Raw genomic sequence first — 72,089 nt, 5'->3', positions numbered from 1 at the left:
AGGGAAAGTAGAGAATGACTGGTAGTAGAAGTTCAGGGATCAGTAGAAGTTTGGAACAAGGGTGGTGGTCTTTTGAGTGTGAGCCTATTCTCCCTAACCCTTCATACCACATCCTTAAGGTGATTCATTGTTCCACACAGTGAATTTTGGATACAAAAGACTCAAGGCTTTTACTCCATTGAGCATTCTGTGCATTTCAGTCAAAGGATTCATTGCAGAAGCCTCACACTGGACATCTGTAGACATGGCCTGTAGTTGCCCATCCACCATTGTTTTCAGGTACTCATTTCCCAGAAGACAGAAAGCCCCAACTTCCAGGACAGGCTCCACTTGCCAAGAATTGCTAAGCTCTTTGAAGATCAGCTTCTATCTTATCAAGTACCTTCCAAATACTCTCAGATGGATGACAACAGTCTCTCCTCTCAGGGTTGTGCTTGCAAGTCTAGAAGTTTCTGAAGAGAGTTACTATTGCATATTTTTATTGCCATCCACAACTTCCAGTGATATAAAGAAGAAACTTTTAAAGCATGTGATGGCAAATCCTGACCATTTTGCAACCTGTGTTATATTTAAGAATCATTCATCCCAGGTAGCACTAGAGCAAGAGCAAGAAGTTTCTTGGTGCTGTCTACTTCCATGAAAGACACAAAAACCACCAAATCTGGTCTCAGTCTGAAAACTAAGTGGCCATGCCACCGAATATCTGACACTGAAATACAGGAATGGAACCATGCCATGTCTGAGGGATTTCCTGAATTAGGATTTGGGAAAACTGGGCTCTTCATTTTCTCTGCCTACATCTTGTAGCCTGGGGAAAGGGAGCTTCCTCACAATATATAACACTGTCTGCTCACCTTGGACCATCTTAGTTAAGGAAGGAAAGAACTTAATTAGAGCTTTGGACAGATTGACATTAACAAAGTTGTCCACCAATAATTCTCAAACATGTAGTCCTTATGAACACAAATGTTGTAGCCAATATTTCTGACATTTCAGGAGATTGGGAAATGCCAGCGGGGTTCTACTGCCTGAGGCAGCACCTCCTCTGAGGAAAGTCCTCCGGAAGTGGCAAGTGTTTTCTTTTCCACTGCTTAAAGGCCACATCAAATCACTTCTTCCTCAAATAGATCTCACTTTCACAGGCTCATAAAATGGCCAAGTCAGAATGTGTCTTGGTTTATGAAGCCAGCTAATGGTGTGAGGGTGACTCAGGCTTTCCCAAGTTCCCCTGCTTATTCAGTACCAGGAATATTTAAATCAGAGCTGACCTTAAAATAACAACTCTTTGAAAAGGGCTCGGCATTGACTCCTGAGACTCTCTTTCAGATGCTCTTCTTACTTTTCTGTTCCAGTGGTCACTGCTTAGAAAGTCTGTAGACAGTATATGTCTGTGTCTGATTTTTTCATTTTGACTGAAGAACATTATTACACTGTGTAAAATTCTAGAATTCATGACAACTGATGAGAATACCTTAACTCCCTTTGCCCACTGAGAGAATAGAGAATATTACAGCAGACTTTTATCTCCTGCACTGGGATACTCAGAAATTGGCCTGCATGAATATCTTTGCTTGGTAGATATTTGAAGTACAAAATTCTCCATTAAAGTTTTCCAGAGAACAAGAATGTCATATTATTTTATGCTCATTCTATGCACCATGATCAAACCAATTGTGATCATTCTAACTATGGCATTGTGCCATCGACTCTTAGACCTCTCTCTTGAGGTCCAATTTCCTGTTCTATCTCTCCACATGAGTGATCCGTTAAAAACCCTAAACTCAGTGGAACTAAAAGCTAATTCAAACCTATTCTGTCTTCTGTCTCCATCTCAGTTAATTACATGACATCTGCCAGTTCTCTCAAATTGAAAAACCTAGAGGCATTTATCCTTATGTCTCCCTCTCATTCATTCTCAACATGCAACCGGTCACTGTACATTTCCAGTTCTCTTGCAGAAATGTCTCTTGAATTAGTCTGCATCCTCCCCATCTGAGTTCAGGGACTAGTATCCTTTCTTGGAAGATTTCAGCAGCATCCTGTGGAGCCTTTTGCCACCTGCCTCCTCTAGAGAGCCCAAAAACCCACATCTGATTATGTTATTTCCATGCTATGAAACTTCAGGTTCTTGGGAGACACTGGCTTAGCACTCAGAGTTCTTAGGCTGGCTCCAACCACCTCTGTAGCCTAATTTCCTGCCGTGCCACCTTCCAGCCCCTAGACCCCAGCCACAGTCAGCTTTTTACCACTCCAGAAATAGGACTGGCCTTTTTCCCCACACTCACCTTGGCCTAGCTCTTTACCTCTCTTTCAAATGCTTCTTCCTTCCCATCTCAACCTAGCCAAACGCCAGTCACTCTCCAATACTCACTTCAAATGTTTTCTCCTGAGAGAAGCCTTCCTTAATCTGTTCCCCAGCCCTGCCCCAAGTTAATGACTCTGCCCTCCACAATGCTTCAGCATTTTATTCAGGCTTCTACAATAACAGAACTCCCACCCACCATATGTACATACATTGTAGGAGCTTCCCTGTCATTTTATCCCTGGCATTAGATAACATTTGATAGATGGACTAGTAGACGGATAGATGGATGGGTTGAGTGGTAAAGTTTAAATGCAGGAGTGTGGGCCAACATCAGAGAGAAGACACTGTAAGAAAACGGACAAAAGAGAAAAGAAATCAGAAATCATGCCACTTCATTTATTCACTTCTAATTTTTTATTCAATTCATTCATTTTCCTTCAAACACAGTTGTAATAAATATTGATCTTCTAAATGTTTCCATGGCCCTGTATTTAAGAAGTTGAGAAGTTAAATTTACCTTCCAAATCTGCTTATTGAACTTATAAAAACATTTTCCTACAGCTTATTAGTGGAAATTTTATTGCCCCTTAAGATTTTTATAGCAAACAATAGAACTATGAGCAACTTCCTCTTCTAGCCAAAATGGAATACCAGGGAGATTTATACTCCTGTCTTAAGCAACTAAAAAACTAGACAAAATATATGGAAAAAAAAAGGTTTTCAAGACATTCGACATTAAGCAATAAAGACAATGATTCCTGAGAAACAGGAAACAAAGTAGTTAAGCCCTACAATTGCACCAGTTTACTGCCTGGAGAGAGTGTCCAGGTCATAGTGCAGTGATGGGGAACTCAGAGGGGGCCCAGAAGACTCCTTGAGTTGCAGAAATAAAGTTGAGAATCTGAGGGAGACCAAGGCAACTAGACTTGGCAGTGTAGAGAGAAGAGAAAAAATTCAGGATTGCTGCGGAGGTCCCTCTCGAGTATTCAGCAGAGTACTAATTAGCACATGCATCTGAGGAAACTATACAAGCATAGGGAAAGAACCACATGAAAGCTTCAGAGGGAACAATATCCAGTGCTCACACAGAACCAGAAATAGTAAATAATACTTGTTCCTCCCAGCCTGGAGATAGGTGGGATGAGGGTTGGGAGAAAGAAATTATAAAAGAGCAGGTAGAAACTTCTAGAGGTGATGGATCTGTCCATTATGTTGATTGTGAAGGTGACTTCACAGGTATATACACACATGTGAATACTTATCAACTTGTACATTCTCAATCTATACGGCATATATTATAGCAATTACACCTCAATAAAGGTATTTAAAATACAGTGATTATATGGCAATAGTACAGAATTTCTATAAATAATACTTTTCTGTTTTGCTTTGAATCAATGGTTCATGATAAATAGTTCACATAGACAAATATCCATTCATTGATTTTAAAAGTGTTTGATCCAAATGCAAGCAACTACAATTTACAAAAATATCAAAGAGCTAACAAAAAACAAAAAAAATCACATAGCTAAGTTAAACATGGGCAGTGTCTTAGTTTGTTAAGGTTGCTATAACTAAATGCCATAAACTGGGTGGCTTATAAATAAAACACAATGATTTCTCACAGTTCTGGAGTCTGGGAAGTGCAAGACCAAGGCACTGGCAAATTCAGTATGTGGTGAGGGCCCATTCCTCATAGATGGAGACTTCTCACTGTGTCCTCACATGGGGAAGAGGCAAGTGAGCACTTTGGGATTCCTTTCATAAGGGCATCAATCCAAATCATGACCTAATTACCACCCAAATGCCCCGCCTTTTAATACTATCACCTTGGGGGGATATTTGTGGGAACATAAGCATTCAGTCCATTGTAGGTGGTGAGGTGAGACAAGAATTATCTGGAAAGAGAATGGAAGGTGGGCTACTTCTGTCCCAGAAAGAACCTTAAGGTATGGGGGGGGGGGGGTAACTCCTCTACAAGCTCCTCTCGGCCTGTGGGAATGGGCAAGGCCTAAAATCTGACTCAAGCTAAGTAATCTCTGAAAATAAAATCTCAGCTTATTTTGCAGATTTTCTCTTTTATGTAAATGGCTAGCCCAATTTTACAGACAAGCAGATAGAGAAGCTTGGCTAATTCTCCAAATCACAAGTGGGGTTGGAAAATGGGAGAAATTAAAACTGCATGAATATCCAATTTAATTGGGTGGGTGAAGTACTGGGATTCATCTGAAACTGCCTTGCCTTGGAATGAGCAGGTGCTTACCAGAGTGGAGGAGGGTCAACAAACACATCTAAAAGACAAAGACTGCATCAGAATTAGTGGCGAGTGTATTGACGAATATTTTTTGGCTGACAGGGTCATGAGGCAGCACTTGGAATCAAGTGGAACATAGCGGGAATTTCTACAATTTTCCTAATGGCATCAACAGATTCTACAGTCACTTCTGGCTGGGGGAGGGAGATAGAGGTATGTATGTGGTTGGCTTCTAAGAGCGGGGTATGTATTCATTCATTGTTCTCATATGATGTTTTTCCACACCAGGCTCACAGCCCTTTACAATACCAAGGCTCTATTCCTTTGTGTTTTTTGAAAAAACAGTTGTGGAAAGAGTTTATTCTGATTCTTCCTGTTCCTTCATTCAGTACCCACTAAGTATTTGGCCTTCCTTGGGCTGCTCTTAGAAGCCTAACCACAGGCATAGATACCAGACGAAGGATGGTATTTGCCTGTGAGAAACAGTGTGGCTAGAAATAAAGAATAATTTTTAGAAATTCTCTAGGAGACTTCAATATTGCTTCATTTGCTTTCTTTTCTTAAATAATAATCAGAAATAATTACGTATTGGGGAAGATCATACAGAAAGGTTGGTAAAAATTGGAGCTGGTCAATTTTATTCAATATTTATTGAAGCCTGATATGTAAAAAGCTGTGCTTAGCCCTTAATTGCAAAGCCTGAAACTATGGAACTACAAAAAAAAAAAAGTGGGAAATGCTTAATGGCATGGACATAGACAATGATTTTTTTTGGATAAGACCTCAAAAGCACAGGCAACAAAAGCAAAATTGGACAAACGGGACTATATTAAATCAAAAAGCTTCTTCACAGCAAAGGAAACAATCAGCAGAATGAACAAACAACCTACAAAATGGGAAAGGATACTGGCAAACTATACAAACTACAGTGGTTAATGTCCAAAATATGTAAGGAACTCAACTTAAAAGCAAGAAAATGGGCAAAATACCTGAATAGACACTCTGTAAAGAAGATACACAAGGGGCCAACAGGTGTATAAAAAATGCTTAACATTACTAAACATCAGTGAAATGCAAATCAAAACCACAATGAGATATCACCTTATACCTGTTAGAATGACCCAGGCCTTGCTTTCAAGAAGTCAGTGGCCTGTTAGAGAAGAAATTACCAGTGGACAAATGGCTAGAACAAAAAACAGAGTAAAAGCAGAGACCTAAGATTGAGTTAGCATATTCTGAGTTTTTGTCAAGTCCTGCAGGCCACAAGCAAATTACTTTATAGTGGACACTAGGGCCACCATAACAGATAGCCAAAGTCACAAAATGCCTTCAAGAGGTGTATGTGGAAGAAGAGAGAGCAGGCCAGGTTGGTGGGATCCCGCTGCTGATGTGAGGTTGTGGTAGATTATTAAAAATGTCTTCCCCAGTGTGGCGATTCCTCAAGGATCTAGAACTAGAAATACCATTTGACTCAGCCATCCCATTACTGGGTATATACCCAAAGGATTATAAATCATGCTGCTATAAAGACACATGCACATGTATGCTTATTGCGGCACTATTCACAATAGCAAAGACTTGGAACCAACCCAAACGTCCATCAATGACAGACTGGATTAAGAAAATGTGGCACATATACACCGTGGAATACTATGCAGCCATGAAAAAGGATGAGTTCGTATCCTTTGTAGGGACATGGATGCAGCTGGAAACCATCGTTCTTAGCAAACTATCGCAAGAACAGAAAACCAAATACCGCACGTTCCCACTCATAGGTGGGAATTGAACAATGAGATCACTTGGACACGGGAAGGGGAACATCACACACCAGGGCCTGTTGTGGGGTGGGAGGAGGGGGGAGGGATAGCATTAGGAGATATACCTAATGTAAATGACAAGTTAATGGGTGCAGCACACCAACATGGCACAAGTATACATATGTAACAAACCTGCACGTTGTGCGCATGTACCCTAGAACATAAAGTATAATAAAAAATATATACGTCAATAAAATACAAATAAATAAATAAATAATATAGACAGAAAAAAAATGTCTTCCCATGAGTCATGTCTTCCTGTATCCATGCCCTTTTGCAGTGTGCTTCTTCCTTGATGTGCTTCTCCCATCGAGAAATGGCATTTCTTTCCCCTCCCTTTGAATATGGGCTGATCTTATGACTCTGTTTTATCAATGGAATGGTCAACTTGTCATCCCATGAGCAGGATTTGTTCGACATAATGAGTACTTCCTGAATCCAGGTCTTTCCAAATCTAGGGAAAAAACATTTCTCAGCCCTTCAATCCCTTTACAGTGTTACTTCTTTTGCTACACTTCATTGTCAAACATTTGTTGTCTCTCTCACATCCAGATAGGGCCTTGTGGTTAGTTCTGATTACTAGAGTGTGTGGAAGTGATGTGTCACTTTGAGGCAGTTAAGAGGTGGTAGTCTCTGTGTTCTCTCCACCTACCCTCTCTGTAAGCAGATATCCCCAGATGACTATGAATCCATGTGAAGATAATGGAGCTCCAGTGAAAGGAGTTTGATGCCTGACTTACTGGCTGGAGCAGAGTCCCCACTGTCAGCTGGCATTGCATAGTGATGTGAGGGAGAAATAAAAATTTCTTATATCAAGTCACTGACATACGGGGATTGTTTGTAACAGCAGATCATATAAGAACTCCTGTGTTGGTAGATGTTTACCAACGGGATGTTCGAATGAAACAACATAAAACCAAACACATAACTCCTATTTGTAGTGTTTGCTGATTTCTGTGATGTAAATCCTCCCACCATGGCTGTTTTCAAGCTACCAAAGTGATCATTTATTCAACATTTACTGAACTTGGAGTTGGAAAGAGATGCTAATCAGTGGCTCTTGTGAACCTGTACAAACCTGTCTCAGCATACTATTGTGTATAACTTACCTTAACTAATTTACTCTGCCATCTTCAACACTGGCTGGGTTTGGTGAGAATCTAGTCTGTCACATAAAGCCACCAGACTGGATAAAGCCTGGATCACCCCGTCATCCTGCCAACACTTGCTAAATGCATTGGACTGTGACCTAAGTGTTTAGTTACTGAGATTTTGGGATTATTTGTTAAAGGAAATGCAACGCCTTCTTAGCATCTGACACTGTGCCTTGCACATGGCAGGCATTAATAAATGTCTGTAGAATTGAATTCTCAAAGCAAGTTCTTTACAAAATTTGGGTAGTATTCAAACCTCATATTCATTGGTTGGTATTACTCTTAAGAATGTAGACTAGGAATGTTCAGAGTCCAGTTAGTTAAGCCTCTTCTGAAACTCAAATATATTTACATATACATGTACATAGTGTGTGTGTATATATATAATTTTTTTCTTCACATTTATTGTGTGCTAAAAAATAATTCAAAATTAGAGCTTCACTGCCACATTGGTTTGATACATTCGTGCTATTGCTTACATCCTTTAAAGCTGTTTTGCCAAAAGCAGATACATATCTTGGCTTACTAGCTGGGATTCAGTGCCCTCATCTGTAAAATGAGGGAGATGATCTATTACTATAAATTGCTGGCATCTCTGGACCTATAAGAGTTTGAGAAGGTCGTATGCTTTAAAAGAAACTTATAAAATATGTTTCAGACTCAATATTCAATTTTTTTAGTTTCTTCTCAGCTATGAGGTTGTTTGGAAAATAGGACCTTAAAACGACAAACCAACACAACTGAGTCCTTGTAATATTGGAAAGGAGCACAAAGACTCTAAACATATCTTTAGCATGTGCAATCCAGACCAGAGAGAAAATTGATTGTCAAATGACTATAGAGGGAATTTTTAAAGCCATAAATCTTCCAGCGAATGGCATCAGGGTTTAGATATTTTTTTTAATTCCTTTTTTGGCTGGGCGCAGTGGCTCACACCTGTAATCCCAGCACTTTGAGAGGCCAAGGTGGGTGGATCACCTAAGGTCAGGAGTTCAAGACCAGCCTGGCCAACATAGCGAAATCCCTTCTCTACTAAAAATTTAAAAATTAGCCGGGCATGGTGGTGGGTACCTGTAATCCCAGCTACTTGGGAGGTTGAGGCAGGAGGATTGCTTGAACCAGGGAGGTGGAGGCTGCCATGAGCTGAGATTGCGCCACCACATTCCAGCCTGGGCGACACAGTGAGACTCCATCTCAAAAAAGAAATCCATTTTTGCCTTTTCATTCAGGTCTTTTCTTAATATGATATACAACTTTGGAAATGCACACCATCAACTGGGATATATATGTTATGGATTAAACATTTTCTTCAATTCTATGCTTAGTCTTGGAACTAATTAAAATGTGAATAGTGATTAATCATAGGCCATGTGTGGATGAGGCACTGAAAAGGCAGGCAAGAATATTTCTACAAGAGATGAAGTATAAGCATAAACGGTAACTTTGGCCAAAAGCCATGTGAGCCACATAACAGACATTAAGAAGTTACAAAAAAATCCTCTTACAGAGCAGCAGAAAAATGTAGTTTGTGCAGTCTTTTAAAAAATGTCATCTTGAAATTTGAGTCTGGGTTTGTTCTCTTTAAATAGTTTGAAAAATGTAGATTTGAGAGGGTTTTCTTACATTTCTGATTCAGGCTCTTAAAACATATAATACTAGTTGTTTAAAAAAAAGAATTATATTAACTTGGCCTGGCATGGTGACTCACACCTGTAATCCCAGCACTTTGGGAGGCCAAGATGGGTGGATCACTTGAGGCCAGGAGTTCGAGACCAGTCTGGCCAACAAGGTGAAACCTCATCTCTACTAAATATAGATATAAATTAGCTGGACATAGTGGCAGGCACCTGTAATCCCAGCTCCTCGGGAGGCTGAGGCAGGAGAATTGCTTGAACCCAGGAGACGGAGGTTGCAGTGAGCTGAGATCACACCACTGCACTCTAGCCTGGGTGACAGAGTGAGAGTCTGTCTCAAAAAAGAAAAAAAAGAATTATATTAACTTAGTAACAGCCATCCTATAGAAAAGAACAACATAGGAATAAACTTTGCTTATTCCTTAATGTGAGAGCACAGACTTAGACTGAACTCCTTGAATCTGAGCTGAGAGTTCAAATGAGAAAAATCCAATTTGCAAAAAGGACTAAATGCCTCAAGACTTGAATACTGTTGATTATTTAACTTTGACTCTACTGCCAAACGTGTAAAACACATAAACTTGCTAAAGGAAATTTCAAAGCAAGGAATAAAATTGAGGGCATGAGAGTCCAGCTTTCCTTGACTCATGGATGAAATCCCCTTTGGTGGCTGCTTTCACAATGGCTACAGCTCACTAAGCTCTGCTGGTGCAAAAATGTCTGGATTTATCATCTCTGTACCAAAGAGGAAAAAAAGGTACTTATTTAAACAGAAATTTTAAGTGGCAATTTAAAAAAAAAAGATAACATTCAGTCATAGATTGGTCACACTTATTATATTGCTTTATTTTATGAATAAATGTAGGTTATTTAGCTATTTATACCTTGATGAACCACTCTCACTTTCTTTTTCAACAGCTTTATTGAGATATAATTCACATAATATACAATTCACTCATTTAACATGTACAATCCAATGGTTTTTAGTATGGTCACAGAGCTGTACAACCATCACCATAATCAAATTGAGAACATTTTCATTATCTAATAAAGAAACTCCATAACCATTAGTGGTCATTCCCTATTTCTCTCCACTCCCTTCTATCCTCTCCCTTCCAACCCCCAACCCCAGGCGGTCACTTGTCTAGTTTCCCTTTCTATATATTTGTCCATTCTGTACAATTGTTTTACTCCTCCTGTCTAACTGAGATTGTATATCCTTTGACCAACAATTCCCCCTATGCTGCAATCACCCAAGCCCCTGGTAACCACCATTCTACTCTCCTCTTCTGTGAGATCAGCTTTATTAGGTTCCACAGATGAATGAGATCGTGCAGTATTTATCTTCCTATGCTTGGCTTATTTTACTAACATCATATCTTCCAGTTTCATTCATGCTGTCATACATGGCATATGGGCATATGTGTGTATATATGTGTATATACACATATGTGTGTATATATGTGTATACATATACATGTATATAAATCTATATCTATATATATATATATATATTTCACTTTTTTAATCCACTTATCTGTTGATGGGCACTTAGGTTGATTCCACGTCTTGGCTATTGTGAATAGTGGTAAACATGGGAGTGGAGATGTCTTTTTGATATACTGATATTATTTACTTTAGATATATACCCAGTGGTGGTATTGCTGGATCATATGGTAGTTCTCTTTTTAGTTTTTTGAGGAGCTTCAATGCTGTTTCTCATCGTGGCTGTACTAATTTACATTCACACCAACAGTGTGTAAGAATTACCTTTTCTCCACATCCACACCAACACTTTTTGTAATAGTCTTTTTGATATAGTCATTCTAACAGGTATAAAGCGATATTTCACTGCGGTTTTGATTTGCATTTCGCTGATGATTAGCAATGTTGAACATTTTTTATATACCTGTTGTCCCCTTGTATATCTTCTTTACAGAGTGTCTATTCAGGTATTTTGCCAATTTTTAATAGTGTTGTTTGTTTTCTTGCTTTTGAGTTGAGTTCCTTACATATTTTGGAAATTAGCCCCCATAGTTTGTATAGTTTGCCAGTATCCTTTCCCATTCTGTAGGTTATATCTTCACTCTGCTGATTGTTTCTTTTGCTACGAATAAGCTTTTTAGTTTAATATAGTTCCATTTGTCCAATTTTGCTTTTGTTGCCTGTGCTTTTGAGGTCTTATCCAAAAAATCATTTTCTATATCTATGTCATGAAGCATTTTCCCTGTTTATTTTAGTAGTTCCATAGTTTCGGGTTTTGCAGTTAAGTCTAATCCATTTTGTGTTTATTTCTTTAGAGTTTTTTTCTTTTTTATTTCAACTTTTATTTTAGATACGGGGGTACATGTGCAGATTTGTTACATGGGAATATTGTGTGATGCTGAGGTGTGGAGTACGGATCCCATCACCCAGGTAGTAAGCATAGTATCCAATAGATAGTTTTTTAACCCACCCCCTCCCTCCACCCTCTAATAGTCCACAGTGTTTATTGTTCCCACATTTATGTCCATGTGAGCTCAATGTTTAGCTCCCACTTGTAAGTGACAAAATGCAATATTTGATGTTCTGTTCCTGCTTTGATTTGCTTAGGATTACGGCCTGCAGCTCTATGGATGTTGCTGAATGAACATGACTTCATTCTTTTTTATGGCTGCATAGACCCCACAATCCCATTACTGTGTATATACAGCCCCCCAAAAAATCATTCTACCAAAAAGACACATGCACGCATGTGTTCATTATTGTACTATTCATTATAGCAAAGACATGGAATCAACCCAGGTGCCCATCAATGGCAGACTGGATAAAGAAAATGTGGTACATATATACCATGAAATAATATGCAGCCATTTTGAGTTGATTTCTGCATATGATGAGAAATAAGGACCTAATAACATTGTTTTGCATGTGGATATCCAGTTTTCCCAATACATTTATTGAAAAGACTGTCCTTTCCCCAATGTGTATTCTTGACATCTTTGTCAAATATCAGTTGGCTGTAAATGTGTAAATTTTTTCATGGGCTCTCTATTCTGGTTCCTTTGGTCAATGTGTCTATTTTTTATCTCAGTACCAGGCTGTTTTGGTTATTATAGCTTTATAGTATATTTTAAAGTCAGGTAATGTGATACCTCCAGTTTTGTTCTTTTTGCTCAAGATTGCTTTGGCTATTTAGGGTGTTTTGTGGTTCCATACAACAAAATCCATATGATCATTTCGAGAGATGCAAAAAAACATTGGACAAAATTCAACACCCTTTCATAATAAAAACTCTCAACCAATTAGGTAAAGAAGAAATATACCTCAACATAATAATGACCTTATTTGACAAACCCATAGTGAACATCATATTGAACTGGAAAAAGTTGAAAGCTTTTCCTCCAAGATCTGGAACAAGATAAGGACTCCCATTTCCACCACTTCTATTCAACATAGTCCTGGAAGTCCTAACCAGAACAATTAGGCCAGAGGAAGAAATACAACACATCCAAGTTGGAAAAGAGGAAGTGAAACTATTCCTGTTTGCAAATGACATGATCTTACAAATAGAAAATCCTAAAGACTCCACCAAAAAAAACTGTTAGAACTAATAAATGAATTCAATAAAGTTACAGAATACCAAATCAACATTAATAATATTAGATTAATAGATAGTATATATCTGAATATCTATAGAGAGAGAGCAGCCTATCTGAAAAAGAAATCAAGAAAACAATTCCATTTACAATAGCTATAAAAAAATGAAATACCTAGGAGTAAATTTAACCGAGAAGGTGAAATATTTTCACAATGAAAACTATAAAACATTGATGAAAGAAATTGAAAAGTACACAAATAAATGGAAAGATATCCCATGCTTACTGATTGGAAGAATTAATATTGTTAAATAATTAATATTGTTAATATTGTTAAAATTGTTAAAATGTCCATACTAACCAAAGCAGATTCAATGCAATCCCTATCAAAACAGTAAGGATATTCTTTACAGAAACAGAAAAAAGTCACTTTGTTTCTAATTATAGGTCTTTTTCTTATGAGACAGAGTTTTACTATGTGGCCCAGGCTGGAGTGCAGTGGTGTGATCTTGGCTCACTGCAGCCTCTGCCTCCCAGGTTCAAGCAATCCTCCCACCTCAGCCTCTCAAGTAGCTAGTATTACAGGCATTCACCACAGCACCCAGCTAAGTTTTGTATTTTTTAGTAGAGACAGGTTATTGCCACATTAGCCAGGCTGGTCTTGAACTCCTGACATCAAGTGATCCCCACATCTCAGCCTCACAAAGTGCTGGGATTACAGGTGTGAGCCACAGTGCCTGGCTTATAGGTCTTTTTGAACTCACTTATATTTGCCATTTAGATGCTAAACAAAAAAAATGTTCTCCAAAAGTAGGCTGTACCAATCACTGTAGCCCTTGCAGCACCTTCTATAAGACCACATGAAGGTCTCCAGCACCTTATGACATTTTTGGAAGCTTCTATAACTAGACCAACCCATAGGAAACAGAGTCCTACTGCGCTCCATTACATAAAACTAAAATGTATTCCTGGGAGAAAGACCATTTGGCAGAACATCGAGGGTGAAAGCATACTCTTTAAAACTGAAAGTTTCTGCATGACTTACATGGGTCAATAATTGCTTAGGACTAAAAAAGTGTGATGCCACAGATAATATTAATGGTTGCCAGAGCAATAAATGGCTTCTATACCAAGATTCCTCTGGACATCAACATTGCCATATTCCATCAACACCAAGTCACACATTTGGGAAACTGTTCTAAAATTTAATGCTAGATGATCCTTTGACCAAAAACACGATCATAGCCACCCCAGAAAAAAAAATAAGATATTGTATTACACCTGTGCATGGACTAATGGGGAAATAGGCTTTCCAGGACACTGAGAAGAAGGATACAGAGATTATCCAGGGACTTCTGGACACTCACTCTGTTTTATCCTTTAAATAAGCATAAATCTTGCTGACACTGAGTTTAGCTAAAGAATCATTAGCACATTTACCCTCTAGATTGTCTTTAATGTTCCAGAATATATCTAAATATTGTCTTCTAAGGAAAAACATTATCTGTGTAAATGCTTCCTCAATGGTACTGTGACATAGTCAAAAAATGAATTCCTCAGATCAAAAAAACAAAAGAAAAACCCAAGATTGCATGTTAAATGTTAATAGAAGCTTCCAAGAGATGCTAGCACAGGCAGTGGAAAGGTAGCTACCTTGTTTCCAAGAAGATTCTACATTCTGGCCTGAATAAACCAGGAGTTTAATCTAACCTATGTGTGCATGTGTGCAGGCATGCACACACATATATGGTTTCTTCCTACAGTTGTACTGGATTCTGCAACTATCATTTATAACATTATGTGGGCATCATGAATGAGGTTTAACACTTAAATATATGGCTACATTGAGGTGAAAGACGGACAGCAGGAATAATGGGAGGAAACAAGTGCCTTAGAAAACACATGAATATTATCATAAATTTAAGTTAAAAGGAGAGCACTGTTCTGAATAACAATGACCAACTGAACAAATACATTTACATCTGTCATAGAGTCACAAGAACAAAGAGAAGAGAGAGAAGACAACAGTAATAAATTTATGGAAGCCAGAAAACAGATGGATAGATGGTAACTGACCTAAAAGGCTCAACTCAGCTGAATTCTAAGCCGGCAGCAGGAAAGCCAGAAACAACCCAGTTTGCACCTCAGAACTTTTTCCTAACAGCTTAGGAATTGGTGGCAGCTGTAGAAATGCTAGTTAAAGTAAGGCTAAAAACAGGAGACTTCACTGAAAATCTATTTAAGAAGAATTGGGGTCCCAAAGTGCCTCCTCCACTCCAAGCAGTCGACACTGATCCTACTTCATCCTAACAGGAGACTGAAGGTTTATTTCTTGTAGCGAATGAGGACAGCGGGTCTTTGGACTAAGGTACACCAGGCACAGTTGATTATAGAGAGGGGGAAATTTGCCTATTAAATGTTGACACAGTCAGCTTTCTCATCTCTTTCAGTTTCCCAGATGCTCATAAGCTATTGTAAAGGTCTTCATTTTGGAACCTGACCAACTGGGTGGGAGGCAGGAGTTGGGGTGGTTGGGGAGAAGAGATATTGGCATTAGGGATTTTCTGATGAAATAGATCAGGCAAATCACATTATAGTGTCTCCCACAATTGAAAAACCCTACTCATTGGTACAAAGCTGTATGATGTATTCAGACAGTCAAGGGTCATCAGATATGAGAAATATGAAACAAAGTGAACAAAACAACCAGAAAGAAAAGAAAAGAAACAAGAAACAAACTTTGCAGAGAGAAGAAAACTTTTAAAAGGATTACTTATATCTTCTGAGAGATAATATATTGTATCCATGAAACTAGAACAATATGGTACGAGGAAAGAACATTCGGAATACACAAAAAGTTGAAGAGCCGTTGGCAATAATATAAAAATTCAATACGAGTTTGGAAAGCATCTCAGAAAATAGACCAAAAAGTATAAGTATGAAGTCAAAAATAATCCATTCCGAAGATACTAATCTGAATAACCTGTGTTAATTTTGCAGAAGAAAATTGAAGTAACTAAAATCATTTGCTGAGGTATACTTATGAGTTCCTAAGCTTTACAAAATTTTTTTAAAGTTTTCGTTGTTTTTCTTATTTATAATTTAGTTTTCTTGAAGTCATGATGAAATGTAGATAGTTTAAGAGGCATATAGGTCTATAAGACTTATGGAAAAGACCAACAGCTGTCCCTCTCTTCTGTTCCTGTGGCCACAAACATAAGATGGAAAAACAGAAAGGAAGACATCAGCAACAAAATAATTTCCAGAATCTTCCCCAAAATTGAAAAAGCTTGAATTTCCAATTTGAAAGAGCTTATCACAAAGAAGGAAGATAGAGCTGCATCAAGCCAGTTTTACATTACTTAGGTCAAATAAAAGTTCTCTCTGAAGAGAAAGAGATGAAACAGCAACAGCAAAAACTCAGCTTTTACATAAAGGATAATGAATGGCTGTGGTATTTTATTTTTCCACAGCAATGCTGGAAGCTAGAAAACAATAGAACAATGTGATCAAAATTCAAAGGAAGGCCAGGCACAGTGACTCACGCCTGTAATCCCAGCACTTTAGAAGGCCGAGGTAGGTGGATCACCTGGGGTGAGGCGTTCGAGACCAGCCTGGCCAACAGAGTGAAACCCCGTCTCTACTAAAAAATCACAAAATTAGCCAGGCGTGGTGGCTCATGCCTGTAATCCTAGCTACTCAGGAGGCTGAGGCAGGAGAATCGGTTGAACCCAGGAGGCAGAGGTTGTATTGAGCCAAGAACGTGCCATTGCACTCCAGCCTGGGAGACAGAGAAAGACTCTGTCTCATATATATATATATATGTATTTTTTTAAAGAACATATATATATTTTTTAAGTATATATATATTATATATAGTCTTAAAAATTTTACCTCCCATGCCCTCTTTCTGGGGCAACTACTAGAGTATGTGGTCACTAAGAAAGATGGTAAACCAAGGAAGAGGAATATATAAGGCAACAGGGGAACCAAGTCAAGAAGGTGGCAAAAAAAAAAAAAAAACCCGAGATGGTGGCAAAGGGAGATTATAGGATGAGAGTGTTCAACAGGCCTAGGGAGCAAGCTGTCTATATTTAAGCAGATCAGAGGTTTATTAAGAGATATTTCGGGGAGGGTTTGCATTGGGAGTTATACCTGATGTAAATGACGAGTTGATGGGTGCTGACGAGTTGATGGGTGCAGCACAGCAACATGGCACAAGTATACATATGTAACAAACCTGCACGTTATGCACATGTACCCTAGAACTTAAAGTATAATAATAATTTAAAAAAAGAGATATTTCTGTTTAAAAAGATAAAACTGATGGAATATCTAATGTATTCAAATTTATTGAGAGAAGGAATGAAGAAAAGTCTGGAAGCAAAAGTATGTGTAAATACATAGAAAACTAAGGAAACAAAAGAAACAAGAAAAGTATTTATTCCAGGGGAAGCACAGTTACGCAGTAAAGAAAAAGTTGTCATAGTGAGTAGTGAGTAGAGGTGGAGAGAGGGATATCTAGATAGACAGATGATAGATAGATAGATAGATGATACATTTTATGTAATCACAATCTAAATTCCACCAAGTTGTTTCATAGAAATTGGAAACCTTATTGTAAAATTTATATGAAATTATAAAGTATCTAAAATAACCACATGAGGCTCTCCTAGTCTGCCACAGGCCAACCTGACAGGTGCTTTGTCCTAGCTCTTTCCTGCATTTTGCTAATGGCCCCTGAGAGCACCCACCCTGGCAGCTCTCACTGAGAACTCTCTACAGGCCCAGAGGAACAAAAGTGGCTCTAAACCCAGCACATGTACTTTGAATGAAATTAAAGCATTTAATATGAAGCAAGGGAGCAGATAGTGCCAAATAGCAAGTAGTAGCTGGTACATATTTGGTGAGTAGGGAAGCACTTCCTTCTCCTACTGGTGCCGAGATGGAAGAAATTAGTGAATTTCAGTATGAAATGGAATACAATAAAGATATTAGTCAGCAAATGAGGGTCCCAGAAAAATTAAGTCAGCATCATCAAATGGTGACTTGGAACAAGAATTCCAAGAAGGAGTTCTAAATGCTAATGTGATGATGCAGGTTCTAGAGAGGATTGTTACAGCAGAGAACAACGGAGACATTCTGTTTTGAACACCAGTGCATCTTGATCTTATTCAGTCAACTCCCTTTAAACCTCTGGCACTAAAACCACCACTTCATGTACTTCAAGTGGAAGACCACCAGATTTTCAGGATTTAGAAAGACCTCCTTCAACCCTTCAAAATGAAGAAATCTGTGTGGTTGGCAAGCTAAAAAGAGACTGCTCTTTGAGTGAAAATGTTGTTGGCCAAAATAGACAGTTGATCAGGAGTTATTTCATCGTGACACCATCACCATAAGAAGCTTGGATCTGTCTTCCCAAGATGTTACCCGAAAATAGAACTAATCTTTCCTCTGTTCATGGCATTCTGTCATTTATCCAGTCTTCCACTCGTAGGGCTTACCAGCATATCGTGAATGAGATGGGTGAAAATCGCAGACCTGTGCAGAATGGCAGGTCTGCTGCTACCACTTCTAATCTGCATCGTGACAACATCAGGTATGGCACTTCAAACCTAGATACAAGTGAAGGAACTTTGGATGACGTGACTGGTGCAGGTGCAGCTTCGTTAAGACGACAGATAATCAAACTAAATAGACGCTTACAACATCTAGAAGAGGAGAACAAAGAACGTGCCAAGAGAGAAATGGTCATGTATTCAATTACCATAGGATTCTGGCTGCTTAATACCTGGCTCTGGTTTCGCCGCTAGAGGTAACTTCAGCTCTTAAACATACGGCCTCAACAGCTAGAAATATAGAGAACTTGCAAACTTCTTTGTTTCTGTCTTTGCATTTTATGCCGTTATATAGTCCATGCCCCAGTGATGTGTTTCTTCCAGAGAGAAGGGGGAAGGACCTGTATTGTCAGAGGAAAGGTATATTCTGTCACTCAGCTGTATTCACTTTTAACCAGTTCTGCAGTAATACCTACTTAAAATTCTCCCTTTGCATGTTTTGTAAGTAGGCTCTAGTTTGTTAGGATTTTTTTTAAAAGGAATTGATTTTTTGCCTCATCAGCCTGCACAACTAACTTTTTGAATGGGAGAACGAGTGCATAAAGAATGGATTTCGGAAAGTATCTTTAAAAAGAAAAACAATGTTTTATTCTGTTTTTCAAAGACTAATAGATTAAACGATTTTGTTAATAGATGGTTTTGCATCTACATTTCAACATTAACACTTTTGAAGTCACGGTCTGGTGTCAAATTTAAGTAAATCAAACCACCTAATATTTCATGATCACCTTCATTAAGCACGTGTACAGGTTAAATTAATTCATAACGTTTCAGCAGTTTATCTAATACATGTGCAATAAGTGTGTTCTTATTTTCATTTTGGTCTTGCAGTTGGTTTTCTATAAAGTGCATTTTTGCTAAGTCCATGTGTGAATAATTTTTAAAACTACAGCATTAAGTACAAATGTAGTATATTTAATAAACTGTCAACCAAAAAATAAAACCAAATAAGGTTTGAAAAAGAAGAATAAAGTTGATGGACTTAAACTACTGACTTCAAGTCTTATTATAAAACTTTAGTCTTTAGTAATCAAGATTGTGTGATATTGCCATGAGGATAGACATACCTATCAACAGAATAGAAATAGACCCATGCATATATGGTTAATTTATTTTCTTAAAAGAGAGCAATGTAATTAAGTAGGAATAGGATAGTCTTTTCAGGAAATGGTGCTGAAAAAAAATTAGAAATCTACATGCAAATAAAAAGACTCTCAACCCTTATTTTATACCATACACAAAAATTAATTAGAAATGCATCATAAACCTCAAATAAAAGCTAAAATTATGAATAGTCTATAAGGAGACAAAAGAAAAGATTTCCTTAATAAGGAAATATAAAAAGCATGGTACTCTTAAAAGTAAAACAATTAAAAAATGCAGTATAGATACAAAATGGAATACAATTCAGCCTTTAAAAGAGGGAAATTGTGTCATTTTCAACAGTATAGATAAACCTGGAGGACGTTATGTTAAGTGAAATAAGCAAGGCACAGAAAGACAAATACCACATGGTCTCACTTACAAGTCAATCTAAAAGACGTGAACTCACAGAAGTAGAGAGCAGAATGATGGTTACAAGAGGCTCAGAATGGGAGTGGATGAGAAAATGAAAGAAGCTTATCAAAATTTCACTTAGACAGGAGGAATAAGCTTTAGTAATCTATTGTACAGAATGGTGACTATAATAAATAATAATATACTGCATATTTAAAAATAGCCATAATAGTGGATTTTAAATGTTTTCACCACGGAAAGGTAAGTATGTGAGGTGTAGGTTTGTTAATTAGCTTAATTTAATCATTGCACATTGTAAACATATACCAAAACACCACATTGAATCACATATACACAATTATTAGTCAATTAAAAATAAATTTTAAAAAAATCTAAAGAATAAAAAAAGTAGGCCAGGCGTGGTGGCTCAAGCCTGTAATCCCAGCACTTTGGGAGGCCGAGACGGGCAGATCACGAGGTCAGGAGATCGAGACCATCCTGGCTAACACAGTGAAATCCCATCTCTACTAAAAAATACAAAAAACTAGCCAGGCGAGGTGGGCACCTGTAGTCCCAGCTACTCGGGAGGCTGAGGCAGGAGAATGGCATAAACCCGGGAGGCGGAACTTGCAGTGAGCTGAGATCTGGCCACTGCACTCCAGCCTGGCTGACAGAGTGAGACTCCGTCTCAAAAAAATAAAAAATAAAAAATAAAAAAAGTAGATAAATTAGATGTCAAAAACTTCTCTTCTTTGAACAACACTGATATGGTTTGGCTCTGTGTCCCCATCCAAATCTCATCTCCAATTGTAATCCCCATGTGTCAAGGGGGGGAATTTGTGGGAGGTGATTGGATCATCAGGGCAGTTCCCCCAGGCTGTTCTTGTGATAGTGAGTGAGTTCTCATAAGATCTGATGCTTTAAAAGTGTTTGGCAGTTTCCCCTGTGCTCTTGCTCTCCTGCTGCCATGTAAAATGTGCCTTGCTTCCCCTTTGCCTTCTGCCATGATAGTAAGTTTCTTGAGTCCTCCGCAGCCATGTGGAACTGTGACTCAAACCCCTTTTGTTTATAAATTACTCAGTCTCGGGTAATATCTTTATAGCAGTGTGAAAATGGACTAATACAGAGAATTGGTACTGGCAGAGTGGGGTACTACTATAAAAATAACCTGAAAATGTGGAAGTGACTTTGGAGCTTGGTAACAGACAGAGGTTGGAACAGTTTGGAGGGCTCAGAAGAAGACAGGAAGATGAGGGAAAGTTTGGAACTTCCTAGAGACTTGTTGAATGGTTTTGACCAAAATACTGATAGCAATATGGACAATGAAGTCCAGACTGAGGTAGTCTCAGATAGAGATGAGAAACTTTTTGGGAACTGGAGCAAAGGTCACTCTTGCTATGCTTTAGCAATGAGACTGGCAGCATTTTGCCCCTGTTCTAGAGATCTGTGGAACTTTGAACTTGAGAGAGATGATTTAGGGTATCTGGTGGAAGAAATTTCCAAGCAGCAAAGCATTAAAAAGTTGACCTGGCTGATTCTGAAAACATTCAGTCATGTGCATTCATAAAGAGAGGGTTTGAAATTAGAACTTACATTTAAAAGGGAAGCAGAGAATAAAGGTTTGGAAATTTTGCAACCTGACCATGTGTAGAAAAGAAAATGCATTTTCCGGGGAGGAATTCAAGCAGGCTGCAGAAATTTGCACAGGTGAAAGAAAGATGGGAATATTAACAGCCAAGACAATGGGGAAATTGTCTCCAGGGCATGTCAGACTAGCACTCCCTCCCATCACAGGTCTAGAGGCCTAGAAGAGAAAAATGGCCTTGTGGGCCAGGCCCAGGGCCTCTCCGCCACCAGCACCCCACGCCTGCCCCTGCCACCAGTGTGATATCTTGAGGAAGCTTGGTGATCAAGGTCTCTCCGAATAAGATTATGACACAAAGCTGGAGAGTTGATATAACCCAGAGGTAGGACAGTAAAAGCATATTGCTGGCCTTGCCACCCAAAGGCAAATTGCTTCTGGTGGGCCTTATGGACAGGAATGGAGAAAAGGGCATTTTCCAAGCCAATGGCTACATACCAGGTACCAGGAAAGGTGTTAATTTGCTCAAGCAACAAAACCACATCTGGTACAGCAGCTGCAATTGGAGTCACCACTTAGTTAAGCTTAGATAACCCACTATCTTTCACAAAGATCCATCTGCCTTCTGCACAGGCCAAATAGGAGAGTTGAACGGGAGTGTAGTGGAAATCACCATCCATGTGTCTTTGAAGTCCTTGATGGTGGCACTGATCTCCACAATCCCTCCAGGGATGTGATATTGTTTTTGATTTACTATTTTTCTAGGCAGAGGCAGCTCTAATGACTTCCATTTGGCCTTTCCCACCATAGTAGCCCTCACCCTACTGTTCAGAGAGCCAGTGTGGGAATTCTGCCAGCTGCACCTCTTTTGTTTATAAATTACCCAGTCTCAGGTAGTATCTTTATTGCAGTGTAAAAACGGACTAATACAAATACTGTTAAGAAAAGAACAGGCATGCAACAGGCTGGGAGAAAATATTAGCAAAACACATGTCTAATAAAGGATCTCTATGCAGAATACATAAAAACTCTTAAAACTGAATAATGAGAAGATAAACATTCCATCTAAAAATGGGCAAAAGATATGAAGAGATATTTAACCAAAAAAGCATATGAATGTCAGATAAACACATGAAAGAAAGTCAATATCTTTAGTCATTAGGGAAGTGCAATTTGAAACCACAATGAGATACTACTCATAGCCACTAATGCAGCTAAAATTAAGGACTGCCAATATCAAGGGTCAGCAAAAATATTTGAACAGATGGAACACTCATAAATTGTAGGTGAGAACATGAAGTGGTACAATTACTTTGGAAAACAGTTTGGCAGTTCCTTATAAAATTAAAAATATACCTACCTGTGACTCACAAGTATTTTCCCAAGACAAAGGTAAATATATGACTATACAAAGATTCAATGTACATAAAAAGCTTTATTCTCAATAGTCAAAACTAACAACAACCCAAATGTCCATTAAAAGATGAATAGATAAACAAATTGTGATATATCCATTTAATAGCTTTTTTACTGAGCAGTAAAAAAGAACTACTGATTCATGAAACACAGAAGAATCTGAGAAACATTATGCCAAGTGAAAGAAGCCTGACTCGGCCAGACATGGTGGCTCACACCTGTAATCCCAGCACTTTGGGAGGCCAAGGAAAGCAGATAACCTGAGGTCAGGAGTTCAAGACCAGACTCACCAACATGGAGAAACCTTGTCTCTACTAAAAATACAAAATTAGTCGAGCATGGTGGCGCATGCCTGTAATCTCAGCTACTCGGGAGGCTGAGGCAGGAGAATCGCTTGAACTCGGGAGGCAGAGGTTGCGGTGAGCCGAGATCGTGCCATTGTACTCCAGCCTGGGCAGCAAGAGAAAAAGTCCGTCTCAAAAAAAAAAAAAAAAAAGGAAAAAGAGAAAGAAAGAAGCCTGACTCATACGGCTATATATACAATTCCATTTACATAAAACTCTAGAAAACGAAATCCAATTTATTGATTGAAAGCAGGTGAGTGTGTGCCTTGTAGCGGTGGGAGGGGAGTGGGAATTGACCTAAGAGACATGAGAGGGATTTTTAGGATAATAAAATGTTTTATATCTTGGTTGTGATGATTGCTAATGGGTATATATTATCAAAACTTTTTGAATTATATACTTAAAATTGGTGCATTTTAATATATGTAAATTATACCTCATAAAGTTGTTTTTTCTTTTTTTATTATACTTTAAGTTCTAGGGTACATGTGCACAATGTGCAGGTTTGTTACATATGTATACATGTGCCATATTGGTGTGCTGCACCCATTAACTCGTCATTTACATTAGGTATATCTCCTAATGGTATCCCTCTCCCCTTCCCCCACCCCATGACAGGCCCCGGTGTGTGGTGTTCCCCTTCCTGTGTCCAAGTGTTCTCATTGTTCAATTCCCATCTATGAGTGAGAACATGCGGTGTTTGGTTTTCTGTTCTTGCGATAGTTTGCTGCGAATGATGGTTTCCAGCTGCATCCATGTCCCTACAAAGGACATGAACTCATCCTTTCTTATGGCTGCACAGTGTTCCATGGTGTATATGTGCCACATTTTTTAAATCCAGTCTGACACTGATGGACATTTGGGTTGATTCCAAGTCTTTGCTATTGCGAATAGTGCTGCAATAAACATACATGTGCATGTGTCTTTATAGCAGCATGATTTATAATCCTTTGGGTATATACCCAGTAATGGGATGGCTGGGTCAAATGGTATTTCTAGCTCTAGATCCTTGAGGAATCGCCATACTGTTTTCCACAATGGTTGAACTAGTTTACAATCCCACCAACAGTGTAAAAGTGTTCCTATTTCTCCACATCCTCTCCAGCACCTGTTGTTTCTGATTTTTTAACAATTGCCATTCTAACTGGTGTGAGATGGTATCTCATTGTGGTTTTGATTTGCATTTCTCTGATGGTGAGTGATGATGAGCATTTTTTCATGTGTCTGTTGGCTGCATAAATGTCTTCTTTTGAGAAGTGTCTGTTCATATCCTTTGCCCACTTTAAAATAAAGTTGTTTTTAAAAGATCAATGCAATTCACTACATTAACTAAACAAAGGAGACAAAAACCAGATGATCATCTCAGTAAATGCAGAAAAAGCAGTTGATAAAATTCACTATCTACTCATGAAAAAAAAATTTAACAGTCTCAAAAGAGAGGTAAACTGCCTTAAAAGGCCTATTTTTACAAAGAACCTAGGGCAAACATCATACTTACTGGTGAAAAGCTAAATGTTCCTTTTGAGACTGAGAATAAGACAAAGATGCTCCCTATGCACTCCTCTGTTCAACACTGCACTATATGTCCTAGCCAGTACAATTAGTAAACAAAGATAATAAGAAGTATAAAGATTAGAAAGGAAGAAAGAAAACGTATTCATAAATATATTTGTATACATGGTCAAAAATCTACAGTTAACCTTATAATTAACAAATAAGTTTAGCAAAGTTGCTGGATATGAAGTCAAAAAAACTAACTGCATTTTTATATACCAGGACAATTCATTACAAAGTGAAATTTTAAGATACCATGTATGGTAGCATCACAAAAGATCAGATACTTAGGAATGAATCGAGTGTATAATGTGCAAAACCTCCACACAGAAAACTATGAAACATTTGAGAAATTAAAGACCTAAACCAGTAGAGAGATTCCAGTATTCACATATCAGAACACTCTATAAAGCATAAATATCAATTCTCTCCAAATTGATTAACTACATTTCCAAATAAGATCCTAACATTTTTGGCAAAATTTACAATGGAGTCTAAAATTTATAACACAAATGCAAAGAACTAAAATATCCAAAGCAATATCAAAGAACAGCTCTAGCAGATATCAAAACTTATATAGCGGCCAGGCATGGTGGCTCACGCCTGTAATCTCAGCCCTTTGGGAAGGTGAGGCAGGAGTATTACTTCAGGAGAGTTTTAGACCAGCCTCAGGAACATAGCAAGACGCCATCTCTACAAAAAAATGAAAAACTTAGCAAGGCATGATGGTGTGCACCTGTAGTCCCAGCTACTTGGGAGGCTGAGGCAGGAGGATTACTTGAGCCCAGGAGGCGAAGCATGTACGCCAGCCTAGGTGACAGAGTGAGACTCTGTCTCTAAAAACATTTGTTTTTAATTTATACAGCTATGGTAATAAAGACAAAGTATTATTGGTACAAGAATATTCAAATGGACCAATAGAATACATATCCCAGAAGCAGACACAGACATCTATAGGCATTTGATTTATTTGTAAAGGTTGTACAGAGCAGTGGGGAACTTTTTCAACAAATGAAGTTGAATAACTTGTAAATCCCTATAGTAAAAAGCAAAATTTGACGTCTAAGACACCCAATTTATAAAATTCAGCTCCAGGAGAATTGTGTATTTAAATGTGAAAGGCAAAACAATAAAACTTTTGGAATAGAGAAATATTTTAACAGGACATACAAAAAATAACACTTATTAAAGAAAAGATTGATTGATTAGATTACATTAAAATTAAGAGTTTTTGGTCATTGAAACCATTGAGAAAGTGAAAGAGAAATCATAGAGTAAAAGATATTTGCAATAAAATAACAAAAGGCTTACATCCGGAATATATGAAGAATTCCTACAAGTCAAAGAGTAATCTACCTGAACATAAAAATGAACAACAGAGTTGAAAACTTCATTAACAAGCAATACTAAGCTATAATTTTAGAATTCAGAGTGGTAGTTACTTTTGGGGAGCAGGGAAGGATACTGACTGGGAGGACACATAGGAGTTGAGTTTCTGAGATACTTGCAATATTCCATTTGTTGATTTGTGTGGCAATTACACAACTCTATTTAGTGAGTTGTTTATTTTACATGCATTTCTCCATATGCATGCTATGCTTCACAGTTTTAAAAGTTAAAAATGGAAAAAATATATCAACAGGAAAGTTACAGAAAACCTCCAAAGCTCAAATGCATACAAAAAGATGTTCATAATCATTAACGACCAGAGAAATGCAAATTAAAACAGTAAGATATCACATCTTTTAGACTGGCAGAAACAGCTTCATCATATCAGTTATGGGCAGGGATGTACCTAGGAAACCTCATTCACTAACATTGGGAACATGGACTGATCAGGCCATTCTGTGTGTGTGTGTGTGTGTGTGTGTGTGTGTGTGTATGTGTGTGTCCTATGACCCAACAACTCCATTCCTCATTATACATTCCAAATAATTTCCTACAGAGACCCATAAGGAGACATGTATTATTAGAATATTCAGTACAATGTTATTTGTGGTGACCAGGAATTGGTTCCCATGTGAGGTCTATCACTGGAAATGGCATAGGTGAAATGTGGTAGTTGCACTCCAAGGAGTATCATGCAGAATTAGAAATAACAGATTAGAAACAAGAATGGACCTTAAAAACAGTGCTGAATTTTATTTTATTTTATTTGTTTATTTATTTATTTATTTATTTATTTATTTATTATTTATTATTATACTTTAAGTTCTAGGGTACATGTGCATAACGTGCAGGTTTGTTACATATGTATACTTGTGCCATGTTGGTGTGCTGCACCCATCAACTCGTCAGCACCCATCAACTCATCATTTACATCAGGTATAACTCCCAATGCAATCCCTCCCCCCTCCCCCCTCCTCATGATAGGCCCCGGTGTGTGATGTTCCCCTTCCTGAGTCCAAGTGATCTCATTGTTCAGTTCCCACCTATGAGTGAGAACATGCGGTGTTTGGTTTTCTGTTCTTGTGATAGTTTGCTGCAAATGATGGTTTCCAGCTGCATCCATGTCCCTACAAAGGACACAAACTCATCCTTTTTTATGGCTGCATAGTATTCCATGGTGTATATGTGCCACATTTTCTTAATCCAGTCTGTCATTGATGGCCAAAAAAAGTCCAGGACCAGATGGATTCACAGCTGAATTCTACCAGAGGTACAAGGAGGAGCTGGTACCATTCATTCTGAAACTATTCCAATCAATAGAAAAAGAGGGAATCCTCCCTAACTCATTTTATGAGGCCAACATCATCCTGATACCAAAGCCTGGCAGAGACACAACAAAAAAAGAGAATTTTAGACCAATATCCCTGATGAACATCGATGCAAAAACCTCAATAAAATACTGGCAAACCGGATTCAGCAGCACATCAAAAAGCTTATCCACCATGATCAAGTGGGCTTCATCCCTGGGATGCAAGGCTGGTTCAACATTCGCAAATCAATAAACATCATCCAGCATATAAACAGAACCAAAGACAAGAACCACATGATTATCTCAATAGATGCAGAAAAGGCTTTTGACAAAATTCAACAGCCCTTCATGCTAAAAACGCTCAATAAATTCGGTATTGATGGAACGTACCTCAAAATCATAAGAGCTATTTATGACAAACCCACAGCCAATATCATACTGAATGGGCAAAAACTGGAAAAATTCCCTTTGAAAACTGGCACAAGACAGGGATGCCCTCTCTCACCACTCCTATTCAACATAGTGTTGGAAGTTCTGGCTAGGGCAATCAGGCAAGAGAAAGAAATCAAGGGTATTCAGTTAGGAAAAGAAGTCAAATTGTCCCTCTTTGCAGATGACATGATTGTATATTTAGAAAACCTCATTGTCTCAGCCCAAAATCTCCTTAAGCTGATAAGCAACTTCAGCAAAGTCTCAGGATACAAAATTAATGTGCTGAATTTTAAAAGTAAGAAACTGAATGAGATATAACACAATGTCACTCATGTAAACTAAAAATACTTGAACACCAAAACAAGGTACATTTTTCAAGAACGCATAGAAACTACATGATACACATTAAATATATTTGACTATGTGCATGGAGTGAGGGAAAATGGGAGTACAGAATGGTGATAAAATGAAATTGTTTTATAAACAAGAAAGAAAACTACAAATAGCCATGATGACACACCAAAGAAACTGATCACTGAATTTAGCATCACCAGTAGCAGGACAAATCGATGTAATGTGTATCCTAATATGATGCCCTAAGGACACAACAGTACTTACGTGTTATTCTTGCCAAACCATGTATAACTTGACTTTAAGCAGAAGGAATTACCAGAAACCCAAATTGAGGAACACTCTACGAAATAACTGGCCTGCACTCTTCCAAAGTGCCAAAGTTATTGGAAAGATGAAGGAAGGCTGATAAACTGTTTCAGGTTAAAGGAGACTAGAGATATAACAACTCGACGTGGGATCTTAGATTGGATCCTGAACAAGAAACAGAACAACAGAGAGACAAGTGGTGAAATCTGAACACAGTGTGTAGGTTATACTACTATATTGATGTTGATGTTTTTATTTTGATAATTGTAGATACATAAGATATTGTCATCTGGGGAATTGAAGAGTGTGTGGATACTCTCAATTTTATTATTATTAGATATAATTCACATATTTTGAAATTCACCCATTTAAAGTGTACAACTCAGTGATTTTTAGTATATTCACAAAGTTTTGCAAGCATCACCAGAACATTAATTTCATAACGTTTTCATCACCCCAAAGAGAAATGTTGTATCTGTTAGCACTCATTCCCCACTCTTTCCCACCTCCAAGCCTAGCAACTACTTATCTACTGTCTCTATGGAATTGCCTATTCTGGATATTTCATATAAATGGAAATACATAATATGTGGCTTTTTGTATCTGGCTTCATTCACTTAGCATAATATTTTTGAGGTTCACCCATGTTGTAGCATGAATCAGTACTTCATTCCTCTTAAGACTGTGTAATAGTTCATTGTGTGGACATAACACATTTTATCATTCATCAGTTGATGGACATTTCCGCCTTACAGTTATTGTGATTAAGAATAGTGCTACTATGAACATGCATGCACATGTCTTTGAGTACCTGTTTTCAATTCTTTTCGGTATACACATAGACGTGAAATTTCCTAATCATCTGGTAATGCTATTTAAGTATTTGAGGAACTGCCAAACTTTTCCAAAGCAGCTGTACCATTTTAAACTCCCACCAGTGCTGCCTTTGTATTATTTTTGCAACTATGTTGAAGTTGGAAATTATTTCAAAATGAAAAGTTTTTTTAAAAGAATATAGTCAGGTTGTTGTGCCTCTTCTAGCAAGAGCCAACAAACCAATGTCCATTGCTTCATGGGTCTTACAGAATGAGAGAAAAAACAGTTGAGAAAAAGTGAGAAAACAAGTCCCTGGTCATTTGCACCTTTCCATCTTGTTTTCATGCTTAACACTTTGACATCAAATGTGCAGGTTTCTTCCCCCACACCAACCAATTCTCTGACACCAGCTGAGTGCCCTACAATTTAATTCTGGCACCATCTAACAGGAATCAGTGTCAGATGGCACAAGTTAAGGACTCATAAGACTGTCCCCACTTCAAATGTCAATTCCAAGTTCTGAACCACTTGTATTTCTGACTGGTTATTAATCAGGTGTTCCCACTACTCCCGTCTTGTGTTAGATAATTTGCAAGAACAGGGCACAGAACTCAGAAAAAAAAATTTACTCAATATTAATGGTTTATTATAAAGGGTACAAGTCAGGAACAGCCAAATGGAAAAGATACACAGGGCAAAGTATGCGGGAAAGGATGAGGGGCTTCCATGCAGCCTCCTGGCATGCCATCCCCTTAATATCTCCATGTGTTCACCAACCCAGAAGCTATCAGAACCTCGTAATTCTGGGGGTTATATGGAAGTTTTATTACATACACAATTGATTACATTATTGGCCATTGGTGATTGCTGTGGTCTGATTGCATCTCCCCAAATTTGTATGCTGAAACTTAATCACCAATGTAATATTAAGAGGTGGGGCTTTTAGGCAGTGATTAAGTCATAATGGCAGAGTCCTCATGGATGGGATTAGGGCTCTTATAAAAGCACTTGAGGGAGTGGGGTCTTCTCTTCTGCTCTTCTGCCATGTAAGGATAGTTCATCTCTTTTGCCCTTCCACCTTCCATCATGTTAGGACACAGCAAGAAGGTCCTCACCAGACACCAAATGTTGGTGTCTTGATCTTGGACTTCCCAACCTCAAGAACTGTGAGAAAAATAAATTTCTGTTCTTTATAAATGACCCAGTCTCAGGCACTTTGATATAGCAGGACAAATGAACTAAAACAGAAACTGGTACTAGAAAGTTGGGGTGTTGCTATAACAAATATCTAAAAATGTTGACACAGCTTTGGAACTGGGTAGTGGGTAGAGGCTGGAAGATTTTGAAGGTGCAGGCTAGAAAAAGCATACATTGCCATGAACAGAGCATTAAGGATGATTCTGGTGGGGGCTCAGAAGAGGAAAGCTGTAGAGACAGGCTTTTTTTGAGAGTACCTAGGTTATCATGATCAGAATGCTGGCAGATATAAAGATAGTAAAGGCCATCCTGATGAAGTATTATATAGAAATGAGGAGTGTCTTATTGGAAACCAGAGGAAAAGTCATCCTTATTGCAAAATGGCAAAGAACGTGACAGAATTTTGCCCACCTCCTAGAACTTTACAGAAGGCAGAATTTTACAGAAGAAATTTTATGGTACAACTTTACAGAAGGCATAACTTTACGGAAGGCAGAGTGATGAACTAGGATTTGGCAGAAGAAATCTTTGAGCAAGGTGTTCAGGGTACTGCATGGCTTAACTGCTTATAGTAAAATGCAAGAAGAGAGAAATATAGTAAAGATGGAATTTAAAATGAGAGGAGTGGCCAGGCATGGTGGCTCATGCCTGTAATCCCAGCATTTTGTGAGGCCAGGTGGGTGGATCCATTGAGTTCAGGAGTTCGAGACCAGCCTGGGTAACATGGTGAAACCCTGTCTCTACCAAAAATACAAACAAATTAGCCAGGTGTGGTGGCACATGTCTGTAGTCCCAGCTACTCGGGAAGCTGAGGTGGGAGGATCACTTAAGCTTGGGTGGTCAAGGCTGCAGAGAGCTGAAATCACACCACTGCACTCCAGCCTGGACAACAGAGCAAGACCCTGTCTCAAATAACAATAAATAATAAAATCAAAGGGGAAGCAGAATTTAAAGATTTGGAAAATTCTCAGCCTGGCCAAGTGCAAAAGCATTCAGAAGAAAACACCAGGGGTGTGAAGTGATCATTTGCAAGGAAATTAGTATGGATAGAAGAAAGTCATATACCGTTTAAGACAATGAAAAGTGACCCTGACCACGGTGAAACCCCATCTCTACTAAAAATACAAAAATTAGCTGGCTGTGGTGGTGCACGCCTGTAATCCCAGCTGCTGGGGAGGGTGAGGTGGGAGAACCACTTGAACCTGGGAGGTGGAGGTTGCAGTGAGCTGAGATCATCCCACTGCCCTCCAGCCTGGGTGACAGAGTGAGACTTTGTCTCAAAAACAAAACATAAAAACACCCAGAAGGCATATCAGAGACTATTGGTGCTGCCTTTCTCATGACGAGCCCAGAGTGCCAAGGCCTGGGGCACATAACTAAAACTAGGGGCTTAGGGTAACCAAAGAACCTCAGGGTTCACTGCCCAGTGATACCTCATCTCTGCTCCATTTACTTCAGTGTAGCATTCCTCACCCACCTCAGCCGTGGTGCAAGTATGCCTAGGTGTGGCTAGTACCCCCAGTGTCCACATTATAACTCTCCAGAGACACACAGAGTGCAAGAGCTGTGGAGGCATGACTAATTCCACGTAGGTTTCAATGGATGACTTGGAGAGCCTCAGGACCAATACAGAGAACTGAGACAGGGATAGTGCCACCAGAGTCCCCAGTGGGGCAATGCCCAGTGTAGCCATAAGATTGGGACTGCCTCTGAGACTCCAGAACTGCAGAGCCACTGGAGTGTGATCCTAGCCTGGGAGAGCTGCAAACAACCAACTGCAACTTGCAAGGTACTGTGTGGGATATGCCCAACAAAACCATGGGAGTGAGGCCCCCTATGGTTTTGGGGGCTTAACCTCCACTCTAGTGTGTCTAGATAATTCTCAAGCCTTAAGATTTAATGTTGTTTACCTTGTTGGTTTTAGCACTTACTTAGGACCTGTTATTCCTTCCTTATTTCCTATTGCTTTGTTTTGGAATGGAAATGTCTATCTTATGGTTGTTCCACTGTTGTATCTTGGAAGTATATAACTTGTTTGACCTCATAGGTTCACAGCACAGAAGCAATTTGTCTCAGAATAAACCTTACCTTGAGTCTCACTCATATCTGATTTAGATGAGATTCTAGACTTTTGAGTTGATGCTGGAACAAGTTAAGATCTTTGGGGCTACTGAGATGGAATGAATATATTTCATACGTAAGAACATAAATTTGGGGGGCCAGGAGCCAGACACTATGGTCTGAATGTGTCCTCTAAAATTCATACGTTGAACCTTAGTCATCAGTGTGATAGTATTAAGAGGTACAGGCTTTAAGAGGTGATTAGGCTACAAGGGAAGAGGCCTCACTGATGGGATGAGGGCTCTTAAAAAGGGGCTTGACGGAGTGGGTCCTCTCTCTTCTCCTATGTGAAGACACAGCATTCATCTTCTTTTTGCCCGTTTGTCATGTGACGAAGCAGTAAGAAGGCCCTCACCCAACACTGAGTGCCAAAGCCTTGGCCTTGGACTTCCCAGCCTCTAGAACTGTAAGAAAACAAACTACTGTTGTTTATAAATTACCCAGTCTCAGGTACTTTGTTATACCAGCATGAATGGACTATGACAGTGATCCATTCAGTTATCAGAGGTCAGGGGTGGGGTTGAATGTTGACAGTTCCAAACCTCTAATCATACCTTGGTCTTTCTGACAACCAGCCTTCATCCTGAAGCTACCTTGCCACCACCTCTACTCCCCACTAAACCAAGTCATCTCATTATCTTGTTAGCACACAAAAAGACACTCATCACTCCCAAGAGTCCAAGGATCTTAGAAGCTCTTGTGTCAGGAACAGGGGATGAAGACCAAATATTTTAACAAAAGATGATATCAACTCTATTAGTTAGAAAATTACAAGAGTTTTAGGCATTCTCTTCCAGGAACTGAGGGTGAAGAACAAATATGTATTTTTCTTATTATCACAGTATTCAATCTTGCTTTGAGGATCAACCCAATACTTGTACCTGAGAGGTAAATGTAAACTTATCAATGGAATTAGGGAGTTCTTCACACCTGGCACCACTGTCAACACCTTCTCATTTAATGATAGACAAAGGGACTCAAAGAATATCAGAAGTATAGGACTGGAGGGCTGGGCATGGTGGTTCAAGCCTGTAATCCCAGCACTTTTGGAGGCTGAGACGGGATGATCACTTGAGCCCAGGAGTTCTGTACGAGTGCACTCCAGCCTGAATGACAGAATGAGAACCCATCTCTTAAAAAAAAAAAAAAAAAAAGTATGAGTGGGCATGGGAGAAGAGAAACTGTTCCATTGGTAATTATGATTTATTAAACATAATCGTGTTGCACAGAGCCACTTATTACTCTTCAAAGCCTGTCAAACATCTTGAGTGGAATGACTTTCTCTTCCTGGGCCACAAAAGCCAGTGGCTCAGGTACAGAATAGATAATAGAACTGATTGGTGAGTAGGAAGCCAAAAGACACACACAGAGAACAGTACAATATTTTAAAAGCTCCAAGTCATTAGCTTTATTTTTACTGAATTCAGCATGGGATGACAAAAATGCATTATATCACTACCATCCATTATTATATGTAGACATTCATCCTTGTATTCTTTATATGTCCATTTTCTACATTCAATACTAATTTAAATTACATGATTTCCTACTAAAAATATGCAGTTCATATAAGCAAGGGCAAATAAATCCTCCTTAAAACATTTTATTCCTTTATAATTGAGAACTTAACAGTCTTAATGGCTAGTTCTTAAAAAATGTTTATAGGATTAAGTTTAAGAGAGCAGACAGACAAAACACATTGTAAAACTCATATTTTCCAGAAGCAAGTTCCATTCTCTTCCTTTCTTCCTGCAAACTGGTGTTTTATCTTTACAAGTTCTCTGTCATTCCATAAGAGAGCTGAACAGTGGTTAAAACATCCAGTTTGCCTAAATTCCTGAGTGATTCAGATTCCAGTGAGACTGAGGGTCATTCATAACAGTTACAAGGCTGTGTGGTAAGGGCAGAACAAAAATAAACTGGGTTTCTGCAGGTAAGTGAGAAGACAAAATGAAGAGGAATAAGGTTGTAAGGCAGCATGATTAGGCTCGTGGGTGCTATGCCTTCTGATAATAATTATGAACAGAAATAAGCCAAAAAGTGAACAACATGTAAGCGGTCAATCTTTGACAGTCGAGGCAGGGAGAAGGAAGGACGACATTACACCTTATCTCTGGTTTACTAGGCTGGTGTGTGAGACCACTGGGGTGAAATCATATTGAAATCGTTCATTGCTGAGGTGATCAGCTTTCTTGCGGTGCTTTCTCTGCACTCTATTCAATGATAAACTCCACTGGTTTATACCTCCTGGAAAACAGTTATTCAGAAACATTATAGGAGTAGGTGAAGCATCGGTGAGACAGCCAATGGAGAATATGTTTCCAGGTAGCCTGAAACCCAGCAGACAATGTAGCTGTTGCCTAACGAACACAGAAATCTACATTGTATGCCAGGTTCATGCCCCAGACCTGGATGTTCAGCTTGCAAGGAATTCTCACATACTATTTCAACACAATTGCCTACTGCATTCAAGATTTCAAAATTGGCATTTGTCTTTTCTATCACAAGGAAAAGACAACCAACAGTCAGAAATGCTGGCACTTACCTACTACCAATAAAATTTCCTTAAACCATCATATCATCAAGTTTCATTATTTAATCACCACATCATGTTGAAAATGCCATCTAAAAGTCAAGAGATGAAAAAGCTGGATGGAAGGAAGGTTGGATAGGTATGCGAGTAGGTGGGTGGATGGATGGATGGATGGGAGGATGGATAGATGGATAGATGGATGGATGGATGGGTAGGGGTATGTAGGTGAGTAGATAGATGAATAGATTGATCTATCCAAATGATACCTTTCATAGGGAGGAAAGAGAAAAAAAGAGGTAAAACGAAAAGAGGTAAGAGGTAAAACATGGATAAATATCCAGATTCCTCCCCCTTGTAGTACTGAAAGCCAATAGATGTCATCATTCATAAAACCTTGAGGGTTCCCAAGCCCCAGCTGATAATGTTGGACTTAACACCCTAGAACTTGACTCTCTCTCCTCTCTGTCTCTGTCTCTCTCTTTCTCTTTGTGTGTGTGTGTGTGTGAGAGTGTGTCTGTGTGTGTGTATGATTCAAGGTAAAGTTTTCATTATTAAGAACTGTTTTCATCATTAAAGAGATTATTAAGAGATCAATAATCTCTCTCAGGACACTGAAACTGAAGCTAGAAGATGCCATCAGAGACCCAGTAGCCAGATGTAGCTGCTGATTACGAAAGACAGGATCTACACTGGCTACTGAGCCATTGAGGGTACCTATACCTTCCAGCAGCTGGGTGATCCTTTGCCTTCTGGGGAGGGGCTCTGTGGAAGAAAAGAGAAGATATCAGATTTCAAATGCACATTTTCTTTCGATCATGAATTGACATTTTGACAATAATCTCATGTATGCAATTTTAAACAACCTCTAGATTTATTTACTTATCCAACAGATACTGACTGACTGACATTAAATAAAGTGCCACATATTTTCTTAGGTGCTGGAGATCCAGCAGCAAACAAAAAAGTGGAATATCTCTTCACTTCTACAGCATACATGATTCCTTGTGGCAAAATCTACAATCAATTATTTGGTATGTTTTGCAGTAAAATGGAAATATACACAAGAGAGAAACTAACAAGCAAACAAAAAACCAATCTACCATTTTATTATGGCTTGGAGCATTTTTGTTGCTTCCTGTCACTTTAACTTGGGTAATCTAGCAATGACGCACATATGCAAAGTAAATTGCAGTTAAAAAATTCTTTCCTGCTACGAACTGAGGATAATACAGTTATGTTTACTAAATATCTCAAACACCAAAGAAAATTACAGAAAAATGCATATTATAACAGATATTCAAAGCAGGTGCCCACTAGTATGTCAGTTTCAAGCTTTCCTCCCAGATACAATGCAGGTAACAGAATAAGTCACAGGATTGGTGTTCTCTTTACTATTCATTTATCCACCCCAGAAATACTTACTGAGTACCTTCAGTAAGTACCTTTCAGTACCTTACTGAAATACTTCTTTATTCCAGGCACTGGGAATGCAACACTGAATAAAATCCCTGCACTCACGGAAGTTTAAGTCTTAGATTTAAGGAAAGGGTAGAAAAAGACTGAAAAAAACCTCCATAGATATGGACGATCATTTCATAGAGTAATGAAACAGTTAAGAGGTATGCTGTTTTCAATAGGGTGGCTAGGGAAAGCCTTACTGAGGGCCTGGCATTTGAGTGGATTCCTGAAGTAGGAGGAGAAGAATCATGTACATACCTGGGGTGGGAAAGGACACCACAGGGAGAGGCAAGAGTCAGAACAAAAAGCACTGAAACAGGAAAAAGCCTGGTATCTTGGACAAGGTGTTCTTTTATTAGCACATGACCACATGGCCAATTATTGTTTCCTACTTTTAGGATTATTCTAGAATGTAAATGACTATGCAACTTTGCTCCAAGTACGCGTCTTAGAATCCTACTTTGCTTGAATTTAAAATGCTTCAGCTATCACTTAGAAAAGATTTAATAAAGCTACTGTCAATTGGAAACTAGGACCATTTGATTGGACATGCAGCTATACCACAGTATGACACACACATATTTATCACCAAGAGAAAAGTAGCTTTTTAAAAATGTGTTAGCTATAAGAAAAGATAACCAGCTTTCTGGGAGCTCTAAATATATACATATCTAGGGAATGATTTAACTATTTAATCACAGATGTCTAATTTTAAGAGGCAACTCACTTGCCAAGTTATAATAATAGTGCTTCACCAGTGTGGTTAGCTCTTGGCGGGAGGATAAGGGTGGAATTTACAAGGTGAAGCAGGGGTTTTTTTGACTGCTTGCTTTTTTTTCTCTTTAAATAAGTTAAGGCCAATCCCATCTATGAAGTATATTTTGGCACTGCCTACAAACCAGTGGGGGAAAAGACTGTTTATATAGGTTTGGCTAAGTCTTATCCTCAATGTAAAATAAAGCATTTATAGAACACACAAACTTACATTTCATAAACCACTAAAACTAACTGTTCATAACTCTACTTTTATGAATAAGGCTAACAATTAAAGTGAGGCAAGGGTTTAGTGTGGTCAGTTTCAATGCCAAAATACAAAAGATTATCTAGATGAGAAATGTACATTTAGATGAGAAAAGGTAAATTTTTAATTCTCAAAGGTATCTATTCTCCAAATCTTAGTACTAAAGTTAAGGTGGTCTTTTATCCCTTGTTTTTAATTTAATCTAGGTAATACAAACAGGAAAATCTGTAAATAAAATTTTATTAAAGGTTATTCTGTAAATTAGTGTCAACCACTAACCAGTGCTATACAGTTTTTAAGTTTATTAAAAACACAAAGAATAGAATATATAGAATATACAACACCATAGAATATTAACTAATAATACATTTTCAGCTTACAAATAAAAGGAAAGAAAAGAAGTAGGTTCCAACTAGAAATGCTGAGTTATATAATTCTGTTATCTAACAATTAAGATGACAAGTAAGCCCCAAGGGTGGGTGGTAGGACTGTAACCAAGGTACTTCTGCTCAAGTCCTAGTCACACTGCAAACAAACAAATCAAAAACAATAATAAACAAAAACTCCCATACATTCTGGCTAAAGACCATTTATTTGAGGTATGAGAAAGAGTTTAAAGGGAGGGAAAGACTATTAAAAGTTAAGCCTGCCACCTGCTGTTGGAAGGCCTGCTTTGAACTCGAATAAAGACCATTTCTTGAAATGTTAACCTAGAATTTGAAGAGCTTACACTCCACACCGTTAGAACAGGAGCAACCTATACCCCAAACCAAGAAGTAAAGAAACCCATTGATGTTTAAAGCTACACTGAGAAAGATAAAAATCGCATTCGCATCAAAGTTCTACTGGAAATGAAAGAAATGCTGCTTCGTGCGTCATTCTACTGAAGGAAGAGTAGAATTACTCTGTCTTTTAAAGTGGTTACCTGGACAATTCTATTTTGCCCCCAAAAAGCATCTCTAAGTTTAGAAATTATCATTTTTAGAAAGAAATTTTGACCCAGGGGACTATATGTGGAAGTAAATGAAGAGAGATGAACAATTTCACAGCATTGCCAGAATGCTAACTTTACCAAGTCAAAATTGTCTAACTCACTGTTTTTAACACAAATGTGAAATAATCTATGCTTCTTTGAGGAAAAGAACTTCCAGATGCTTTCCAGTTCCAAGATTTTCTATAATCTCACAAAGTCTGGCCCCACATGTCCCCCCAATCCCCATCCATCGTATTTCACATATTTTTGTTCATGCACCAGTAGCTTTCTGTAACTAAACAGGAATAGAGTCAAATTCTATCATAATCATATTTAGGGATTTGACAGAGCATAAGCCAGTCCACTATTCTAACAAAGTCAGAGTTTACTTTAGAAGTGAACAAAAACTGCCACCCACAGTGTATATCTCATGTTAAGTGATTCTTAACATATACACAAACATAGACATGAAACCAAAGGGATAAATGAAACTTTGAGAGGTGTTGAATACATCCATTACCTTGATTATGGTGATGGTATCACAGGTGTTTGCATATATCCAAACTCATGAAATTATCCAAGTGAAATATGTGCAGTTCTTTATCAATTATACTTCAATAAAGCTGTTTTTTTTTAAAAAAGCTGCCTCCCACACAGTTAAGAACAAAAAGTCCAATTAACTCTAACTGTAGGCCAGGGAAGAAAAGCACCCATGTATACACAGTGCGCCACAGGGTGAAATTATGCTAGAGGAGAAATCAGCCTTTTAAATACAGGTGTCTAATTAAAGTGTGTTCTTATGAACTTGGATTCCTTCTGTGTTATGTTATGTTAGAGCAACTGAGCCAGGGTATCACCATAACCGGGCACGTGGTTGAAACCCGTCCAGCTCTTGCATACCTGAGATCCTGTGACTACATTGACCAAAAACATTTATACCAGCTGATGGTCACTTGATTCTCACATCTCTCTATTTAGTAAATTGCTCCACAAGCCAACTTGAAGATTGAGGTGAACATTTTCTGGGACGTTCCTGCTGAAGACATTTTTTTTAAAAGACATTGCGCCTGCCAGATAATTCTAGTCTGAACAGGCCTGAGAAGGCACTGGGTTGGCACAAGATCCTAAAACAAGCTTCTAAAGGTGAAACCACTCAGAGCCCATAAAGACAGACTCAGACTAGTTTTTTAAAAACTAATATTTAACAATTAGGTGTATGCCTTTAATCCTTCTCAAAGAAAAACAACATTTTTTTAAACAATCAATAGAAGAAAACATGAAGCATTTTACTCACTGCAAACACTCAGAGGAAAAGGATAGTTTTAACCTAAGTAACAACCAGTCTTTTTATGGACAAGTTTCAGAAATTAATTGCCCTAAATCCATGTACATATATATCTCTCTCTGTCCCTCTCCCCACACTCTGGGAGAAATCCCTAAGGCATTCTCTACACACAATGTCGGCAGTGTGCAATGATGGTGAGGAATTCTTGTCGTTTTTAAATAAAAGAAAAAGTAAAATAATTTGCATTCCATCAATGATAAGTAAAAACAAAAAAAGGATGTCAAAATAAAGTAACTTCTCTGAGCTTATAAACAGTAGAAAAAACCAGTCAGTTATCTCAAGAATTCATGACTTAGAGACTTATTTAGTGACGATTAACCCATTACTATTCTATACTATTACTGAGGTCTTTCTGTGTATTTGGTCTCATTATTAAGCCTTGTGCTATCTTCTAAAGGCATCAACATCACACATGTCTAACATTGCAACCTTCATTTATAATCAGATCTCTACCAAGCCTCTGCTTTTGGCACCGTCCAGAACTTCTTCTGTCATACAATGTTCTTATGGTACAAAATTCTTTGTGTGGTCTTCCTTGAATCTTCCCATCAAGTTTCCCTCTCCTCAGATGGACTGATGGAGGAGCAAAATTTGGCTCTTGTACACTGCCTGACAAGCACTTCCCTCTCTGCAAGGCCCAGCTCTCTTATAGGATGCCTTTAAGGGACCTTCCTGAATTCCTCTGGAAAGTTAGCTGCATACTACTGGCGGCTGGCTCCCAGATCACTGAGTCTGTGCTCTCGGCCAGAAACACAAGACACATTGCTCTTCAATTTGTTTAGAAATGTGTCTCCCTGTGAGAATATGTGCTCTTTGAGAGTAAGAATCAAGTCCTATAATTTTGAGATTCCCCAGGTATCAGCATAGTACACTGGATCACAGTCACCTTTTAGTAAATATTTGTCAAATAAAGAAATGTGAGTGAATAGACAGTAAAATGCCTGGCACCTATACTGATACATTTCAAAAAATAACAACAACAACAACACACACACACACACACACATAGTGGGAGACTATCTCTACTCAGGGAAACTCTTGTATTTCTTCATCCTTTAAACATTTCTTGCTTTTTCTCTTAGTTTTATGGTAGCTTTCTGTAAGATTTGTGGGTGCTTATAAGATCATGCTATTTGTAAAGGAGTGTATGTTCCTTTTAACAGAAGTATGGACTAGTGAAAGCACTGTCTTAGAGTGTGTTTGTGTACAATCACAGGTTTGTAGCACAGAAGGGTCCTCAGGGAAATAAAATCTACTCCAGGAAAATGATAAAACTAAGACAAATGAACAAGTAATGAGGGAAGACCAGAAAGAGAACATCCATATATACAGTTTCTTTTGCTTATGACGGTTATCAGAAGCTTAACCGCATTAGGTACCAATTATTATGAGTTCTATGACAGTATGTGGACTTTTAACATTAGGTGGCTTATATAAATAGCTCACACCACAATGGAAGAGAAGGGAAGATAGTTAACAGGAGAAGTGTGAAGATTTGGAAGGACTAATAAAAATGATTTTTAAATGATGAAGGGCTAAATGTATTTCCCACAGATGCCATCTGTTGACGTATCAGCTACAACACACACACACACACACACACACACACAACTTCAGCCAAGAGGAACAGGATGAAAACATGGATTCTACTTGTGTAACAAAGAGAAAATAGGAATGCTAATTAAGGTTTTTAAAGAAAGAATGTTCTAAAATGTGTTAAACGAAGGGAAAGAGGGGAAATATATATTTTCAAACTTCCAGATAATGAAGAAAGACTACAGTATAAAGACCTAACCTACAAGTCAAGTATGTGCTCCCAGAGTGGCTGCCACATAGTGGACGTGTGATCAGTTCTTCAACAGGTAGTAAGGAAACCTCAACTGTTTTGGTGGAAATAACTCAGTACACCCCAAGGACCATGCAAAGCCTTGATAATATCACAGTAGCATCCTTCTACCCCTTCTTCTCTCCTTATTGGTTGATGCTGGACTGTATTTGTGCTGACAGCGGAAGGTTTTTTGACACTGTATGGACAGTTCTATAGCGCAAAATATAAGTATTTAGAGAAACACCATCAATATAATTAAAAATCAGATTCAAAATTAGGATTCAAAACACTAACAAAGAGGAAAATGGCAAAATATCAAACACTCAGCTTATAATTGGAGATGGTCTACAACATGACAGTCTGGAATGTAAAAAGGAAGCAGGATATTGAAGAGGGAGCACCACTGCAAGTGTGAAAGAGCCAGGGAGAGAGACGTCAGTCAATATACCAGAAGAGAAAATGGACACAGGGAAGCCCAACGCCCAGATACTCATCAATGAGGCATGAACTTCATGGGTGCCCACTATTAACTGGGTAGAATATAGGAAGTTTACCAGGTAGAGAAAACCAGAAGGTGGGGAAGGGAAGGAGGCCGAGGAGTAACTCTTGGGGGTTTTAAAAAAATGTTAGAAAAGGTGAGCATCCGGAGTCCATGACAAAGCGAAGATTATTCATAGGCCTGGGCAAAGTCAAGAGATGAAGGAAGGAAGTCTTTCTTCCTGTGCGGGGTGGGGAGAGCAGCAGCAGCAAACTTTATCACTAGGTTGAAAGGGGAAATAACAGAAACAAAACTGCTGTTTGTATTGATGGTAAGTCACACAGGGGAAATCTGGTTCCTCTTTCTATGAGTGAAGAAAGAGGTCAGGGGAGGTGCTTGGCACTAAAGGATGATATAACCTTGAAAGGACTGGCTCAGGGAGGACAAGAGAATGGGGTGTGTGTGTGTGTGTGTGTGTGCGTGTGTGTGTAGGGGAGACCCAGTGGAGTGTGAATGGCAATGTGCTATGGGAGTAGTTTTCACTCAAAAAGGAATAGCAAAACCCTCACATACAGACAAAATGACAGGGCATAAGGAGCTCAAAAATGAAGAGCCTTCAGCTTCTAACAAGTACATGAAGAGGAGCCTTCAGCTTCTAACAAGAACACACTAGATGTAAATTGGCAATGCTGAAAGAGTAGTGAGCCCGAGAGCCAGAAGAAACTTTCCTAAGGTATCCAGCCCGTGGATAGTCTAAACGTCCCATGGAGATGTGACAAGCCAGGAATGATCCCAATTTACCTAGCTCCAGAATTGCCTGATCTTCTTCCTGACTCAGCGCCCCCAACCTCACATTTATCCTCTTGCTTCCCATTTCTAGCTGGTAGGTAACAGCACTGAGCCCGTTGAAATTTCTCCCAGACTGTCTCTATTCATTCTGACATTCTCTCTCCAGTAAGTCCTACTCTGGTTATCAAACTTTCTGTATTCTGAAGAACAAACAAATCCCTAATATGGTCATTCTTTTCATGCTGAGAGATCAAATTCATCCTATTACTGGAATCAGTAATAGTAAATGCAACCCTGATACCGACGGGAGAGAGTCATCAGATACATGACTACTTTTCTTCACAGCTGCCCCTGTGAAAGCCATGGAGGACCACGGAATTAGGGATGGAATAAATTAAAGGATTTGATGAAAAACCAAACAAAAAAATAGGGCTCCCTTTGACTGTCATCCTTAGCAAAATTTTACACTCTTTGCACTCCCATATGATTATATCCCCTGATTTTCTAAGATTAAAATCCATTAGAGTTAGAAACTGGAACTCTCAAGCTGCAGTCAAGAAAACAAATCATGTCTGGTTTTAGAGGTGCCAGAATGATACAATGGATTTTGGGGACTTCGGGGAAAGGGTGGGAGGCGGGTGAGGGATAAAATACTACAAACTGGGGCCGGGCACAGTAGCTCACGCCTGTAATCCCAGCACTTTGGGAGGCCGAGGCAGGCGGATCACAAGGTCAGGAGATCGAGACCATCCTGGCTAACACGGTGAAACCCCGTCTCTACTAAAAATACAAAACATTAGCCGGGTGTGGTGGCGGGTGCCTGTAGTCCCAGCTACTCGGGAGGCTGAGGCAGGAGAATGGCGTGAACCCAGGAGACGGAGCTTGCAGTGAACCGAGATTGCGCCACTGCACTCCAGCCTGGGTGACAGAATGAGACTTGCCTCAAAAAAAAAAAAAAAAACTACAAATTGGGTACAGTGTATACTGCTCGGGTGATGGGTACACCCAAATCTCACAAATCACCACTGAAAAACTTACTCATGTAACCAAACACCAATTGTTCCCCTTAAAGCAACAGAAATTTTAAAAACTTTAATTTAATTTCAAAGAAATCAATATATGAAAAAAGAAAAAAAGGAAAAAAAAAAGGAAGTGCCATGGGGACAGACAGAAAACTCTCAGGAAAATTGCTCATTTTGCCAATACATCAAATAGGTTATTTAAAAAAAAATGTTTCTAAAGTGTGTTAGAGGGCTAGTGAAGAGAGAAGACCAACGAAAGTGATGAAGAATGAGGAGAGATGTACAGGCAACACAACCAAGGAGAAAAGGAGGATGCCAGACATGGGTCAATCTTGTTAGCTAAGTAAACCTCAATGGCATCTGCCTCTTGGCTCTGTTTGGTGAGTCTCTGGGACCCAACTAATGATGGTTTAGTGTCCTTTAAAGAACTTAAAATAATCCAGTACGTAGAATTTCTTATTGTGCAACTTTCCAACTCTGAAGGAAGCTATAGGGCAACTAATGGAATTAAAGTGCTATGTCTCCCTGTTGGGTTTGGAAAGTCACTCAGTACTGTGTCATCAGTAACCCAGGAACAAAGAGGGCAGTCACACAATAACATCAACACCCACTGGGTACACAGAGCTGCCCACTTTCCATGGCTCTTCCACGTGTAAGGGTCAAAGACTCTTTGATCCTTATGACAAACTTGGGAAGCTGGTGGCTGTGTTATTACCCATTTAGAAATGGGGAAACAGAGGATTAGAGGGAATTATCATCTTGAACATCTCATATTTTTAAAAAGGGACTCTAAAAACTACCTGACAAATTGGTGAGCGAAGAGTCTTAGCCAAACACTCAACGACAAGAGTTTGAGGAAGAAGCAAAGTATAGTAGTTAGAATGGTGATTTCTGAGCAAGAAGATGGGGGCTCTGTATTCCTGGCCAAGTAGCTTGACTTCTCTGGGTCTCCGTTTGCTGCCAAAGCAAACGAGGATAATACTGACCCTACCTGTAATAGGACCATTGAAAGGATTTCACAGGATGAGGTTTATGAAAGTACTTTAGACTTAATAATTCTATATCATATACCTGAAATTTGCTAAGAGAGAAAATCTTAAAACGATCTCACCACAAAAGACAACTGTGAGGTGATGCATATGCTAATTAACTTGATTGTGGTAATCATTTCACAATGTATACATATACCAAAACATCATATTGTACACTGTGAATATATACAATTTATTTGTCAATTATACCTCAATACAGCTGGAAATACATAAAGTTTCATGCACTGTGTAAATATGAGAGATTTATTTCTCTAACAATGATAGAATCTGAAAGTGGGGATTTTCATGTCTTATCTTTGCAATCTCAACACAGCAGCTTCGGGTGTCTTAGCCACATTGCACGGTAGACTGCTACAGTAGCTTTGTTTAAGTGCTAATGCTTAGAAGTCAGGCAGGCAGCTGGAACCACCATGCTGGAAAAGATACTTCCTGAACCACTTGTTCAAATGCTTTGTAAACAAAAGGGACTAAAGAGATCCCATTTATTATGTTCACTGTTTAACTTTGGTTTCTCATCTCTACTAGAAGGTTGTATTTCTGTCCTCAAACCATTAAAACTCTATCAGGTTCCCCCGACCCCCCAATAAATGCTGATTTTGCTAAATTAGGGCATTTTGAAGCCTTCCATCTATTATAACAATGATTTCTTATTTTAAGTTTTTTTAAGAATTAAGGAATAACTGACATATGATAAACTGTACATATTTAAATTGTATAAACGGTAAGTTTTGACATATATACACCCATGAAACCATCAACACAAGACAGAGAAATTATCCACCGGCCTGAACGTTTTCTCGGGCCTTTTTGTAACCCCTTTTTCTTGCCACCCACATCTCCCCTACCCCAGGTAACCACTGATCTGCTTTCACATTTTCCAGAATTTTGTATACATGGAATCATACCATACGATTCTCATGTGTTAGGGTCGTCCATGTTATTGAAGGTATCAATAGTTCATTCCTTCTTCTTATTGAGTAGTATCAATCATACAGATACACCACAATTTGTTTATCCATTTACCTGTTGATAGACATTAGGATTGTTTCCAGCTTTTAGCTATTACTAATAAAACTACTATGCAGATTCATGTACGAGTCTTCAGGTGAGCACATACTTTCTTTTCTCTGGGAGTGAAAACAGCTGAATCGTATGATAGGTGTACGTTTGACATGTTTGTATCATTTTACATGAGAGTTTTAAATCCTACACATCCTCACCAACAGTTGGCAAGGCTGGCTTCTTAAATTTTAGCCATTCAGATAGGTGTGTAGCAGTACCTCACTGTGGTTTTGACTTGTGTTTCCCTAATGACTAATGACATTGAAGATTTTTTCTTGTGCTTATCAGCCATTTGCGTATATTCTGTGGTGAAGTGTCTGTTCAAATCGTTTACTCATTTTTTAATTTTGTTTTATTATTATTGAAAATGCCATCAGTTTTACGGAGTGGAGCAAGACTGGTAACTGAGAACTGCAACAAAATTTTACAATTCATGATACCCAAAAGGATAAAAAAATTCACAAAGATTATTTTCCAAAACTTGTGTGGAGTGAAAATATTCTCCAAATGTTATGACAAATTTGAACTTCTTTTAAAGCTTGAAAAGGATTTAATGATATTTTATCAGTATTGCTGCTAAGTCTGCACAGGTTCAGACTATTAGTAAACCAAATAAGCATATTTCGATGTACTCTATTGGTACCAAAACCATCTTAACCTCTCCTTCGTGCATTAGCTCAATTACCTAAGCGTCTATCCCTAAGCCACATTTCACACTTTGTACTAAGTATACTCTAATCCCATAGATTCCATTTTACTAATTATTTCTTATGTCAAATTTGTGCCCACATTCAAAAGGTGATGAAGGCCAAAACCTCTATCGCATTTTTTTGTGTCAACAGTAACAGATAAAATGTGATCTACAAGCATGAAGATGAATTCTCCTTTCCGATCCATAGAGAATGCTAGATTTGAGGGCACCTACAGGCTTTGAGGAAAAGCAGGCCCTGTTCTGTTGTGTAGAGCCATCGGCTCTTAGTTCAATTGTTACAGTTGATGTGGGTTTCCTTTTAGATGTCTGGAAAATGACTCTGCTGACCACATCCACATTCTGAAATACTTTTTGAGAACTTGTAACCGAACTGCAGGAACTGACTCATTTTGCAGTGCCCAGCCACCACACAATTGTTCCAGAACAGACTTAAGTCAAAGGGAAAAATATGAAGGTCTTAGAACACAGACAGCAAGTTGTCTACTTATATGGGGGGACAACCAGGGGAAATCCCAGAGCACATGGGGCAAAATGGCTTGAGCCCCAGAAAATCAAGACTGTGACCAATCTTAGAGGAAGGACCAAACAGAACTCACCACTTCATAGACAACACATCTGTTCTCCTCAAAGCAAGGGGTCAGAGGCTGGTAGAAAAAGAAACTTAATGTCTATCTCTTAGACATTAACCTACCCTTAGAAAGTAGATTCAGTAGACAAATGTATGCAGATGACTTGGGGGAGACGTTGTCTTGAAAGTCCATTCCTGAATTTCTTGTCCTCCTAGCTCCTCTGAGACGGGATGCTCAGTAAGTCAGGAGTATGCCCCTTGTCTGGCAGGAGATAAGCCAGAAGGGACAGCATGTCCAAGATGCTAGGAAGAACTGAGGCTGACACTTGAGCTTAGGATCAGAAATTCTCTGGCTGCCCTGGGGCTTCCCTACATCCTCTTCTGGTCCATTTTTACATCTTTCTCTTAATTCCCAATGTGGCTCACCCAAGGAGGTCAGTTTCCCCATGATGTCCCAAATCTTTCTCCCTCTCTCAATGCAGACTTCTTACCCAAGGGGAGGATGAAAAGGAGCAAACTAAGCTCTCCTCCACACAACACTCTATGTTCCCAAATTACTCATTTCTCTACCCCACAAGTGAAACTGATTTAGTCAGTCAGTTTCAGCCAAAGGCAGTGAGGAAATCCGGTCTTGTTGAACTAAACTATAAATGACAAAACCAATAACTCTTTTCTGCAGGTGGGTCCCTTGCTAAAAGAATATGAGGGTTAACCCAACCCAAATGTATCATTGACTAATAGAAAGTCAGGCTATGCAATAAGAATTAGGTATAGAGTCTCAGGCAGTATTCCAGGTAAGATAAACCTGGACCGACACCTATAAAAGGCTATCAAGTCCCTTTCTAAGCCCTGTATGTTGTGATATAATTACATATACATTTTATGTCTGTTCTCACCCTTGCAATGTCTCTTAACATGTAAACTCCCAGATGACAGAACTTGCCCATTTCCTTATACAAAACATAGGGCATTTAGTATCAGAGTATAATAGTGAAGTAATGACAGGGGGCTGCAATCAATTTACGGCAATCAATTTTACCTTTAAGAAATTACAAAAATGTATTTAACACAACTTTAAAAGAGAAAAGGTACATAAAAATTTTTACCCTTCCCACCTGGCCAATTGCCTTTATTTTTCCACACTCTCTTTGTACCGGCAATTGTAAAATAAGTGCTATATAACAAGACTTCCTAACCTGTACCAAACATAAGAGGGAGCTTATCATCTGACTGAACATAAAACTAAGAATTATTTTAAAATAAAAGCGTTTTAAACATGGATTTAAATCCCTTCAGTTCAAAATTCTAAACTGCTTGTTACTGAGTGCAAAAATCAGCAAAGATGTGCCTTATGGAAGATGAGTTTTTGGCAAATTTAAATCAAATCAAAACGTTCCACAGCTAGACATTCAGGTACCCCACATCTCTCTGAGGAGTAGATGTGACAGAAGAATTGCCCACTGTGTGCTTTTTAGCTGTAATTGTGCTTCAAATAGTTCAACTTTATCTTTACTAAGATTTTCATAGCATAATAATTTAAATTACAAAAGTAGCATTTTACTGCAAGAAGGCCTTACACGACTTGTAAACACTCCAGTTATGAGGCACAAGGGGCTCGACTCTCCGGGATCCCTGCAATAAATCACCTAGACTCTCAGAATACCATCTTCACTCTCTCCAGTTATCATTTCCTACCTTCCAAACAGCTTCTTACTGCGGCCAACAGAGTCCCACCTGATCTGCCACAATGTGTCTCTTGGACACACAAAGCCTGCTCCTATCTCTATTGCAGTTACTTTTTTATTTTCTCTGCCTGGAATCCTCTTCCCCCAGACACTCCCACAGCTGACTCCTCACTGGCCTCATAATATCAAAGAGGCCTTCCTATTAGCCCTGGTTAACGTCACTCTACCTCTGATCCCCAGGTACTCTCTGTCTGATACAGCTTTATTTTTCTCTGCAGTGTTTCCTAACACCTGCCAGATACTTACGAGTTCCATCCCCATCAGCCTACCCGCTCCATGTGAGCAGGGACTTTATTCACTGCTGTATTCTCAGACCCAGAACTCTTGTTTGGCACCTGGTAGATGTGCAATATATTCTTGTAAAATGTACATTTCCCATGTGGTGTCTTAGTCTGCTGTTCTGCTATAAGCATATGAAACTTAGTTGGCACCTGAGACCATTTTTGTTAACACCTTACCAAAACTCCAAACGCATCAAGGGCCAGGTGGACAAAAGCTGTAGGAAAGTGATCATTCCCCCAGGAGTAAAAAAGAAAGCAGGAGAAACAACAGTTTCTCTATAATCTCCCTGCTACCTATGCATAGAAAATAAGGGAAGGTCTTTTGGAGTATGGATGTCAAACGGAATGGGGAGAAAGGTAGATATTCACTGTCATTATCAACCTAACTTGTCCTGAGGCCTCCTTATTTGCTTTAATATATATAGAGAGAAGAGCCTTGAAATACTGAGACATCCTTTTAGAGTGTGAGTGATTTTGTTTCTGTTTTTAAATCTACTTTAACATTTTCTTCCCTTGGGCCGTATAGACCTACTAATAAGGTAGACTTCACATTTCATGCTGAAAGACAAAGCATTTTCATTGTCTTTGCTGGTGTGGTCAAACTTGTTTCAGAAAATGCACAGGTACAGTTTGTGCCATTCAAGAAAACTTGAAGAGCGATGTTTTTCAAAAACTATAGGAGGTGATACCAAGACTTAAATAACAGGTAAACATAATGACTCTGTCTTAAGGAAGCGCATTCCTAAGTACAGCATGGAGACGAGTAATTATTTTTTGAAAGAATCGTAGTATAAATTCCAAAAGTCCTCCCCTATCTTCATTCCTCATTTTCTATATATTTACTTAGAGATATTTTCCAAAAGTCATAATAAATTTGATTGAGGGCATGGCAATACTTCTTACCTTTAAATTAATTTAAATTCTATTTTCAAATTATTTTTAAAGACATCTTCGTGCTGGCCTTTGTTGTTTCTTAATGTTCTTTTTTTTAAAGCATAGGCAAGTGAAGCAGCAGGAGAAAGAACAAAGCAATCTGTAACTGGTTGTGATCATTAATTGCAAACACCACTGCACTTAATATTCTTCAAACAAGGAAATTATTTGAAAGCATGGGCGCTCTTAGATTATATTTACTGATACATTCCCCACTATGAACCCTTCTTCCGCCAACATTAAAAAGAAAGCAAGAAAAACCATTTCTCTGCATTGTTTTTCCCTCACAAGCATTTTCTCCTCTCACTTTAAAAAAAAGAAACCCGGCTCCCAAAGGAAGATGCTTAAAGACCTTCATGAGTATCTGTCTGTGAAATATACGTTGTCTCAAAAGGGGCAAACAATCAGATACAAGACTCAGTCAGTGAGGTGAAAGGAACAAAGAGTGAGTTTATTGCTACTCCTCTCCCGTCCCCCGATGGACTCTCACTCCCATCATTTCTTTCACCTCTTTGCAGGTAGATGTTGAAAGACTTATGCGAGAACATGGACAAATGAAGGAATGAACAAACAAAGGAAAGAATGAAGGCAGGCATGATTAATAAATCCCCCAAGAGCAGGCTCAGTCCAAGGCCAGGGGATTTTTTTTTTTAAGAGATTTCCAAGCACTCTGGACCCACGGGCTAGGATAACCAGCCCTCATCTTCTAAGTCAAAATTCTCAGTCTACATCTCAAAGAGGAAATTCTCAATGTGAAATTCCTTTCCCATATTCTGAAAATTTAGTCCACACCCAAACATAAGGTTCTATGCACATAGATGGCTTCCTGTGCTTCTTTATCTAGAAGTTTTACCCCATCCTCCAGAAAATATCCAGAACTAGATGGAGATAAAGAAGAAAAATATTAGTAAATACAGATTCTTACTCATTTCATTTTTCTATGTATTAGTTCTATACCAGCAAGAAGGAATTTCCAGAAAGGTTGATGTAAGTGCATCCCGAGGACTCAAATGCTAACATACTTCTCCCTCCCACCCCCACTTTCAAGTGAAAACATTAGAGAAAAAAATAGGGGAAGTTACATGAGTAAACTTGTTAGTATATGAGATCAACTGAAAACAAGGAATTCCCCTCCTGGACTGCAGTGGCCTAATTAAAACTCATGAAACACAAATGACTAAGACTGTTCCCGTTGATCTGTGAAATAAAAAGCAGAAAAAGTTAATTTTGTATTTCAATATTGAGAGAGGTAGGCCTAGAAGACGTGACACTTTACAGAATAGAATGAGAAGACCATTTCCGAGACTTTCAGGTTCAGTCAACTTTTATTCTGCTTTCCTGCCAGAAGTACATGTACTTACCATCTGTACTGGCAACAATCTATTTGGATTTAGATTCTGGTTCCATGACAGATGAGTGGCCCTCAGTACGTTCCTTTACCTCTCCTGTGCCTCTGTGTGTTCATCTATGAAATGGGCATGATAATTGCACCAATAGTTTGCCATGAGGAAAAATGGGTCTATGCAGGTAGAGCCCTTACAACAATGCCTGTCCAGAACATGGTAACTGCACAATAAGCGACAGTCACCATCATCAGTGTTTTGCTTAATCCGATGTGAAAAAAAGTCATATCACTTTAGCATGGATCTACAGGCTTTAGGACTAAACTGAAGAAGTCTGTTCCTAAAGGGATTTTGGAAGGGAATGCAAGTGTGTTAAGCACCATTACTCCAGGTTCCACAGCATGTGCTTTACTCGTGTTATCTCACGCAACAAACCTGCGCACTACTTCTGATGCTCTACACTCTGGGGCTCAGGGAAATAGGCGGAATAGCTTACTCAGCTAGCAAGGGGCAAAGGGAGCTTAAAGCACAAATCTACTGATTTCCAAAGCCTGGGCCTCTTAGGGAGTAAACTACTTCAATGGATGCCGTGAATGGACACCCTCTTGGGGTCATGGGTACCATTTTCATGCACTAACACCCTCTGGAAAACGTCTGAAGATTTGAAGATTTTTTTTCAGGTAATCTAAACTCTGAATGTTCCCTGCAAAGTTTTGTTGGGTGTATACAGATTTACTGTTTCTCTCAACTTTAAGAACTCTAGTCTCACTTCAGATATATTACACAAATCCTAATCAAGAAAAAAAAAATCAATGGATTTTCACTTTTAAAAATCTTTCTTCCCTCTCCTTTTAGGAAACGCAGAACAACTAAGCTTTCTTCCAATACCAACACCAACAATGGGCTTTCAATACCATAAGCACATCAGGGGAATTAAACTCTTCCATGGCAGAAAGGGGAGAGAATTTAAAATAAAACCTTAGCCTACTCTTCATAGTCTACCTTAAATAGGTATACTATATTTTTAAAAAGCAAGTTATTACTTTATTAACCATTTAAAAGAAAGTAACTAGAACTATTTTATTATAAAATATAGCTAAGAAAACAAAATGTCTCAATCATTACACTGACTTACAAAAGCATACTAAATTCAACTTTTATATGTATCTAACCTGTTCCTTTAAGAATTAGTCTAAGCCGGGCATGGTGGCTCACATCTGTAATCCTAGCACTTTGGGAGGCTGAGGCGGGCAGATCCTGAGGTCATGAGTTCAAGACCAGTCTGGCCAACACAGTGAAACCTCATCTCTACTAAAATACAACAACAACAACAAAAGTTGGCGGAGTGGCAGTCAGGCGCCCTGTAATCAACTACCGAGGAGGCTGAGGCAGGAGAATCGCGTGAACCCAGGAGGGAGGTGGAGTTTCGAGTCACCCATTACGCATCAGCCCAGGTGACAGTGCAAGACACTGTCTCAAAATAAAAACAAAAACAAAAACAAAAACAAAAAGCAACAAGAAAGAAAAATTAGGCCTGAAAGAAAAATCAACTAAAATGATGCATTTATATAACCACACCACATTGTTTATAGTTAATAATATATGTGGGTTTTTTTTTTTTTACTTTATGTTTTAGATTATCCTAAATATGTTGGAAAGAATAAACTAGAATAAATATGGGGTTGACAAATGTCCATCAGTGACAGACTGGATTAAGAAAATGTGGCACATATACACCATGGAATACTATGCAGCCATAAAAAATGATCAGTTTGTGCCCTTTGTAGGGACATGGATGCAGCTGGAAACCATCATTCTTAGCAAACTATCACAAGAACAGAAAACCAAACACCGCATGTTCTCACTCATAGGTGGGAACTGAACAATGAGATCACTTGGACTCGGGAAGGGGCCTATCATGGGGAGGGGGCACGGGGGAGGGATTGCATTGGGAGTTATACCTGATGTAAATGACGAGTTGATGGGTGCTGACGAGTGGATGGGTGCAGCACACCAACATGGCACAAGTATACATATGTAACAAACCTGCACGTTATGCACATGTACCCTAGAACTTAAAGTATAATAATAATAATAAATAAATAAATAAAATAAATAAATACATAAATATGGGGTTGAAAAACAAGAGGTTAGAGTTGAGGATTTTAAGAACTTGAGTCAGGAAATATTCAAGGTTAAATCACTTACAGTCTTTAATGTGTAGAACAACTGTTTAATAATTGACTTATTTTTCAAATGAAAACAGTAGGAAGTAGGTAGGTTTAACAGGTCTTACTCCCAAAACATGTCATATACAGTTACCCAGTTGTCTATCTAAATTGAAGGTAGTTCATAAAATGCAAGTGTTTACTTTGCATGTTCTCCTTAGTAACTTAATCTTCTGGATTTGTTACCCAATGACTGTGTTCAAATTTGGCTCAATTTCCCCTCCTGAATGAAGACGTCTATTCTCCATATTCAGATTGTATAATCAGTACAGCTTGTTTAAGAAAAATAAATATGATAACTAATAGTAAAAAAAAATGGACAATAAGTCATTTATTTACAGCAGTCTGAGATTGATAGGAGGGAACGAGTTGGAAGATGAACATCAAAAAGAAATAAATCTAGGACCTTCAAATGTATTCAAAGAAAACAATACTGCTAGTGTCTAACTAAAATGCCAAATGAATAAATAAGTAAGACATACAATATGTCAGACAGAGGCAAGTGCTAAGAAGAAAAATTAAGCAGGAAGAAGGATCGAAAGCTGGGGAATAGAATGGGGAGATTGCCATCAGTTTGAAATGAATTCTTTTATTCCTAGAAATATATAGGGACTTGAGACATGCCTTACATACATTTTTTGAGAAGTACTGTTAAGGGTATCCTTTTGTGAATTCAAAGAGTCATGCAGCTGAAGCTCCATGGGCTGCCTGATTTCTCCCAAAGGGCTTTGCTGTGTCCCAGTTAGTTCCCAAGCCATGGAGCCCACACCCTCGGAGGTGACCCGTGCCCTCTTTATTGATTCCATACCTCCTGCTGGGTAAGGGGTCTAATGAATGTCTACAAAAAGGTCTTTCCCACTGTTCAAGGAAACTTCCTTAGGGTTAAGGAAAGAGTTATTTCCTATGTCTTAATTTTTCAAGAGGAAGCAGTCGGGCTGATTTACTGATGGAAATCACCTTGGGAAGTCTGTGAGGAGAGTTCAGACCCCTAGAATTCCTACACTCCCACCCAGGAGAACCTGTTACAAGCATTCCACCACAGCCCCGGTTAATGACCATAGTGGTGATATCACCAGCTCTTGCTCATAGGAGGTATAAGGTGACTATGAATAAAGTAAATCACTCAAACACCCCCTCTGACTCAGTTAAGAAGTCCAGGGCCACATCTCCAGTCCTCCCTTGTATCTGAATCAGAATCATTAAGAGCAGATTGGAGCTAGACTGTCTGCTTTCAAATCGTGGCTCCACCACTTTCTGCCTGTGTCACTGTGTCACTTTGGGCAGGTTGCTTCACCTCTCTGTGCATCAGTTTCACCATGTGAAAATGGGAGTAACAAGCATATTGGTCACATACTGTTTTTGTGAGTTAAAGAAGTCAGTAAGTGTAAAGCATCTCCTACCAAAACGTGTCTACTAAGTACCTACTACGTGCCAGGCACGGTTCTTAGATACCAGTGATTCATTTAGAACAGTACCTGGCATATAATATGAGCTCAATGTATGTCAGTAATTATGGGTCCACAAATGCTTACCTGACACTCAGATGGATTATTATTATTATTTTATAAAGGTAATAGGTTGACTATTCAACATAGTATATAAACCTCTAGGGGAGTCTGGAACAATACTCCGTGATCAAACACATTAATACTTCTAGAGTAAAACATACAAAGATTCATTCTGAGCGAGCTAAACAAACACTATCATTAGCCTCACATCACTTCAGGTCAGGATTTGCTGCCAAATTTCATGAAAATCCTTTGATTTTCAGAGCTTTTTGAATTACAGAAGAGATGGTGGGCGTATATTTATTAAGTAAGGGACTAACCCCATTGAAATCTTTTTATTTCTAACTTCAGGAGGTTCTAGCAACCAAATTTAAAAAAAGTAGCTAAGGGAGTAGATTTTAGGTGCTTTTACTACAAAAAAAAAGGTAACTATGTGTGGTGACGTGTATGTTAATTGCTTGACTGTGGTAATCATTTTATTGTGTATATGTATATCAAGACCTCATGTTATACACATTAAATATATACAATACAAAAAAAATCTATTTAGGAGTAGGAAATAGGAAGACCTTCAGACATGGAAAATCAACAACTGCATAATTAAGCTATGCCAAATATTAGTCTAAACAATCCCTCTTCTCAAATACAGTGTTCCATAGATTCTCCATTCACAAACATTTCCACCAACAACAGGTCTCAAACAATCTTTTTCTAAGTACTTTTCAAAAGCACTTTTTGAATATAGGATAAAATACTTAAATTTTATCACTATTTTAATAGCATAACCTTGTCTTTCCCATAGAAAAAAGACAAAAGCTATTAAATGACAAATGAACAACTGGTTGAAAAACATGTGCCTTAAAAGAACACAGTATCCTCTGTAGTCTGCCTGGGGGAGATGAATCAATGTTATGCCAAAGTGGTAAACCATCCTGCTACCAAAGGAATTTTCTCCACATTGCATTTGAAGGAAATTCACAGCTCTTGAAGAGCTATACAATAACTGGTTCAAGATGTTCTCACTGCTGGTCAGTAGAATGGATAAAGGATTTGCAGAAACCCGTGGAAGCCTATTTCTCCTGCCTCTTTATTGCCCCCATGTGTCGTTATTTATCTTCCCCAACTTTTCTGACCCCTTTCCATGTATTTTTTTTTTATTGAAGTATTGCTTTGTTCAAGACCTGTGTTTACCACTCCCATGGCGATCCTGTACACAAAAGCAAGTCAGGAAGACATGAAACGAACGGAGATACTTATGTTGCTTCATGGTTTTTCCCCTTCTCATTATCCTCCTACTCAATGAGACTATAGTGGGAGGTCTGAATGACATTTCCAAACCAAGAACCTAAAGCTACATTTCAACACCCAACTACTCAGTTGTCATAGGAACAACACTACAAGGCTTATCTGGGTTCTAACAAACAGCCACTTGTTTCGCTAATGATTAAAACTCCCCCTTCAAATCAAATATATACACCCATACATATACAGACCTCAAAAGAAAAAAAATTGAATTGGGTAAAACTGTATACTACACCAAAAACGTAAGAAACAAGCCCAAAGGGAAAGCATTTACATTCCTGAACATGCAAATTCAAATACTATTTCAGAGAAATTATTTTGAGGTCTGTCACTTGACCAGATCCCTTCAGTTTGTCGCTTTACATACCCACAAAGATAAAGACATATGCAAAAGGCATTAATATCTTTTAACAGGGTATACGAAAATGTGAATACTCTCAATGACCCCAGAGGAGAATTCAGAGCAAGCAATGTTACTCACTTTCGATGTACTTTTAAAAATTAATAAATTAAGAACAGAGAACGGCAAATAGAATTGAAAACATGAAGTTCTCAGATAATTCTTCTGGGATATACTTTCTAGCATTTACTGTTCCAACCTGCTTCTATCACATTTTATCATTCAAAACAATGGATTTTAAATGGATGAGGAAAACCTAAACATTAGAGGCTTTTTTCCAACAGGCACAGCAGTATTTATCCAGATTATTAAATCATCATGTTCTCCCCAAGTATTTACTTACATGAAATACAGAGTTGAAAACATAAGCTAGCAGTTGAATATAAATTACCTGTAAGTACCTTAATCTTTGTTGCCATTTTTCTGTCTTCAAGACTCTAAAAACCTATAAATTGGTGTACTTCAAGAAAACTAATGCCACACCTTAATGAAGTCAAATTGACTTGTCATATTCACAAGTTTGGATCACCAATTTCCTGACTTTTTGGAGGACCTGCCCTTAAGAGCCGTGCTTATCTTGTCTATTTCTTTAAGAATAAATACTTATGCAAAAGTCTTGAGAGCTGCTAGTCTGAGAAAAGTGATCTCAAAAATTATCCAAGTATACACGAGGAGGAAAACACAATTAATATATCTCACTAGATTCATCTCCCTCCCCCCCCATCCCACTCCACTGCTAACAGAGAGAAATTTCAGCACTGCTATCCTGTTTTATTATACATTTTCCCTTTTGAGTTAAGGATTTTAAGATTTTGAAAGTAACAGAATAGAAACCAAAAGTAGACTCAACTTCCAATTTGGCTTAAAAAGAAAGAAATAATTATTATTTCCTATGTTACCCAAAATTTATTCTGTTAATAACAGTTATAATTATATATTCAAATTAATAAATGAAGATAGCCAAAATCGCCTTAATATAATTGTCAGCAGCTAAAGAACAAAATTTTTTTTCATTTGCTTCTATAAGTAGACATCACATGATTACTTCTATTGACCAATAAGAAACTAGTAAAATCAGGCAGTCACCCACCATTCTTTTCTAATATTCTTTTTCTTATTCTATTCAACCTTTTCGGTATATTCTTAAGAAGCCAAATCAAGAAATCAGACCTTCATGCCTAAAATAAAATTGTGTTACCTTATACATCATGGACAGGAACCTGTTGTATATAACACAGGTATTCAAAGCTTTATTGTCATTTTCTAGAACCCTTAAACATAAAGGCAGCTCAGATTCAAGATTAGAAAACTGAATTCAACATTTCAGGGAAAGAGAGACAGGCAGGAACATGCATACCAAACCAGTAAGAACTACTAATCATGATCTCCCAAAATGTCACGAACCATATAGATAGAAATAACCACCCTTTCCTCATGTAATCAAATAGAACAAACTTAAAATTAGTGACACAAATGTAAAAAACAAAAAAAGAATCTATTGCCATTGTAATCTACCCTTCCCAATCAGGAGGAGGGGTTTCCCATGCACTACTTGAACTTTCATTTTGCACAACTTTCATCTTGTAAGGTTCTCACTAAATACTTGACATCTTAATGCAGAGGAAAGGAAAGGAGGGCAAGTAGACTAATTCTGAAAGCATCCCTTCAAATTTCATACATGCTATTCAGATTAAATGGAAATCTACATCCATGGAAAGTTAATGTCGCAATTCTACTAAACAGCCCATTCTGATTTTATGTTTCCCCTCCACTAACAAGAAAAAATAAAACAACCAAATCTAGCTGTATTACATATGTTTAGCTAAACTGATAGCACTCAGCTCATTTTTGTTTATTACCTGGCTTCTTCTCAGTCTTTATGCGGTATTCTTGTGCTGCTCTTTTTTAGAACTCCTCACTGTTTATGTGTTCTCTGTTCAACACAGTTGTTAGGGGTCTGTGAACAATTTTTCAATTCCCACACACACATATGATATCTATTAGGGAGCAATGCCACTTTTCACTTACCAATTCTGGATAAAGGAGTATTTCCTGGTGACAGAATGCTGCTGCTTCCGTTCACTAAAACTCCCTCTTCGCAGCTTGATAAATCTGATTATAAAACGTCTTTGTTCCAGATCACACGAGGCGCTTTTCCTACAAAAGTTTTCTAAAGAGTTATCTGCATTTCATTCCTGTGACAAAACAAATCATAACAAGGGGGGTAGGGGGGGAACAGGGAATAAGTCCACACAAGTTCCTGGCAAAGATTTTAAGCTGCATTTTTCTGAGTTTAATCAGTAACCTATATTAAAGTGACAGTTACCAGTTCAGGAAGCCCAGGGTTTGATCAAGTCTGTCACAACCACTTTGACTGTCTTCCACTGGTGTGCGGACCCCAAGAAAGCAGTCACTTGGTCATCTATCACATGTGGCTGAATCACTGGACAGACACCGCCCCCCACCCCAGCCCCCGTTGAGCAGCAGCCCAGGCAGGAGAGTGGCCGGATGCCCGACCCAAGACCTCTTATAGGGACCCGCCAATTAGCTGCTGACCAATCGCAGCCAGAACCTAGTACCTAAGTCACATGATAGGGCAGTCCCTATGACTGCAGGATTTCTGAATTACTGGGGTTACACAAAGGACACTCATTCAGGAAAAGAGAAAAAAAAGCCATAAGCCGAAACAGAAAACGCCCAGGCTGCGACAACTACGGCTTTAAAACAGGGAACACCCCAGCCTCACACAGACAGAGAAAGAGCCACAACCAAGCCAGGATGAAAATCAGAAGAATGTCTGGCACATATTAAAAAATAATCCCAAAGCAGAGGCTGAGTTTACAAACCCACTTCAGCTATAAATCTACTCCTCCTTCCCCTTCCTCTATAGTCTGCAACAATTTTACATTCTAAACTTTTTAAAATGGTTTTCCTACAGCAAAACCGCTGTAGGAAAATGTGCGAGACACATGAGCCTCTCTTCCCATCCCCTCAAAATACTCCTAAAGAAGATTCAAATTTGCCATGAAAAGATTCCTAAGTGAAATACATTTCTTTTAAAATAGTCAAATAAATTAAGTGAAATTAAACATTGTCAGAACAGATTTGTATGGTAACTACCAAATCATCTCTCTCTCAATCATTTTAAGCTGTCCACATCAAGAATACTCTTGTTAAGTAAATGAGCCCATTTAGTGAAATAGATACCCATTTATTTTTATTTGAATGCCCCTAATTTTTCTCTTAAACACCTTTTATGTCCTAGGAAGAAATTCAACTGTGAACACCCCTACCATTTCTCCGACCTCCAAAAATGGTACTTACAAATATTCCTTGTTTGGATCTGTCGACTTCTTCTCCCCTCCCCCGACATTTGGAGTCAAAATATGGGCTCGGCCTCATCCTTCAAACCTAAAGGCCCTATTTTGATCATGCAAGGCTGCAACAGCTCCTTCTCCCAGGCAAGCCCAGAACACTGTGCCGCTCGCCATTCCCAATTTATGGAAGGAAGCGTATGTCAAACAAACCAGGTGATGACTCAGACTGCCTCCCCCAGCCACGTTTTCCCTAGAATAGGAGGGTAGTTTAAGTGCAGCCCATTTGGATGTGACTCAGTTTTATTAGACTGGTGGCTGTAGCTAAGCTGACAAGCTCACATTTTTTTTTTTAAATAACTTGTACATTTAGAGATCAGGACGCACATTCCAACTGGTTTCAAGGGTTGAATCATGTAAACAGGAGAGATGAAAGATTATTTTTAAGGTATGGCAACGCTCTGGCTCTATTCCCTAATACTTTAAATTTCAGAATTGTGCCCTGAAATTTTTACAATGGAGGCAACCAAACGTTTGAATTCACACTAGAGTAGCAAACAGGTTTTCTACATTTAGGTTTACTTGAGGTCTTTACCAGGAGGGAATTGGACTCTTTCCATCCTGAGGATTCAAGTCTCTAAGTCTGGGGCCCGCGTGGCGGGGTTCTTCAGGAAGTGGTTGGGAGCATGAGAGCCATGTTGCAGCTTTCACTTTTGCATTTTCTGCAATTCACACTCTAAGCTGAGCTACTCACACACGGCACACATGTAATACAATCGCATTACCAAAAAATCTGTACAGTCCTTTAGTCTTGACCTGCCTAAAAGCTGCGAAATCAAAACTTGAAAGTCACCAGTGAAAATTCCAATTAAATAAACTGACATGCCCTAAAGGTCTTCCTCTTCAGTAAAAACTTTACTACCAAGATGGGAGTGGCATTACAGGGAGTAAATTGTTCCCAGGTATTATGTAGACAGGAAGAATACAGTAATAAGAAGTGCAATTCCCCACATGAAAAATCTGGAAGGCTTGGACTGAGCAATTGAACTACAGTTATCTCTTTTCAGCATACTTCCTTTAACCCTGAGCAAAGTCAGCAACTGCTCTAAGGCTTGGCATTTATTGTTGATTATGCCTTGATGGATAACTAGTTTTATTATGATACAGGAAATACATCCAACATTTGAGACACAGAAAAATGTTCAGATATCTAATTTTCAGATTGGCAGATGAGAGCACAGAAAAGGTGTACACACTGAAGCCATGTATAACAGTTAATTCAGGAGTTGATTATTCACTTTATAAAAAAGACTTCCGGCAGGGTTTTACTGGAATAAACACTACATTCAATTTACATACAGAATTGATTTTCAGAAATTGAAATCACGTGAAACTATTTCGAGTGCACTTCCAAATTATACTTTTGAATTCTAAGTATGTGTGCGTATTTCTCGGTTATTAAAACTTATTCATACTTCAACAGTAATGTATTAAGTTTTATTGGCTTAAAGACAGTTACCTTGCTAAGATACAGAACATAAAGTCTATAATTACACGGCTTTCAATGGAAATAAACACAGGCTATGAAAATAGAATGTGAATAAAATGGAACATCTAAAACTCTGGCATCTAAAAGGGCCTATGACATCTTTGAAGAGTCTAGCTTCCAGAGCCAGACTTGCTGGGGTTTGGCTTCTGGTTCTGCTGTTCCTAGCTGTGGCACCTGGATTAAAAAATGACTCTACGTTAAGGGCTGAGAACAGTGTCTGACAGAGAACTCTGGAGTCATACACATCTCAGTCATTCCCTAAGTAACACTTCTGAATGAGAAAAATATGATTCCATAACTTTTTAAAAAAAGAAATCACTAGTAACTACTTTACTAATGTTGGCAAACACGTAGCCAATCCATATTTTCCTCCTGAAGTTTCAGCAGTTGAAATACTCATCCAGTTTTACATCTGAGACCTGTTTGGGTCTTTCCTCTCCAAACTTTGTGGAGTCTCCTAAGGCCAGTGCAGAATCGAGCTGGGGCCAGTCAGAGAGGGCATTTAAGAACTCCAATTCCAGTCTGCCCAGATGTGTCAGGACACTGGAAGTGTCATCAGCCAGGAAAGAAGGTGAGTGGGTCAGAGACTGGGGGCAACACTACAGCTCTGTTGGGGACAGAGCACTGCCCTTGACATTAACAAGGGCCCCTAGTCAGAGGCATGAAGAGATGGGTACAGACTCAGAAAAAAGTACCCAAGATCCACTGTTTATTCGCTCCACAGGGCCATGACATAAAACCGTACCACAATTACCCTAAGAGAAACCCAGAGAGTTGGGTGGGGAACCTCAGTATGCATTCTCCTCTATGCTGTCTTTCATTAAGAAATTTCATTTCTTAAAGGAGCAAACAGCACGCATTTCCATCTGAGAACTATATGAAGCTGTTTCAAGCATCCCACAAACCCCTCAGTAACAACAGCTAATCGTTTCCAGTCAGCACATAACGTATTTGAAGAATAATAAAAAGGACAGCAAGCAGGCATCATTGAGGTGCAAGCAAGCTTTATAAATATGGAATTCCTCAAATATGGTGCTTGGCACTAGTCGGGGGTGGGGGGGAATGGGAGTGAGGAGAAGTAGTTCTGTGTTTTGTTTGAGGGCGAGCAACTGCTCCAGCTTGTCTTTACCCAGGCAATGTTTTGGAGACAGATGGTAACATAATGGGGGAAAAGCCAGCAAAATGAAGAGAGGGTGGTTGGGATTACAAATGAGTGATGGGGGAAGGCTCCATTCTGTTCCCCTCCATGTCACAGCCTGGTTTGAAGATGCACACAGACCTGATTCAACAGTTCAGTTCAAGGCTGGTTCGGAGGTCCAGCATGGAGCTTCCTGTCCACCGCCACTCCTGTCTTGGGTAAGTTCTAAAATACCAAATGATCCTATTGTGTCAGGCTCCCAAAAAACCAAAGTTACAAGTCAGGGTAAAGACAAACAGCTTGGGTTCTAACACTGTCTCTGAGGTTATTACCTGTGGGGACTTAGAAGAGTCCCTTCATTTCTCTACGGCTTTTACTTCATCTGAAGAACGGGAATAAGCAAAAAAAATACAAGCAAGGAACAGAGACTGCTGCCTCAATAATGTTTGCTACCACCATCAGCTCCCTAAGGGTGAGCTGTCACCTTCAGTACTAATCTTACAGTTCCTCAGGAAAGAAACAAAAAACAATCTGGTGGCTGAGTGCAGTGGCTCACGCCTATAATCCCAACACTTTGGGAAGCCAAGGTGAGAGGATCGCTTAAGCCCAGGAGTTTGAGAACAGTCTGGGCAACATAGTGAGACCTCATCTCTACAAAAAATAATAATAATAAATTAGCCAGGCACAGTGCTGTGCGCCTGTAGTCTCAGTTACTTGGGAAGCTGAGATGGGAAGATCACCTGGGCCCAGGAGTTCAAAGTTGCAGTGAGCCGTGGTCTGTGCCACTGCACTCCAGCCTGGGCAACAGAACAAGACACTGTCAAAAAAGAAAAAGAAAAACAAACAAACAACAAAAACACCTCAAGCTGCCAAGTCACACGTTCATTTGAAGGCATACAAAATGTCTTTATCACCTATGTTTTGCAATGATCAGAAATCTTTGGATTGCTTCTATATTCACTTTTTGATTATAGCAAAGTATCCTACTTTGAAAACAAGGTTCTTTCTGTATACATTATATGTAAGATTCACAATGTCAGAGGTTTTTCATAGAAATCTGCCTCCATGGCTATGTGTATGCCTCTACAGACATGCACACAAGCTACACTAGTCTTATATAAGACAATCGGAACATTTCTTTATGAGGGCTGGCCTCTCTTTCAAGCTTCTCATGTTATGTAAGTAGCCGCTTTGCCTGTCTTCCTGCAATGATTTCAGATCTAAGCAGTATACTTCGCTCAGAAAAGTTTTTATTAGTTTCTTCTTTCCCCACCCATTTTAAAGAACAAACTGACTCAGTTTTTTGATGGCAACACCACTGGGTGGGAGTGAATATGGGAGTGGGCAGGGTGGGAGAAAGGGAGGATGAGGAGGAGGAGGAGGTGGTGGGAGCCAAGAGCTGAATCACAGCCATGTGAGTAATCTTAGGCTTTTTTTTTTTTTCTTCTTCCTAAGGGTATGAATCAAATTAGGCTTATTTTGCTGTGGGTGAAGGAAGAGGAATATAATAGCGTGAATCAGAGCAATTATCAAATATGCGGCACTCACTAAAAATTAATTACAATCACTACTTTTTTCACATGTCTGCCTGAAAATGCCGGAGAGCTTTTGTTACTAATCAATATAATCCTTCACAGAAATTCTTCAGACTTTGAACTCAATTATCACCCTCTTCCCTTTAAAAATTTCCTTTTACACATGAATTTCAGAAACAGGAATTCTTTCGGAGCTTCTGTGAGATAATCTTTGGCCCTTGGAGGTAAGTGTGAAAACAGCATGGATAATACTGGGTAGAGACCAGGTTATACACTATCTGGCCATGAACACTGGAAGCAAAATACTGAATTTATAAAAACAATTGCTCAGAAAATGAGTTCAACCTCTCATGCAACAACACGCCCTCAGAGAAAAGTGGGCATTCCTTTCCTAATAGTTGGCAGTGAGAATAAAGTTGTCATACAGAACTTTTGAATTGCCTTAGGGTGAAATAAGCAGATCTTCATCAATGTAAGAATTTGCTAAGAGGAATATGAAGGAAAAGATGGATCAAAACATATAAAATCTGTTTTCTGAATTTACATAGTTATTACCAGGTGTAAAATGGCTAAGGGGGAAGGCTTGAACAACTAAAATACTATTTTAAAGGAGTCTATGCATTCGGAAGTCAAGAGGGCATATTTGAACTCTACTGAGATTCTGTTACATGTTTTACTACACAAATGAGCTAAAATACATTGTCTGCTTAGTTATCCACCCGTGATTTTTTCCTTTATTAAACGTAAGTATGGATATTCTTTAGCTAAGCAAATGTTCTCTATGAATTAGTACCCTTACAGAATGTTCTACACCCAGGAGCTCAGAGAATAGAGTCTTTATCACATTGTCAGATTTTCCAAAGTTCATTTCTATTTATATAACACTGTTTTTTGTGCTAGTATCTTTACTGGGGTCTCCAAATAAATTCAAGACCACTCTGAATAAGCCAATGCTTTTACTTCTCTATTTCTATGTGTTCCTCAATTTGGAAATTTTAATCTGTAATGGTAAGCTCTTTAGGGATGATAATTTGTATGCCCAAGTTTGCATATCCCTAAGTCTGCCTATAGAACATTAACAATTTTGGAGACCTCAGTCAAAACATATTTACATAATCTACAAAGATATATCAATATTGGGTTCATATAAAATGGGCCAAATCTGTTTCCAGAACAGGTGACTTGGCTACCTCTACCCCCAACCCTCAGGTTCTCTACCACCCCACTTAAGCCAAGTTAATTGTATTGCAGTATTTGACCTTCTACCTTTCAAGTCAGCGCTCTCTCAACTAACTTCTTATGTAGTAGAAATAATACTCCCAAACCCAATTTTGTCACATCCTGACCTGCATCTATTGCAAGGGGCCGGCAGCTTGTAGAAATTTCCAGTTCATATTTTAGTTCTCTCTCTCTCTCTCTCTTTTTTAAAAAAATATTTCAAATAGCAATTGCAGGGGAAAATTCTCAGAGTTCCAGCCCTCTGAAGAAAAGAGTCCTTGGGCACTCTGTGTGGGTTTTATCTGCTCCCAAAATGCCAGATGTTTGAGGCTGAAGGTCAGGGGCAGGGGGCAGGGGTTGCCATTCTGATATTTTATCTGGGGAGAATCAGAATTTTCAAAGGCATCATTGATGCTGAGTATACATGAATTTAAGGCTGTTTGGTCTCAGCATAGTCACTAACTATGCTAACATGACGTGGTTCTCATCTAGTGATAAGAGAAAAGAATAAAAAACAGCAGCAAAGACAACTTGAAGGCCAGGCATTTGGGCAAGGACAATGATGGAAATGAGGTAGAGGTGGAGGACAATGGTGGAGCGAGAGGTGGAGGTGGAGGTGGATGTGGAGGTGGAGATGGAGGTGGAGGTGGTGGTCTTGGCTGAGGTGATGTAGTGAAAGAGTCAGCAGAAGCAGAAAACAAAAGGTGAGTATTTGGACTGAGGAAATAGGGATATCAGGGCCGCTCACAATGCAGACCATACCCTAGAAGTCTGGCTTCAAGGGACAGAAGACAGTACAGGGTGTCCAAAAGTGCAAGTGAAAGATAACAAATAATAGAAATAGGAAAGAGAAACAGGGTAAGGAAGGCACTACCCTTATTTGAAGAATATAATTATAATAATGAGCTTTAGTTTCCAATCTTGTACCAAATACCTTCTGTCATATTTTTGCTGTAATGTACCTCTCTCAGCTCACTCCCTAATTTACCACCATTATCTTCTCTCTAGGATGTGGCCAAGCTATCAAAAAACTGCAGCCTGTGGAGAAGCAGCAAGTAGGAGGGAGGTCAGGAGTGGGTGGCTAAAACCACCACAAGATTTGAGAATGCAGATGTACTTAACTGAAAGGAGAAAAGGAAAACACAGAGGCACCTGTCTGTTGTCTGATCTGTGGGTAAGAAAAGTCCATCATGTGGAAACTGGACTGAGGCCTTAAGCAGAAAAGGATCTTAAGAAGAACTGCAACAGTAACCTGACTGGGTCTTTAAGGGGAAAATCACCCTATCCAATGGGTAAGGTTGACCCTATCCAATGGGTAAGGTTGACCTCACGTCCCTTCCAACTAAGGTTCTAGATCTTTAAGTTGGTCTATTTCAAGAGGTTTTTTGGAGCACCTGAAATCACCCTAAAATGATTGCTTCAAAAGAAAGCTGTGCTGAAGCAAAAACAAATCAATTAGGAGTTTCTCTGTTGGAGAGCTTCAGGCCACTAACTCTTGAAGACATTTTAACCTGAGTGATTATTTCCTCTAGGTCATGAAAATCAATGTATTAGTCCCTCTATAGCAACTGTGCCTCTGGGCTCACCACCTGTTACCAGAAACACTCCCTCCTAAAGTGAGGTGGCTTAGAGCATAACAAAATTACCTGATCTCTCTATTCCTACTCCAACAGGTCATGGGAAAAGAACAAAATGATCTATTAAAACTGCAGCTGTGCTACAGTTATGGGCGATGTCACTGTGGGGAGAAACTAGCTGATGGATACTCGAGACCTCTCTGTACTATTTTTATAACTTCTTAGGAACCTATAATTATTTTTTAAAAAAATGAAAAACAAAACCTGCAGCTGTCTGAAAAAATTATTTTCAAACTAATCATGAGAACCAAAAGTCAAAACTCACGACTGGATAATTGGTCCCAATTATGCTAGTTCTGTACGTAATGCTTGGAGAAAGGCTTTCAGTAAGGAAACCAAGAAATGATAGCACAAGTGTCTGGCCAAATCTCTCCCTTCTTGGTTTAACTAATAAGGAAGAGTAACATTTGTTATCTTAGAAACTAAGATGTAAACTAACAACCATAAATGACAAAATTAAGATTTATAAATTCGTTTCATCATTCTAAGATCTAGAAAAGAGATCCACCCTATTTTATTCAAGCTAAAACTCTGTTGATTGTAAGACACTTCATTATTTTATGTATCATTAGGAAAAAAACAAACTTTGCCAATTAACTATGACACAATGCCTTAAAGACAGTCTTGGGTGACAGTCAAACTAGTTCCTCACTGCTTTGTTCTGGGGGATTTGGCAATTTCTTCTGCCTTGAGTTGCATTGCTTGTTGTGTGATCAGCAGTCCTTCTGACTGTAACTCAGTAACAAAACATAACACAGCTTCAAACTCCTTCTATCTTTCTAGTTGTTGTTATGAAAGAAAAGATAGACTTTCAATCATTTCTCCAACTATGAACATTTGCTTGACTAATATCAAATTTAGTGCCTGGTTTTCTCATGCCTTTCTGTATGCCCAATAGCATTTTGTTTCATTGCCAATAAAATCTTATTTCAATAAATGTAATCTTATTGAGAGCATATTAAATGGCAGGTACAGCCACTCTTCCATTCTCTATAGCCTATTTCTGACCAGTTTGCCTAGGAAATTCACTCAGTCATTTAAAAAATGTTTACTGAGTGCTTACTAACTTCCAGGCACCACACTAGGTTAAGGTGATACAGCAATGAACAAGAGATAAATTCCCTATCCAGTCTAAAGGGGAAGGAAATACAACCAAGTAACTACATAATATGCTCCGGGTGATGAGTGCTCAAGCAGGATAGAGAAGGCAGGCAATCCTGGGATATGTGGGTGGCAGTAGGGTTGGCAGCAACTTATTTTGTTTAGAGTGATCAGTGAAAGAAAGCCTCTCTGATCAAGTAGGCATTTAAACAAAGATCTAAAGGAAGAGAAGTAGTAGGTCCCATAAATATCTAGGCAACAAATGAGAGGGCAAGGCAGAGAAAACTTGTAAAAGAGACAGTAAAGAAGCCAGTGTCACCACAGCAAAATGATCAAGGGAGAATGAAGAGGGATATGAGACTGACTGGGTTTGGTAGAGATGGGAGGGCAGATCACATAGGACTTTCTAGGCCATTGTCTTTACAAGGGCTATGGTCTTTACTCCAAGAGAAATGGAAACCCATGTGAGTAGATTGGGAGATATCTAAGAATCTTTACAGGGTGATTCCAAAGGCAAGGGTGGAATAAGGCACCCAACTGATTGCCTCCAGATAAGACCTGACAGCAGCCTGAACTAGGTAGTAGCAGTGGAGATTATAAGTGGTCCGATTCTGGATATATTTTAAAAGAAGAGCAGACATGATTTGCTGATGTGAAGTAGAAGCTAAAGAGAGGGGTCAGTAGCAGCACTAGGATTTTGCAATTTTAAAAAATGGCACTGACATTTACCAAGATGGGGCAGTTTGGGTATGGCAGGGGTGAGAAAGTGTGTAGAAAGAAATGAAGAGTTAAGCTTTGGACATGCTAGGCTTGAGATGCCAATCAGAGATCCAAGCAGAGAGGCAGAAAAGATGGTTGAAATTGAGCAGAGTTCCAAGATAAAATCATCAGTGTTTAAGTGACATTTAATGTCAAGGGACTAGATAATTTGGGAGTGAGGACAGTTACAGAAGTTGTGGAGGCCTGAGGCACTTGAATATGAAGAGGCTGAAGCAATGCCAGGAGGATCAGCGAAGAAGACTGGCATGGATCACCCTCTGGGTAGGCAAAGGACCAAGTGTGGCATCAAGGAGCCAAGTGAAAAAAAAAATGATTTCAAGGAAGAGAGCATGATTGGTTGGGCCAGATCCTACCAGTAGGCTGAATAAGATGAAGATTGGGGACTCAATACTGAATTTGAAAGGTAGAGGTCCTGGGCGATTTGGTCAGAGAGTCATTTGGGGGCGGGGAGGGGAACACCAAGCCTAACTGGAGTGAGGACTGCAGAGCATGGGAGGAGAGGTATGTGAGGCAGTAAAGAGAGACAACAACTCTTCAGAGATACGGTATAGTAGCTGGAAGGCGATGTGGGTGGAAGAACAGATGTCACCAGGGACCACAGGGACAACTGCAGGAACCTTGATTAGAAGACAGGATGATGGGATTCAGTGCCTTGTCGAGAGATGGGCCTTCGGTGGGGTACTACAGAAAAATAACCCGTGAGCACCCATCAAAGTACGTCAGTAGGCCCCCAAGTAGCAACGTATGAAAGCTTTCTTCCAGTTGCCTAAGTCTAGGTCATATGTCTGTTTAAAATCTTCTCTTTAGATATAGGCTAGTTTGTTCTCCTCTGTGACATTTTATTGCTGCCTTTGCCACATTGAGACATATAGCAGGCCCACAGGCCGATCCCAATTTTTTACAACAAAGAAACAGACAGACTTTGTTGTTGTTAATGTCATGCAGAGTGATCTGTGGCTATGTATTGAAATATCTGACAAACGTTAAGCCACAAGCATTCAGCAGAACTGTGTGTAATAAATGGCGCTTGCTTTTTGTTTACACAGTTAAGAAACACAGTGAATTGTAAGCAAAGTGCATCAATAGCAAATAATACTACAAAGCCACTACAGTAACTTTAATATATGTATCTTTCGTATCTTAGTCACATTGTTTGAAAACATCCAACTACATGGCTTATGCAGATCCATCATCTGGAATCATGAGACAAACTTCAGATTGATTTTCTCTCCGGCAGTGACACCAATCCCTCTAGTCAGAGGCAGCCCCTGCCCCGCCTGCCTCATGTGGTGACTCTCTGGAACTGGCTAGTTGCGCACACCAGGGAGAATCTATCTGTAGCCACAGAACTGAGCCTGACCTGAGTTCTCAGTAATTGAGAACATCAGGCCTCACCACTGAGTTTCCTGAACTCTAGGCAAAATAGGTGCCTGCAAATTTCCTGAACTCTAGGCAAAATAGGTGCCTGCAAATACGCACCTGCAAATAGTTGTTAACATTTATTCTAAAAATGCTGTGTGATAAGTAACACCAAAATTATCAGATCATGATCTGAAAACAACAACAACAAAAAATCAATCGGCTTCCCTAAATTAGTTTACCATAGAGGCAGGATAACAGAGTGAGGCTAAGAACACAGACTGGCCAGGGCTAATCCCAGCTACACCATTTACAATTTACTGAACATTCATGTGCTTCAGTTTTCCATCTATAAAATGACAGTAACTAACAGTACCTTTTGTATAGGGTTAGGGGTGGGGGTTAAGTCAACTGCTATATGCATATGCAATAATTATAATGAGGCATAATCTCCATCCAACTTGTAATTTAAAACTGACCACGAACAAGATAGCTATAAGTAGCATGGGGACACTCCAGGGAATTTACAAAACCAGGGGATAGGCATGTTCCATATCCTTGGGGTTTAACTTACACTACAAAATCTGAGGACAATAAATAATGAAATTTGTAAAAATAAATTTTAAATTGTTTAAATATGAAAACATAGCTATAGTGAAGATTAGAATACAAAAAAATCCCACTTGAAGATAAGGCAGAGACTGGAAATAAATTGTATGTTTGCCTCTGGCCCTTTCATGCTCACAGCCTCTGAGGCTTAGTGCCCTCTTGTGAAACTGCAGAGGAATACTGGCATAAAGCATTGTCTGCTGAGTCAGAGGAGATTCACAACCAGCAGGGAAATCATGCTGGGAGGGCTCTCCCATATTGAATTCTCAAAATGAGATGAAACAGACCTAGAAAAGTTTAGTGATTTGCCTAAGGTTAAATAAATAGGCAGTGGGGTTAGCAAGTAAATCAGGGCTACCAATTCCCAGTTCAGCCATCTTTTTACCTTGCCCTGGGATTTGGGGTCTCCAGTGGGAGACACCATGTTGTATGTACAGTTTCTTAACAACAGAGTCTGGGAATCCGTGGAGTGTTTCTGAGAGGACTGTGGTCTCCACCCTAAATCTTGTCAAAGTGCCCAGCCTCCCCTGCATTCCCCCCACGTCAGGTGACTCAGAGCTCCCAGAGATGCTCCAGCCAGGCCTGTCACTA

At 38.9% G+C, this 72,089-nt stretch overlaps 1 long non-coding RNA gene and 1 pseudogene across 1 annotated transcript; one reads left to right on the top strand and one right to left on the bottom strand.

Annotated features, from left to right (window-relative positions):
- The first annotated feature begins 17,613 nt into the window (after positions 1-17,613).
- On the top strand, positions 17,614-18,619 carry LOC116272169 (annotated as a pseudogene).
- Positions 18,620-34,060: 15,441 nt separating this feature from the next.
- Positions 34,061-63,861, bottom strand: LOC116272127. Its single transcript, XR_004180846.1, has 2 exons — positions 59,287-63,861; positions 34,061-35,972 (listed from the first exon to the last, which is right to left on the bottom strand). It is a non-coding gene; the product is annotated as an uncharacterized LOC116272127 (long non-coding RNA).
- Positions 63,862-72,089: the final 8,228 nt, after the last annotated feature.

The sequence above is a fragment of the Papio anubis genome, chromosome X (assembly GCF_008728515.1).
Source record: "Papio anubis isolate 15944 chromosome X, Panubis1.0, whole genome shotgun sequence".
Lineage (NCBI taxonomy): Eukaryota > Metazoa > Chordata > Mammalia > Primates > Cercopithecidae > Papio > Papio anubis.
This window is presented reverse-complemented; position numbering and strand designations above follow the sequence as displayed.